The 53,566-nt window shown below is 42.1% G+C and overlaps 1 protein-coding gene across 1 annotated transcript; it reads left to right on the forward strand.

Moving 5' to 3' along the window:
* The first annotated feature begins 906 nt into the window (after positions 1–906).
* On the forward strand, positions 907–42,875 carry lrrc1 (leucine rich repeat containing 1). Its single transcript, XM_064950149.1, has 14 exons — positions 907–1,493; positions 14,442–14,559; positions 16,600–16,678; positions 18,119–18,208; positions 22,316–22,372; positions 24,662–24,725; positions 25,177–25,251; positions 25,503–25,647; positions 27,751–27,869; positions 28,430–28,513; positions 31,107–31,222; positions 31,457–31,629; positions 38,447–38,586; positions 41,186–42,875. The coding sequence occupies exons 1-14, from the start codon at positions 1,335–1,337 to the stop codon at positions 41,336–41,338; spliced, it is 1,572 nt and encodes a 523-aa protein (XP_064806221.1). The 5' UTR covers positions 907–1,334; the 3' UTR covers positions 41,339–42,875.
* Positions 42,876–53,566: the final 10,691 nt, after the last annotated feature.

A 53,566-nucleotide genomic window follows, 5' to 3' on the forward strand; every position in this document is an offset into this window, starting at 1 on the left:
CTCACCTTTACTGGTCGTAAAGAACTGTGGTTATGGTGGCCCAGAAGGCGATTGTGTATGAGTTTTGCGATATCTAATGGTCACACCCATATTGATATAGCCAAATGGGAGAAAACAGGCCTACCTCAAAGGCTGTTGAACTGTGTGCACTGTTCTTGGAAAGTGTTCAGTAGGCTACAAACTAATGCAATGTAGTAAATGTTGAACCAAACTGAATGCACCCCAGGTTTACATGTACATTTCTGACAGCTGCCCCATAAAGACAGATTCATATTTGACTTACAAACAAGATTGACACCCGGCTTTGTTTTTTTTTTGTATGTTACCTACTCTACAGTGTGTGTATATGTTTTTAAATTGAGCCAACAACTTGGCAAGTAAGTTAAGAACAAATTCTTATTTACAATGACTACCAACCCTGGACGATGCTGGGCCTATTGTGCGCTGCCCTATGGGACTCCCAAACACAGCCTAGATTCAAACCAGGGACTGGAGTGATGCATCTTGCACTGAGATCCAGTGCCTTTGACCACTACACCACTCGGGAGCATAACTCCCAGAATAAACTGTATTAAGAACAGAGTATTAAAGACAAAACTAGGATATTTCAGGCTAAAATAACACTGAGCTGAGGTACAGTAGGACAACTGAAGAAGGGCTACTGATTCAATCGTGATCCTCTCTCTTGCTTCTACTTTTCCAGAGGGTGTGAGTGAAATAAAGGGAGGAGCAGTTAGGAATGGTGACGTCAGATTGAAACGAGGGAGTGAATGTTCCGGGTCAGAAACAGGGGTGTAATCATTAGTCCAAACAGTTGCAGAAACGTTTTGCAACTAAAACAAGAGTTTCTATTGGACTAATTCAGGTATGTCCCGCCCATGTCGTTTCGTTTGCTTCCGTTTAAGAAACATTTGGCAACAGAATCTGCCGAATGAGTACACCACTGGTCTGAGGGGAAAATAACTCCAGGACAACGAAATCAGTAGGCTACACGAAATAAGACCTAAACAGAGATGTGTTCGTTTTCGGGAGCCGATTAGAAAAACTAACATTCCAGAGGCGACGTGAGTAAAGAATAAAAAACCAAGCCTACAAAAGTATTGAATGTGAGAGCGCTAGACAGCGTTTATATTCCATGGTGCCCATTGGTATTTATTTACGCCTGGGGGAGGTGGTTAAGATGTTTGCTTTGGAAATTCGTTCGACCAACTGCAATAAAGTGTTTGGCAAGCAATCTAGTAGCTAGGTGGCTGTATTCAGTTGCGCCTTCCGTTTCTTTAATTGGACGTCTATTCGGGATATTTGTTAAGAACGGATTTTGCCATTACCCGGTGATGTTTCACTGTATACCTCTGTGGCGGTGCAACCGTCATGTTGAAGTGATCGATAAGCGGCACTGCTCTCTGTTGTACGTCCCGGATGAGATCTACCGCTACAGTCGGAGTTTGGAGGAACTTTTGCTGGACGCTAACCAACTCCGCGACCTGCCCAAGGTAAGCAGAATGTGTTTGCTAGCTGGCTTAACTAAAACTGTATTATGCATAGTTCACTGATAAGATGTAATGTTACGTGTTGGAAAAAAATAGTTGTACAATAAATGTAATCAATGACGAGTTATTTATGCCATGGAAAATAACCTACAGTTTAAACAGGTTACGTGAACAGGTGACTTGGGTACATGATTTTATTTCATGGGGACATAATCATTATAAAATATTGATATTCGTCTGGACCGGGCAGAGATCTTAAAAAAAATGTTATTAATTTAACTCAAGTCAGTTCAGAACAAATTCTTATTTGCAATTACGGACGACTCTGCGCCGCCCCATGGGACTCAATCACGGCAGGTTGTGATACAGCCTGGAATCGAACCCGGGTCTGTAATGACGCTTCTAGCACTGAGATGCAGTACCTTATTCCGCTGCGCCGCTCGGGATCCCAAAGCGGCAAGAAGGGATACAGCTTTTGTCAAATGAACATCAGAAGTATATATCTTTTGTGTTACGGTTGCACTAACCATAACCGCATTATTCTAACCTACTAGGTGACATCCCAACCTGCTCCGAAAAGTCAAATCTGACGTTAAAATGACAAGCTGGATCCCTTCTCGCCAAGACCCTGGATAGAGGACACCCGCATGTCGTATTAATTTCCCATGTTAGGACTGTTTTGAAATGATGCGCGCCCTATTATTTGGGAAACTGCAACACCTCTGCTGCTCCAACAAGTTAAAATTTCTACTGCCAATTTAATCTTTATTATGGGGAAGACTAGTTGGCCACGAACGTCTTTATTGAATAGCCTAGCTACATAACAAACAAAAAAAATCGATCAGCATGATTCACACTTATCTGGCTGTGTAGAGACGTTGGTACTGGTATTTGAAAGATAAGGGGCTCGTTCCATTTATTTTTTTCATACCTTTTTGGCCGCACCCCCTTCGATTGGATCGAAACCTCCCATAACATATTTGCCCATCGTAAAAGTGGTCAGACAGTGACTTTGGACTTGAAATTCAGGTCACAGTGCCAGAACATTCAGGAGATAGAGGCGCTCAAAGTTGACCCATTTAGCATACACCACCATACACCACCATGAGTCATCCATGACAAACAGGATTGTCAACTTTAATAGTTTCTTGAAAGCAATGTATTCAGCAAACATGCATTTTCATCCCAGTCATCATTCTCTAAGTTTGCATGTCATTTCTTTGTGCGAGTGTTGGCGGGGAAGAGGGTTACACCCTTACGTTGCATTCCATGCAGTAAGATGGACCACAACCATTGTTGGTGTTCCTTCACATGCAACTAATACCATCAAGGATAGCTAAATGAACTCAAGATGAGTCCAACAGAATAGATTATCCAGGTAACTGTTGTACTGTGCTCTGCTCATTGTGTGGTCTCATCAGATTTGCTACCAAGGTGATGTAACACTTGCCTTAACACTAGACAGGCCTAATATTATGAGTGTGTTCACCATTGGGTTGTCGTGACAATGGTACAGCATGAAGAATTTAGCCTGTCTGTTTCAAGTTAATGAGTTGAAGAAAAGGCTGGCGTAGGCTCTTTGATTTCTTCATCTGTATCTTGAGAAGTTCTCGATTGGATAAATTGGGATCATCCCGGCTGTATCCCGGCCGTGATTGGGAGTCCCATAGAGCGGCGTACAATTGGTCAAGCATCGTCCGGGTTTGTCCTGGGGAAGGCTGTCATTATAAATAAGAATTTGTTCTTAACTGACTTGCCTTGTTAATTAAATTCTGATTTAACATATCATATAGCTTTCTATATAGTCTACATAATAGCGTGATACATTTCTTCTTGAAAAGGAGTCATTGCAGAGAAAATGCGGACTGGGCTTTTTATCAACTTGTGGAAACATGAAACAGGAGTGAGTTGGCCACGTTCCTGTTTTTTCCTCTTTTCCATCACTTTCTCATGAGTGTTGGCGAGGAACTCGTCTACAGAGAAATTAACCGTTTGGTGCACTACAATTGCCAGAAGATTTGTGTTAGTTTATTAGTGGTTAAATAAATCTCAGATTTATTTGTGGCATAGCAAATGGTCAGGTAGTGAATGATTGGACAGGAAGTAGCCTAGATTTTGAGGATACTTATCAGGTGTTCCTTCCGTTGAGGAATCAAGCAAGGGATGTCTAACTGCATATACTTGCAGGCCAGCCTAACTTGTAGAACTCGCTGTGCCATTGGCAATAGACAGAGTGATCTCTCCAAGTCCTGTGAGTATATCTGTTGCCTATAGCCTAGGCCATCATTTCCCAAACTCGGCCCTGTCCTAGGCTATTTTACCTTTACAACTTCACTTAGCCTAAATAGTAGGAACTACAGGAAAAAGGGAGCTGTTCACCTAACCCCAGCACAAGCCTACCACATCTAATTTTTGAGATGTTGATCATTCTGCATTAGGCTGGTCTAGATATATCAGTAGAAATTGATAGTTTGGGATTTTGATTATAAAGAGATGCCACATTACATTTTCAGAAGTGCTTATTTGAAGAGGTGAAAATTTGACAAATTCATATAAATTAATAGGTTATAGCTTTATTTCCTCACCCCCTCTACATGTATTTCCACACATTTGGCATCGGGTGGCCTAGGCTATTCAAAAGTCCTAATACCAATGTGGAATTTAGTCTCACCTCGGTAGACTAAAGGGCATACGAGCCTAGTATAAGAAGCCATCTAGTTTGTTGAGCGATAAGATGCCGCCTTCTGTGCTAGGTTAGTCATGTCTGACAGCCAGCAGGTCTGCTCTTCCTCACATTGAGCCATGAAAACAAGGAAGTTGTTAACAAAGGTGCAGTCAGTATCAGGGTGTTATGGCGCAACATGAGTCCTCCTTTGTTCTGTCAAGCTCTAGGCCTAGCATCACCTTTGAAGTTTGCCATTGTCTTTGTTAAGTATTTACAGATGTGCTAACTTCGCTTAATATACCAAAGCCAGTCCTAATCAAAACTTTTAGCGTTTTACGATGTAGGCTAGCCTAGGTGTTGTCAACTTGGCAACACAGGCATCAAATTAGTAGTCTTAAGGCATCCGCATGCCCAGCTGAAACAGTTCGAAAGAGTTAATTCATATGTGACTTGTTTCAGGAAACTTGGTGTATGTTGCACATCACTACTTTACAGGAGAGCAGTGGTGGGAAAAATACTCAATTGTCACACTTGAGTAAAAGTAAAGATACCTTAATAGAAAATGACTCAAGTGAAAGTCACCCAGTAAAATACTACTGCAAAATGAATTTTATTTATCACATGCGCTGAATATAGCAGGTAGACCTTCTTACAAGCCCTTAACCAACAATGCCTTTTTTAGAAATATAAGTGTTCAGTAAAAAATAATTAAAGCGCAGCAGTAAAATAAGTGGAGAGGCTATATATATATATACAAGGGTACCGAGTCAATGTGCGGGAGCACAGGTTAGTCTAGATAATTGAGGTAATATGTACAAGTAGGGGAAGTTAAAGTGACTATGGATAGATAAACAAACAAAGTAGCAGAAGTGTAAAAGGGGAGGGGCGGACAATACAACTAGTCTGTGTAGCCATTTAATTAGATGTTCAGAAGTCTTATGGCTTGGGGGTAGAAGCTGTTTAGAAGCGTTTTGGACCTAGACCCGGTACCGCTTGCCGTGCGGTAGCAGAAAGAACAGTCTGTGACTAGTGTGGCTGGAGTCTTTGACCATTTTTATGGCCTTCCTCTGACACCGCCTGGTATAGAGGTTCTGGATGGCAGGACACTTGGCCCCGGTGATGTACTGGGCCGCACGCACTACCCTCTGAAGTGCCTTGCGATCTGAGGCCGAGCAGTTGCCATACCAGGCACTGATGCAACCAGTCAGGATGCTCTCGATGGTGCAGCTGTAGAACTTTTTGAGGATCTGAGGACCCATACCAAATCTTTTCAGTCTCTTGAGGGGGAATAGGCTTTGGCGTACCTTCCTCAATACTGTCTTGGTGTGTTTGATGATAGATTGCTGGTGATGTGGACACCCAGCCCCATCGATGAGAATGGGGGTGTGCTCGGTCCTCCTTTTCCCCTAGTCCACAATCATCTCCTTTGTCTTGATCACATTGAGGGAGAAGTTGATATCCTGGTACCACATGGTCAGGTCTCTGACCTCCTCCCTATAAGCTTTCTCATGAATGTCGGTGATCAAGCCTACCACTGGTGTTGTCAGCAAACTTAATGATGGTATTGGAGTTGTGCCTGGCCATGCAGTAATGAGTGAACAGGGAGTACAGGAGGGGACCGACCACGCACCCCTGTGAAGTCCCAGTGTTGCGGATCAGCGTGGCGGATGTTGTTACCTACCCTTACCACCTGGAGGCGGCCTGACAGGAAGTCCAGGATCCAGGTGCAGAGGGAGGTATTTAGTCCCAGGGTCCTTAGCTTAATGATGAGCTTTGAGGGCACTATGGTGTTGAACACTGAGCTGTAGTCAATGATAAGCATTCTCACATAAGTGTTCCTTTTGTCGAGATGGGAAATGGCAGTATGGATCGCAATAGAGATTGCATCATCTGTGGATATGTTGGGGTGGTATGCAAATTGGAGTGGTTCTAGGGTTTCTGGGATAATGGTGTTGATGTGAGCCATGACCAGCCTTTCAAAGCATTTCATGACTACAGACGTGAGCGCTACGGGTTGGTAGTCATTTAGGTAAAAAAGGGGAGGGATGTGGCAGGGTCTACAGTCAATCACGGACTACAGGAAGAAATCCAGCCTAGTCACGGACCAGGATGTCTTGCTCCCAGGCAGACTAAATAACTTTTTTGCCCGCTTTGAGGACAATACAGTGCCACTGACACGGCCTGCAACGGAAACATGCGGTCTCTCCTTCACTGCAGCCGAGGTGAGTAAAACATTTAAACGTGTTAACCCTCGCAAGGCTGCAGGCCCAGACGGCATCCCCAGCCGCGCCCTCAGAGCATGCGCAGACCAGCTGGCTGGTGTGTTTACGGACATATTCAATCAATCCCTATACCAGTCTGCTGTTCCCACATGCTTCAAGAGGGCCACCATTGTTCCTGTTCCCAAGAAAGCTAAGGTAACTGAGCTAAACAACTACCGCCCCGTAGCACTCACTTCCGTCATCATGAAGTGCTTTGAGAGACTAGTCAAGGACCATATCACCTCCACCCTACCTGACACCCTAGACCCACTCCAATTTGCTTACTGCCCAAATAGGTCCACAGACGATGCAATCTCAACCACACTGCACACTGCCCTAACCCATCTGGACAAGAGGAATACCTATGTGAGAATGCTGTTCATCGACTACAGCTCGGCATTCAACACCATAGTACCCTCCAAGCTCGTCATCAAGCTCGAGACCCTAGGTCTCGACCCCGCCCTGTGCAACTGGGTACTGGACTTCCTGATGGGCCGCCCCCAGGTGGTGAGGGTAGGTAACAACATCTCCTCCCCGCTGATCCTCAACACTGGGGCCCCACAAGGGTGCGTTCTGAGCCCTCTCCTGTACTCCCTGTTCACCCACGACTGCGTGGCCACGCACGCCTCCAACTCAATCATCAAGTTTGCGGACGACACAACAGTGGTAGGCTTGATTACCAACAACGACGAGACGGCCTACAGGGAGGAGGTGAGGGCCCTCGGAGTGTGGTGTCAGGAAAATAACCTCACACTCAACGTCAACAAAACTAAGGAGATGATTGTGGACTTCAGGAAACAGCAGAGGGAACACTCCCCTATCCACATCGATGGAACAGTAGTGGAGAGAGTAGCAAGTTTTAAGTTCCTCGGCATACACATCACAGACAAACTGAATTGGTCCACTCACACAGACAGCATCGTGAAGAAGGCGCAGCAGCGCCTCTTCAACCTCAGGAGGCTGAAGAAATTCAGCTTGTCACCAAAAGCACTCACAAACTTCTACAGATGCACAATCGAGAGCATCCTGGCGGGCTGTATCACCGCCTGGTACGGCAACTGCTCCGCCCTCAACCGTAAGGCTCTCCAGAGGGTAGTGAGGTCTGCACAACGCATCACCGGGGACAAACTACCTGCCCTTCAGAGGACACCTACACCACCCGACATTGCAGGAAGGCCATAAAGATCATCAAGGACATCAACCACTCGAGCCACTGCCTGTTCACCCCGCTATCATCCAGAAGGCGAGGTCAGTACAGGTGCATCAAAGCTGGGACCGAGAGACTGAAAAACAGCTTCTATCTCAAGGCCATCAGACTGTTAAACAGCCACCACTAACATTGAGTGGCTGCTGCAAACACACTGACACTGACTCAACTCCAGCCACTTTAATAATGGGAATTGATGGGAAATGATGTAAATATATCACTAGCCACTTTAAACAATGCTACCTTATATAATGTTACTTACCCTACATTATTCATCTCATATGCATACGTATATACTGTACTCTATCATTGACTGCATCCTTATAAAAATACATGTATCACTAGCCACTTTAACTATGCCACTTTGTTTACATACTCATCTCATATGTATATACTGTACTCAATACCATCTACTGTATCTTGCCTATGCTGCTCTGTACCATCACTCATTCATATTTCCTTATGTACATATTCTTTATCCCCTTACACTGTGTATAAGACAGTAGTTTAGGAATTGTTAGTTAGATTACTTGTTGGTTATTACTGCATTGTCGGAACTAGAAGCACAAGCATTTCGCTACACTCGCATTAACATCTGCTAACCATGTGTATGTGACAAATAAAAATTTGATTTGAGGTAGGTGACCTTATTTTTCTTGGGCACAGGGACTATGGTGTTCTGCTTGAAACATGTTGATATTGTCAGGGACAGGTTGAAAATGTCAGTGAAGACATTTGCCAGTTGGTCAGCGCATGCTCAGAGTACACGTCCTGGTAATCCATCTGGCACTGCGGCCTTGTGAATGTTGACCTGTTTTAAAGGTCTTACATCGGCTACGGAGAGCGTGATCATACAGTCGTCCATAACAGCTGATGCTCTCATGCATGGTTCAGTGTTGCTTGCCTCGAAGCGAGCGTAGAAGTATTTTCGCTGATCTGGTAGGCTCGTGTCACTGGGCAGCTCGCAGCTGTGCTTCCCTTTGCAGTCTAATAGTTTGCAAGCCCTGCCACATCCGACGAGCGTTGGAGCAGTACGATTCAATCTTATTCCTGTATTGACTCTTTGCCTGTTTTGATGGTTCGTCGGAGAGCCAAGCGAGGTTTCTTATAAGCTTCCGGGTTAGTCCCGCTCATTGAAAGCGGCAGCTCTACCCTTTAGCTCAGTGCGGATGTTGCGGAAAGTCAAAGTATTTGGTTTAATTTAGTTAAGTATCCAAAGTACATAAAATTGCTAAAATGTACTTAAGTATTTAATTCGTTTTATTAAGCAAACCAGACGGCACAATATGTCTACTTTTACATTTTTTTCCGGATAGCCAGGGGCACACTCCAACACTCAGACATACTTTACAAAATAAGCATTTTGTGTTTCGTGAGTCCGCCAGATCAGAGGCAGTAGGGATGACCGGGGATGTTTTCTTGATAAGTGAGTGAATTGGACCATTTTCAAATGGCTCTCCTGCAGTGGGCGAGAACGATCACATTGCGTCAGTCGATGGCTGGGTGCCAGCAGAGTTTTGCATGCGCAACAGCTTGGAGCAGACATTTTCTCTCTCCCCTATTGAAAAAGCTACGGTCCGGTTGAAATATTATCGATTATTTATTGTACAAACAACCTGAGGAGTGATTATAAAAATCGTTTGACATGTTTCTACGTACTTTACGGATACTATTTGGAATTTGTCTGCCCCATCGTGACTGCTCGAGCCTGTGGATTTCTGAACAAATCGCACCAACCAAATGGAGGTATTTTGGATATAAAATCTTTATGGAACAAAAGGAACATTTATTGTGTAACTGGGAGTCTCGTGAGTGCAAACATCCGAAGAACACCAAAGGTAAGCGATTCATTTTATTGCTTTTGACTTTCGCGACCAGTCTACTTGGCTGCTAGCAGTTTTGTCTACTGAGATATATGTCCTAACATATAAACGCTTGGATAGCTTTTGCTGTAAAGCTTTTTTTAAATCTGACACGCCAGGTGGGTTAACAAGCTAAGCTGTGTTTTGCTATATTGCACTTGTGATTTAATGAAAACTAAATATTTTTAGTAATTTAATTTGAATTTGGTGCTCTGCAGTTCAGCGGATGTTGACAAATGATCCCGCTAACGGAATGGGCGCGCCAAGAAGTTAAAACACCTGATTCTACTAGTTAGCTGCACAGCAATACCTTAACTAGCTGAATCAGATATGCTAATTTAGGGTTGGACTGAACCTCCAGGACAGTAGATCTCCAGGAAGGGGTTGGTCAACCCTGGGTCTAATGTTAGCTAGCTAGCTAACATTGAACCTGGTTGGTTAGCTACCTGCAGATTCATGCAGGGTAGTAACATTGAGTTTATGGTTCATTATTTAGCTAGCTATGTCTTAACAAAAGACCACTATGCAAGTAACCAATAGAATGTTCATGATGTCACTGCGACAACTGTCGAAAGACGTAGCTTGTAAATTTGTTCTTGCTATCTACTCTGATTTAAAGAGCACTCTCGTCTGAATGTGCCAGAGAGCAGAATAATTGACATATTTTTACGAACGCCCGTTGAATATGGCCAGTGTCAGTAAACGTTGGCAAAAAAATTAATTAAATTGTTGCCAGCAGCACATTTCGTCACCTACGCTTTGGATAACATAAAAACAACCTAATCAATGTGAGTAAAATGGTCAGTGAGCTGTTCTCTCGTGTGTCTGGAAGTAGCTAGTCAACGTTAGCTTGGGAGCTTGACTGCTGCTGCTAGGTCAGAACGCTTCGATCAACCCTACTCCTCAGCCAGATCGTCCAATGTGTGCTCTGAGAGCTAAATGCTCTGAATCTACGAATGGACAAACTGACAAACCTCTGAGTTTATGAACGACCACGGCACACTCTGGCACTCCAGATTGAATTTACAAATACACCCGTAGTATAAACCAGCCTTTAGTCTTGAAATCTTTGGTTGTTTAGTACATGGCCTCACATGTGAATCCTTAAATAGATGGCCAGGGCTAAGGCTTAAGAGGGTGTGAACAATGTTGAATGGGTGTAGACAAAGCGGAGCTTGCCAGTAGGTTTACCAAAACATTCAAGGGCCATTTTCTCAAGTGCGGTTACAAGTAGATCAACTTTCAAAGCAGAATTACTTTCCCATTGTTCCTAAACTGTAGTGTATGATATGCCATTTTCTAGCTCTGAGTCTACTTTTATTCAATGTAAAATACACCAATTCAAATTTTGCTACATGAGATCGAGCCGTTCGGTCACATATTATGACTAGATTTTGTGACGTTTTTGTTCTCCCCGTTTTGGACCTTGGTACGTTTTTTTCCCCCGGCTGTTCGGGCACGCTAGTTTTCCCCAAGGTCAGCCGAAGTTCGGGAGCTGACGTCTACGCCCCTTCGTTCGTGATTGGTCAACTGTAGGGATTCTTCAATTAAGTATTTTGTCATTCAACAAGAGGAGTCATTTTCATGCACATTTTTTCATTTGAGAAAAACTGCACCAAACATCTTAGTCACACAATTTTGCAAAAACGTCATAATTTGGTTTGTTTGAGATACCTCAAGAAAGCCTAATTAATGACATATCTAAGATAAATTCTGACTATTTTGAGGAAGTGTATTCTGGCTTTGGTGTCTATGCTCAAACAGTACTATTTGCTTGAAAAACGATAAAAAAATGCACAAGGTCTTTTAAGAGTATGCGAGGACACTCGTTTTGTTTCGGCTATACTTCAGCTAGCCCCCGGCTAAACTTAAACATGCTGACACCTTTATTCCTCATAGACCACACCGTAATGTCTTCATCGAGGGCAGGGATTAAAAACTCAATTTAGCCGCTGGACATTTTGTTAAATTGTCAAAAATAAAATTGAGTGGATGGTAGACTGCAAATTGACCAAAAGAAGGCCAAACAGATATTAGATTTAAACATAATAATTTCAAACCTTGCTTACATTTGTATACGATCACATATCTCTTTTATGGAACACTTTGGAACAGATTTCCAAAAGGAAAATCACTGAGCTGATTTGCAGGTGTTTTTAGTCTTCTGTCCACCTCCCCCCCCCACCTCCCTTTTTTTTTTGCTCAGAACTTGGGGTGCCGATAGTTGGGAACCCTGATCTAGGTGATAATTTCCCCTTGAAAACTATGAAAGATGTTGTAGAAAAGTAACCACGTCAAATGGCTTGGAATGTTTGACAAACCCCTTGACCCCCTAGCCATTCTGGTTTGTTTAACCTCTTGGGGCCCCTCATTTATATATGCTAGACAGAGTCGGTAACGGTAGTTTGTTAGGTTAAGTTAATGAATTTTGGCGTCTGTTTGAACAAGAACCTTTGAGCTAGGCCACAGGGAATATGACTAGGTTAAACTAGGCTAATTATAGGCTAGTTTTCTTTCAGTTTTCAAGCTAATACCTTTGGCTTTGGGTAATGTCCTGTGCAAGGTACAAGATGGACACTGAACTTAAATCTAAAGAACAGCTTAAATCATGAAATAGGCTATCTCAAACAGACCAAATTAACAGATCACTCTAACCCTGCTGTTCAAGCTGAGGAGTTCAACTCTGTTGTCTACTAGATTTGTATTTTGTTGATATTTATCTATTTTTAAACATGAGCCTTTCCTTTTGTAAAGACACTGGTATAGAGACATTGAAAGTTTATTTTGTGGGAGTCATTAGGATACACCTCAGTTGAATGCAGGATAACCCAAATATTGACTTGAGTGGGGAACGGTTTATTGTTTCAGTTTTTATGGTGCCAATCAAATCATTCTAATTTTATTTGTTTTGTACATATATATTTTGCAGATGTTATCGGAGGTGCAGTGAAATGCTGGTTCCTAACCGCAACAGTGCAGTAATACCGAACACACAAATCCCCAAAATAAAGATATCAGGATGAGCAATATCCATCTGAAATATAAATATAAACTCAACATAGTGTTGCTCCCATGTTTCATGTGCTGAAATAAAAAAATGCACAAAAAGCTTATTTCTTTCATTTTATGCACAAATGTGTTTTCAGCCCTGTTTGTGAGCATTTCTCTTTTGCGAAAAATAATCCATCCACTTGACAGGTGTGGCATATCAAGAAGCATATTGAACAGCATGATCATTCCACAGGTGCATCTTGTGCTGGGGACAAAAAAAAGCCACTCTAAAATGTGGAGTTTTATCACACAACACAATGCCACGTCTCTAGTTTTGAGGGATGTCCAACTGGCCTCTCAACCATAGACCACATGTAATCACGCCAGCCATGGATCTCTGCATCCGGTTTCTTCACCTGTGGGATCGTCTGAGGGGGGATGAGTATTGAGGATAAAGTCCTTTCGTGGGGAAAAACTCATTCTGATTGACTGTGCCTGGCTCCCAAGTGGGTGGGCCTGGCTCCCCAGTGGGTGGGCCTATGCCTGCCCCCGGCTGCTCCCCTGCCCAGTCATGTGAAAGTCTTAGATTTGGCTCTTTTGAATGAATTTATTTAAATTGACTGATTTCCTTAAATGAACTGTAACTCAGTAAAATCTTTGAAATTGTTACACGTTGCGTTTTAATATTTTTGTTCATTGTTTGTTTTTTATGGACAATAATATGAATAGAAAAGGTGTGTACAGCAGTACTTCTAGCCTATAGGATGAGTTGGGGGCGTGTCGTGGAGGGTGAACGAAAGCCTAACCTCCCGTTCCTGTTTCTGACATTGTACTCTGGAACAGCTGATTCAACTTGTTGTTGGGACATTAGAACAGACCAAGGCCTAGTCTATATTTATAATGAACAGAATATAGGCTTGTATGCTCCTCTCTCTCTGTCTGGTCATAAGGTTGTTGAAACCATGAGTTTCAGGTCACGACAAACATGAGATGAAACCTGTGTTAGTTTAATCTAGTGCTGTCTTGTCCGGGTGTGTCTGTCTCTCCGTCCCATGAATACCTGTTTTCAGTCCAGTTATGATTAGGTTTGTTGTGGACATAGAAAAATGCGGTATTGTGAACAGGAAAATGTAGGTAGAATATGTCAAAGGTGGAAGCCTAGATTGAGTGTGCTCTTAAATGCTAATTGGAGTCCAGTTCACTGTCATCACTGATTGCCTTGGGTTTGCAATCAAAGTAGACTACTTGTTCTTAAAATAGACCTACTTCATCTGAGATTATTTTTTTTTTACCAGTAGCCTATTATTCATAATTCAATTAAAGTGGAGGGCTATATATATAATTCCCTCACGACTTCTGTGAAAAGACAATGAAGATTGTGATCTCGCTTTCAGTTATTAGTGGAGACCTATAGTGGGACTTGTGCAGGACATTGTTCCGATTAGAAGCGTTTCCAACTATCTTACATAATGTTCTTGAAATGGTCTGTTTTTGAAAAGGGTCTTTTTGGGGGTGTAATTTTTATATCTATGAAACGGAGACGTTTAAATTGCATGTTGACTTGGAGTGCCTGGCAGTGTCAGGATAAGACACCATCCAAGTAGGTCATCATCCAGAAGAATGGATGATTACATCAGAGAACTGGGTAGGAACTGAACAATATTTCCCAGGCCACTGACCACCACTCTTTGGCCTAATTGCTTTACTTTTTTAATGGTTTTAAACTTATTTACTGAGTTGATTTGTATGGTTAGCCTACAACCTGTTAAGACTCACTCAACATTTTTAATTTGTTTTAATCTGGAAAATGTTTTGTTTTATCAACGTACTACTGTTGCATCACATTTTCAGGATGGGACAAACTATTGATCACCATGTTGTATCGTGTTTGTTCACACTGAATGTTTCCTATGTCCATGTCAACTGTAGGCCTACTGCTAATCTAATGCGTGTTGTCTTTTTCAGCCATTTTTTCAGCTGGTAAAGCTACGAAAGCTGTGCCTGAGTGACAACGAGATCCAGAGGCTTCCTCCAGAGATAGCCAACTTCATGCAGCTTGTAGAACTTGATGTCTCTCGTAATGGTGAGAAGAGAACCACTGCTCTAAACTAGGGGTGTGACGTTTAAACTAAATTGGGATCGTTAACATAAAAAATAATTTAAAAAAAAAGTGTTTTACATTTTTTTTATACAAAGTTAATCACAGTGCAGTTATCAAAATTACCACTAACAAACAGGTTCAATAAAAATAATTGAAACTGCAATATGTATCTTTTTGGGCGACCCAACTAAATTCATGTAGAAATAATTAGTTATAAATCTGTTATTCTCAATAAAAGCAAGTCTAAGAAGTAGTAGATGTTCTATGTGCACTACTTCTATGCTTCCAGTCTTAAGTTTTTTTTTTACGTCTTTTGCTTTCGGTTTTGTACACCAGATACAAAGAGCTGAAAATACAATATTTTGTGTTATTCAAAATATTTCAGTGGTTTAGATGGTACATTGATTGTTTGGTAACAAACTGAAATTTAGAGAACTGTTCGAATTTTAGCAACCAAGAAATGTCTGCTCGATTTCTGCATTATTGCACCTTTAAATATACACCTAATGCAACAATGCTGTAACGTTAGTAGGAGGAGATATGCATCTTTCAAATGATTTGCCATGAATATAAAGAGCTCCGCACGTCATCCTCGTTAACAGTTGAAAAAATGACAGCGAGTGAGAACGGAAAACGACAGTAGCAAAGTCCTGTATGGCAATACTTTGAGAAGTTAAATGAGAAGGTTGTGAAATGCAGACTTTGCAAGGTGGAATGGAGCTACAGTGGGAGTACAGGTGCAATGCTGAATGGGAGGCACCGTGAAACCCAACCCGTTGCTGGCAGCAGTGGGATAAGGGACGGAGTCAGAATTGCAGTGCTGATTGCAGTTGATATGCCGCCATTTGTCTATGGTAGAGGACTTCGGCTTCAATGTTTCCCTAATGGCATGTCTAGAACCAGATTACAAGATGTAATGCTGAAAAACCGTGACGGCCCAGATGGATAAATTATACAATGATTGCTCTGCAAATAGTCCTACAAAGCTCTTAAACACCATACGTGGCAGAACAGATTGTTGGACGTCTATCAACACGCTGTCATACATCGCTGCAACGAATCAAAAGGGTAGCGGTGTGGTTAAGGTTACGTTTAAAACCACATTTTAAGAAGAGAAATTGAAGAAATAGTGGCGACCGTCTGGTAGCCAACCAGGTCTGTGGTTGATTGAACTGCATTGCCACCTGGCGGTCACAAGCAGGACCATATCTGAATTGTGAATTCATGTAATTTGAAGATTTGTTTCCCCCCTATTGTTTAAACAATAAATGGTAGTTTAAACGTTAAGAATGTTTTTTTTTTTACATTTGTCACATCCCTACTATAAACACTTGGTTGGTGGGATTTTCAGCCCCACCAAACAGGCCTAAACTCTCATTGACTCAACCACTGGTGCTATGAATGAAGACATTTTAAACTGCCTGCTTATTTTGATAATGCTTCATTTATGACTAGGCTCTTTGTTAGAAAATGCAATAAATGCTGGACAAGCAATAGAAGTAGCTCAAAGCACCATTCAGTGCTGTCAATTCCCTTCACTGTACAGACCCAACATATTTTCAGAGCCACATTGGTGTGGTTTCTCCCATAACTTCTGGACTTAAAAGGGTTAACATTTCTCGAAGAGAGCTGCCATCGCAGAGCTTCCCAGTAGGACAAAATCCAGAATGCTAATTATGTTGATTTATAGAAGTTCAAATGGCAGTTTCACATGCAGCTCTATGTTTGGCACCACAACCATACTCATTTTGTGGTGATTCTAAACAGACCTTTCTCCTTTATGGATATTTATTAACGTTGTTTCTGGATCACTAGCTTTAAGTGGAATACCTCGTCGGATGGACGTTCTGAACTATGCTGTAATCTTGACTGAGGCACGTTATAGTTTGGCCAAGAAATTGTAGGCCTGGCTAACAAAACCGGTCTTCATTTTATGCCAGTGTTTAGTGTGTTGTTTCCCAATACCATTTACAGGTTGTTGATCAAGATGTTTCTAACATGAAGTTCTTTCCTCCCTCATAGACATCATGGAAATTCCAGAGACCATTTCTTACTGTAAAGCTCTCCAAGTAGCGGACTTTAGTGGAAACCCATTAACAAGGTAACTGAACTTTGAATTCATGTCTCCATAAATGTTTAGCGAATGGGAAGGATAACAAGACGGACAGTACAACGGTGTAGTAGCACTATAGAAGGCTGTAATGTAGGAACTGCATGACAACTTCAACAGAGTAAGAATCGTTTGAACACTAGCAGACCGTTGTAAATAAGAACTATACTGGAAGGAAAATGGACAAACGTTTTTTTATGTAGGTACGTCTTCAGACAGCATTTATTAGTTGCTTTAACCAGCCTATCTGACGGCATTGAACTAAGATATTGTTCAATTAGCATGAAATAGTCATTTATGTTAATGAATATAATTGTATGGGATATATCTCTTCCCCCCCCTCCCCCCCAAGTTTCTTTCAGCTGTCTCATGCAGAGGAGGCTGGTGGGAAGAGCTATAGGAGGACAGGCTCATTGTAGTCCCCCTATAGACCTCACCATGAGACCAGAGGACGCTGGTGGGAGGTGCTATGTTTAATTTGCACCCCCCAATGGAGGCAAAGCCACAATGCCATATGGTTCAGTTTGGGACTGGCCATGCACTGGGCTGTGTGATTAGCTTCACATTGGTAATGTACATATGGCCTAGATCAGGGGTATTCAACTATTACCCTACGAGATCCGGAGCCTGCTGGTTTTCTGTTCTACCTGATAATTAATTGCACCCACCTGGTGTCTAAATCAGTCCCTGATCAGAGGATAACAACGGGGAAAAATGCAGTGGAACTGGCTTCGAGGTTCAGAGTTGAGTTTGAAGGGCCTAGATGTTCTTGTTGGAAAGCTTTACTCAGTTCCCGAGAAAGAGAATATATAGCTGGCACTCTGACTGACCTGCAGATGATACAACATGTTTAAGCGTTGTGATTTGGAATGAAATGTGGCCAGGCATTACAACCCACAAATAAAACTTTCACTCTCCCACACTGACAGTAGCATTGTGTGTCGGAGATTGTCTCTGGGTCACCATTGTAAATATGAGTGGGCGGCAGGTAGCCTATTAGTTAAGAGCTTTTGGCCAGTAATTGAAAAGTTGCTGCTTTGAATCACTGAGCCGACTAAGTGATAAATCTGTCAATGTGTCCTTGAGCAAGGCACTTAACCCCAATTGCTCCTGTAAGTCACTGTGGATAAATGACTAAAATGTAGAAAATATATATCTCTGGGTGACAACTTTTTAGATGGGTGTGAATCAGGTCATGAAGGCTTAAAACCATAATATATCAAATGGAAAGAAAAAGTTAGTTCCTGTTGATCAGACACTTTCCTGTCAGAGAGGAAAGTAGTTGGCCTATGTCAGCTTTATAGTATATTTTATGGATGTTTCCTTATTGCCTATTAATACAGTCAGATCCATAGATTTTCAAGAATCTGCATCCATTTATTATCATTTCGCAAGAATCTGATTTGTATTTGAATCCTCTTGTTTTTCCAGATTGCCTGAGAGTTTTCCAGAGCTCCGGAATTTAACTTGCCTTTCCATCAATGACATTTCGTTGCAGATTCTTCCCGAAAACATTGGAAAGTAAGTACCTCATCCTTTTAGTCTTAAAAAAAAACATTTACTTCATAGTCCTTTTCATACAGAATCATCTTTTTTATATTAATAATATTTATAATAATCTTTTGGTCATTTTTATGAGGATTCAGTGTATAATTTCACAAAGGGACAAGAATGGTGTTATTGGATTTATGGCAGATAAAACTGGCGTGTAACTGTATCACGGAGCGAGATTCTGCTTCTTTCCTGTCCTTCTCTATCCCCAGCGGCACCGTTAATTTCCTGTGTAATTTTCTCCAGCGTGCCATGTTCCTTGATGTTACACTTGCAGACTCGAATGCCAGCCCTCTCTCCCTTCAGATAAAGGCTTAATATAGCATGGAGCAACTAGTGTAAAACTAAACAAAGCTCTGTTTTGATTTGACATATTGCTGTAAATTAGGGATTACTGTATGTAGCATAGCCTTACATGATTAATACACAGATGGTATCTTGCAGAATGATTCAGTCTTGGTTTTCTGTCTCTGTGATTAGTAGGTCTAGATTATAGACTTTAAGTAATGTTACACTCATTGCGCTCAGCTCGATTAAGTCCTATTAAATCTGTTGTCATCTGCGTTACCATGGTGACCTAGTAAGCGCTCCGTGACAGTTGATGTTAAGACGGACCTACTTGTGAATAAATGGAGAGCATCAGCCCAGATATTGATTGTTCATCCATTCACTCACTCATCGAGCTGTGGAGGACTGAAATTATATCACCACATGAGGTTGTACTCAAAAGGTGTAGGCTTTATGGATTTATAGAAAAAACACTTTTCTACACCGCTGTTGATCTCTCGGACAGGCTCACGCAACATAAATGGTATCGTACTGTCTGTCAACAGATTGTAGGATGTGACAACTGAGAACCTTCGTTCAGATTTTTCGTCACTGATCATTTAAACAAATCACAATTTCACATCTTTTGAATTTCCAAAGGGGATATTTGTCCCATTGACTAACTTCAGAGAGAGGGGGGTGAAGCTGACGCTCTGCTTCCTCTCCTCGTCTTTTCAACACATCTGCCCCCAGAACTTAATCGAGCATCTGATGCAATTACACAAGATTTTAGTACCATGTTTCTAAAATTACGATTATGAATGTGGCCAGCTAACCTCTCACCGAGACACCACTGGAGTAGCTACTTTTGGATAACCCACACGGGAAATCATCCAGCATTGATATACCATATCAGTGTTGCATTTGAGCCATTGATCTATGCTCTTACTTTCCTAGTAGATTTGACAGATAGATTTCTCTATTGGCTTTCCATTGGATCCGACTCCCATGCAGAGTGGTTTAGAGGGCTCAGGGATAACAGATCAGTTTTCAGAGCTATTTCGTCTACCTCCCAATGGCATAGGATTCTACCTCCGCCAAAGGCATGTGTACCACACAGATGTTAGATCTTAATTTGATCACTCTTTTGTTGCTGAGAATTTTCCTGCATCGCATGTTGTCTAATTTTGACCAGATAATAGCCTTACCACTGATCAAGCAACATTATTGATTAACGTTTAACTGTTGCTGCAGGATTATTTTGCTGCGACAGTAGGGGTCAAATTAAGATCCTGCATCTATCAGACTTGTATAACTCAATGAGTCAGTGCCTGTCCGTATCTGCCCTCACAACTAGGGGAGTTAATGACTGAGAACTAGAACACGATTAAAAACAAGTTAGTGTGGCTCAACACCACATGCAGCTCCCCGTCACAGGGGTGAATGGCACTGACACCTTATCAACTCAACATGGTATTAAGTCAGCTGGCTGGCTCTGTCGCAAAACTTGCAGCATGTTGTGAGTGGTTTGGTTGGCTCCCCTGGGTCATCTGAAATGCTAGGGCTAAAACTGCAAGCATCAGAGCAAGAAGAGATTTCTCTCTGTCCTTTTAATCTGGCCCAGTAACCTCCCGTTGTGACGGGGGAATCTAGAAAGACCCAGTCGAGTTAGTCACCGCAGAGGGCTAGCCTGTCATTCAGGAGAGATTCCGTATAGATTAAGAAGAATTCTACTCTGTTTATCCTGTCGTTTGAGACTTCATGGCTCACATTTATTTGCTTTACTCCCATTTATTAATGTTATTCAGAGACCAAAGAACAGACTGTCAACTGTCCTGTTTCGATTAAAAGCTCCCAAGCCAGTAGACCATTCAAATTGTATTACTTGTTAAAGGATTTGCTGCCTCCCTCCCTCCAAAAACTACTTTAGGATTTTATTTCATTATACTGTCACTGGAAAAAAAAGTGAGAGCGAGACGGGGGTTGACCTGGGGGGGCTCTGAGGTACTGGAACGCATGAAAAGAAAATCCCATTTAAAATAAAGCATTGCATGCATATCACATTTGCATAGTGGAATAGAGCAGTACTGTAGAGGCGCTTGCATTAGTTGCACACATGGGGAAATATCTTTGTAGCCTAAGGTCCAGAGGAGAATGTGACCTTTTTATAAATTAATTTCATACAATTCCAGGTCACTTTATATGACTGGAGTCTTTAGTATAATATTTTTAAATACCGCACAAATGACCGAAATGACTGGCTCTTTTGACACTGAGAATCCGAGCTCAGTAAAAATGACCTAATCTTGAATCCATCAATAGCCTAGGCGATGCGCTTGTGGCACAAGTCTATCTTGTCTTGTCTTACTTTGTAAAACAATGCTGTTCGCTTAATAGGCCTATTTGGAAGTTAATAAAATATGTTGGTAGCCTACAGCAGACAGAACTAGTCTCTTTTCAGCAGCAGCCATTTGCTTTCCAACCTGTGTTTTTCCACTATTGTAGTAGAAATATTGCGCAATGCCTGTTTTGGCTTCATGCTGTTCACTGACAGATTTACTGTGTGTTCCAGACTGTAGGCTATGTCTTTTTGATTGGGCTACACACAATCCACAGCTAGGCAATTAATAATTTAAAAAAAAAGCTATTGATCATCTGTGGCAAAATGGATATGCCTGCTCCTGGTGTAGTATTCTGAATTAGTTCATTTCTTTCTGAACAGACACCTGTAATTCTAACTTTCGCAAATGTATTTAAATTGTTCAGGGGTGCTGCAGCAGCCCCCTTCCCGCGGTTATGAGGAAATAAATGAAGTGCAACGCTGGCGAGATGAGTTGCAGGCTCATGTCTAGCAGAGCGGAGAGAGATTATAGAAGGTGACTCTTATTCTAGTTCTGTGAGAGATACAGGCATGATTCTCTCTCACCGCAGCTACAGCCATGGGTTGATCTCTAGGCTACGATGTTGCGCAAACCATAAAGCTGGGCTGCCCCAACCTGAATAAATTCTTAGAATATCAGGCAAGTGCTGAAAATCTACACTTTGAAATGAACTCTGATCGCTTTTATTAGAATGTGTTTTTATTAGAGCGTTCCGGCAGGACCCAGCTCAAATGAAGCACTGACTTTATCATAACCTAATGGTAATTTAATTGTCTTGTTTCAAATGAAAGTAATAACAACCAACACTGAGAACATTACCTCTAAACACTCACCATTATGTAGAGAGTGTACATGGACACGCCAGTTTGTCAAAAATATAAAACATGTTTTTAGAGTGCCCTACTGTGTCATGGTTTATTCATGTTCTATTCTTTAACTAGGTCTAAATGGACAGTCTTGACATGGACCTAAAGTACACTTTTTTTAAATATATATTTTTAGCTGTACTATTGAGTCCGGAAGTCATAACAAATGCTAACACTTCAATCGTAGCGTTGTGTCAATCAAGTTAAGACCACACTTTATATAGATTGATGACTTTTTGTGCCATTTGATTCACAATAAGCCCCGATTGATTTCTGGCTTTAATGTTCCAGTCCACAAGATTTAGAGATTCCTCTGTGCTTCATTGAACTGATGCAATTAGGCCCGTAGTTCACCACTGACTATGTCCAAGCCATTTCTCCAGAGACCTGCAGGAGTCGCATCAGTTTACCACCCACCGTCAGCTGGAATCAAAAGTGCTGTAATTATTTGAATACTTTTCTTATAGGTCACGATCAGATGGAAGCAAATATGGCTAGAAATATTGTTACAGATTGCAATAACAAAAAACAAATGGCCACTTCTCTTTTGTCTCTCTCCACAGCCTCTCCAACTTGGTGTCACTGGAACTCAGAGAGAACCTGCTAACGTATTTACCAGAGTAAGTACTTCCCTAGACCCAGTGCATTCAGAAAGTATTCAGACCCCTTTACTTTTTTTTTTTACATTTTGTTACATTACAGCCTTATTGTAAAATGATTTAGATTGAGGGGGGAAAAAACTAACAATCTACACACCATAATGACACCATAATGACATTTCTAAAAACAGGTTTTTAGAAATGTTAGCAAAAAAAAAAAGGCAGCTATTACAGCCTCAAGGTTTCTTGAGTATTACGCTACAAGCCTAACACAACTGTTTTTGGAGAGTTTCTCCCATTTTTCTCTGCAGATCCTCTCATGTGCTCTCAGGTTGGATGGGGAGCATCGCTGCACAGCTCTTTTCAGGTCTCTCCAGAGATGTTCGATGGGGTTCATGTCCGGGCTCTGGCTCAAGGACATTCAGAGACTTATCCCGAAGCCACTCCTGCATTTGTCTTGGCTGTGTGCTTAGGGTCGATGTCCTGTTAGAAGGTGAACCTTTGCCCCAGTCTGAGAACCTGCTCCAGAGTGCTCAGGAGTGTATCAAGGATCTCTCTGTACTTTGCTCCATTCATATTTCCCTCGATCCTGACTAGTCTCCCAGTCCCTGCTGCCGGGAAAAACATCCCCACAGCATGATGATGATGCTGCCACCACCATGATTCACCATAGCGATGGTGCCATGTTTCCTCCAGATGTGACGCTTGGCATTCAGGCCAAAGAGATCAATCATGCCTTTTATCAGACCAGAGAATGCTGTTTCTCATGGTCAGAGTACTTTAGGTGCTTTTTTGGCAAACTCCAAGTGTGCTGTCATGTGTATTTTTACTGTGTAATGGCTTCTGTTTGGCCACAATCATAAACGCCTGATTGTTGGAGGGCTGCAGAGTTGGCTGACCTTATGGAAGGTTCTCTCTTGGTCACCTCCCTGACCAAGGCCCTTCTCCCCTGATTGCTCAGTTTGGCCAGGCGGCCAGCTGTAGGAAGAGTATTGGTGGTTCCAAACTTCTTCAATTTAAGAATGATGGAGGCCACTGTGTTCTTGGACCTTCAATGCTGCAGAATGTTCTTGGTAACCTTCCCCAGATCTGTGCTTCGACACAATCCTGTCTCTGAGCTCTACGGACAGTTATTTCGACCTCATTGCTTGTTTTTTGCTTTGACATGCACTGTCAACTGAGGGACCTTATATAGACAGGTGTGTGCCTTTCCAAATCATGTCCAATCAATTTAATTTACCACAAGTGGATTCCAATCAAGTTGTAGAAACACCTCAAGGATGATCAATGGAAACAGGATGGACCTGAGCTCATTTTCGAGTCTCATAGCAAGGTGTCTGAATAGTAATGTAAATGAGGTATATCTATTTTGTTTTTTTTATTTGCTAAAAATTCGAAAAACCTGTTCGCTTTGTCATTATGGGGTGTTGTGTGTAGATTAATGAGGGGGGAACGTCATTTAAACCATTTTAGAATAAGGCTGTAATGTAAGAAAATGTGGGAAAATTGAAGGGGTCTGAATACTTTCAGAATGCACTGGAAATACTTTGTTCCAGGGCAAATATTAATTGAAGGCACAAGACGACTAGGCCTACTTTTAGTCCGTCAGAGACTGAAATTCTTATTTTGCCCTGCTCCCAACCCCCCCCCAGACATCTGTGTTTCACAAACGCTCTGAGAGTGGCACCCATTCCCCTGAAAAGGGATGTAATGAAGTTGGGTCTGTATGACTACATTACAAGCATGTAGCCAATTAGACTGTAAATGAAGCCGTATGTGTTTCACATGACAGATTATATTTAGACTTTAGAGGTGACGTAGAGCACAGTGTGCTCTTTGGCTGAAGAGACAACTCTTCAATGTTCTACCTGGGTTCTCCCCCGGATTGTGAAACAAGGTGGTGTTGAGTACGGCCGGCAGTGCCCCCCTTTGGATTTACAGATTTTAGCTTTTTTAAACACCTGTAACTTCCATTTCCTGCTATCTAGAGAAACAATGTACCTTTTCTGATGAGAAATAAAGTGAGAAAATATATATTTGTTTTTACATAGTGGGGCCACGCCTCGCTTACATTCTTTGGGGAGAACCCTGTCAATTTATGTTGGCACTAGTCTCTCGCTGACTATCTAACCGTCTCACTGCTTGGTCTATGGCCAATACATTTTCACTCGCACATGGTTAAAGTGAAACCGCAGTGAAACAGACCGAGAAGTAGCTAAAATGTACAGCCATCTGTGTGTGTGGTGAGTTTGGGCCTACACAGTATGTGATGTTTTAGGATATTTCCTACCCCTCTGGTGCATTCCACAGGTCACTATCGCTACTTCACAGACTTGAGGAACTTGACCTGGGGAACAATGAAATTTACAATTTGGTAAGTTTATCTGACTTGTTTGCACGTAACCTTGATCTCGTGGGGAGAACGTTCACACTGAAGTAAACAATGTGCCAAGCTAAACGTGTGTAGAATGGGCAGCACTCACATCTCACAACACTTTTCTTGTTATGTGAAACATTGGGAGTACTGATAGAGATTCCTCCGTCTTGTCATTCTGAAGGGGTAGTGTGACAGGGCCATTTATTTGTGTAGTTTATAGTCTCACAACAATGTCAGGTTTAATGTTTATGCCAAGGTAACTCTGATACGGAGAGACACTTTCTGAGAGATGAACTGAAACCAGATCAGTCTAGGGAATGACCGTTTACACATGGTTGAAATTTTTCCAGTCTTGTTTACATTTGCCTCAGTCACCTGTGTATAATTATTTCCTCACTCTCACGCTCTCGCTATCTCCTCTGCCTCCAAAATACTTCCTCCCACGCAGCCTGAAACAATAGGCTGTCTTGTCAGCTTGAAGAACTTGTGGCTGGACGGAAACCAGTTGGCTGAAATACCTGCAGTAAGATGTTTGCACTAATATATATATATATTTTTAAATGTCTTTAATATTACAGTTGAACGAACTTGTAGAATATGGTTTGATTTCCCAAAAAGTAAAATGCTCCCACCCATTCTAAAACATTGGATGTGCTTAGACTAAATTAATATTGCGACTTGTGTTGATATAACAGTCACGAGATGCACCATTATTGTTAAGGGCTAACACGGACTGGGATATGCATTTATAATTGAAGTGTGTTCAACCCGTAGGAGATAGGCAGCATGAAAAGCCTCCTGTGTCTAGATGTATCGGAGAACAAACTGGAGCACCTTCCAGAAGAGATCGGCGGCCTGGTCTCCCTAACTGACCTGCTGGTGTCTCAGAACCTCATCGATGCTCTGCCAGAGGGCATAGGTCAGGACGCTGTTACACTCTACACCACCATAGTGTCTTTGAGACATGCGTGTGCTGCTTTGCATTTGTGAATGCTGATCCATGCTGATACTGATTGGGTCAAACTGGGATCAACATCAGTGTAAATTGAGCATAAATAGACAGTTAATCTGAACAGATTAAAATATATTGCGTAGTTTTATCAAAAAGGTTAACCACATGGAGTCCACATTTGGTAACAGACCTGACTTATCCCCGGTTGATGTGGCCCTAGGGTACAATAGAATGGAAAATGTAATAATTAAATCCATTTAGCATTATTTGATTTAAAATAGAAATATTTATCATTTTTTTCCCAATAAGAAGACTGAGATGCAAACATTGACATCTGTGGTCATGTTGCATGGAATCACAAAATGTTATGTTTTATTAGACTGTGATACACTGCTCAAAAAAATAAAGGGAACACTTAAACAAGACAATGTAACTCCAAGTCGATCACAGTTCTGTGAAATCATACTGTCCACTTAGGAAGCAACACTCATTGACAATAAATTTCACATGCTGTTGTGTAAATGGAATAGACAACAGGTGGAAATTATAGGCAATTAGCAAGACACCCCCCAATAAAGGAGTGGTTCTGCAGGTGGTGACCAAAGACCACTTCTCAGTTCCTATGCTTCCTGGCTGATGTTTTGGTCACTTTTGAATGCTGGCGGTGCTTTCACTCTAGTGGTAGCATGAGACGGAGTCTACAACCCACACAAGTGGCTCAGGTAGTGCAGCACATCCAGGATGGCACATCAATGCGAGCTGTGGCAAGAAGGTTTGCTGTGTCTGTCAGCGTAGTGTCCAGAGCATGGAGGCGCTACCAGAAGACATCAGGAGACGTGGAGGAGGCCGTAGGAGGGCAACAACCCAGCAGCAGGACCGCTACCTCCGCCTTTGTGCAAGGAGGAGCAGGAGGAGCACTGCCAGAGCACTGCAAAATGACCTCCAGCAGGCCACAAATGTACATGTCTGCTCAAACGGTCAGAAACAGACTCCATGAGGGTGGTATGAGGGCCTGACGTCCACAGGTGAGGGTTGTGCTTACAGCCCAACACCGTGCAGGATGTTTGGCTTGCAAGAGAACACCAAGATTGGCAAATTCGCCACTGGCGCCCTGTGCTCTTCACAGATGAAAGCAGGTTCACACTGAGCACGTGACAGTCTGGAGACGCCGTGGAGAACGTTCTGCTGCCTGCAACATCCTCCAGCATGACCGGTTTGGCGGTGGGTCAGTCATGGTGTGGGGTGGCATTTCTTTGGGGGGCCGCACAGCCCTCCATGTGCTCGCCAGAGGTAGCCTGACTGCCATTAGGTACCGAGATGAGATCCTCAGACCCCTTGTGAGACCATATGCTGATGCGGTTGGCCCTGGGTTCCTCCTAATGCAAGACAATGCTATACCTCATGTGGCTGGAGTGTGTCAGCAGTTCCTGCAAGAGGAAGGCATTGATGCTATGGACTGGCCCGCCCGTTCCCCAGACCTGAATCCAATTGAGCACATCTGGGACATCATGTCTCGCTCCATCCACCAATGCCACGTTGCACCACATACTGTCCAGGAGTTGGCTGATGCTTTAGGCCAGGTCTGGGAGGAGATCCCTCAGAAGACCATCCGCCACCTCATCAGGAGCATGCCCAGGCGTTGTAGGGAGGTCATACAGGCACGTGGAGGCCACACACACACACTACTGAGCCTCATTTTGACTTGTTTTAAGGACATTACATCAAAGTTGAATCAGCCTGTAGTGTGGTTTTCCACTTTAATTTTGAGTGTGACTCCAAATCAGACCTCCATGGGTTGATAGATTTGATTTCCATTGATAATTTTTGTGTGATTTTGTTGTTAGCACATTCAACTATGTAAAGTTTTTAATAAAAATATTCATTCATTCAGATCTAGGATGTGTTATTTTAGTGTTTTCTTTATTTTTTTGGAGCAGTGTATATTGTTTTGTTAGCCATAGGTATTGGTGCCAATTAACTTGTTTTATGAATTCTAATGATTCCCATGCTATCCTGACTACCCTCATGTATATGTCTGCATCACAGTAAGTAAGGCTTTTTGTTTTGCAGGAAAACTAAGGCAACTGTCTATATTGAAAGCAGACCAGAATCGTCTTGCCCAGCTGCCAGAGAGCATTGGCAACTGTGAGAGTCTCACTGAACTGATGCTCACAGAGAACCAGTTACAGGTGTGTTTTTGATAGCATTGTAGTTCCTCATATATACATACTGTTGTGAGGGCAGGTTTGACCCAATTTAAGTAATGACCCAATTACTTTTCTGTTATGTAATCGAAATCTAAAGACAACGGTTTCATCCAACATCAAGAAGTTTAATTTATGTGCTAACAAGGTCAGAACATTGTTCTCTTTAGCTACTGTTGATTTCTACAGTAGTAATTACCCACCTCTGATGGCTGTGCTCTTCTGTCCTTGGAAAGACCTAAGGATCTACAGTACAGCACGACACAATTTAGTTTTCCTTCTGAAGGGATGCATCTCCTTTAATCTTGTAACCTTTGACCTTCATTATGCCCTTAGTCTTCACTTCCTAAGAGGCTAAACATCTAAGTGTGTGCCAGGGACTTATCCTCACTTTGGCACAAACAATTAGATTTGTTTATTTCATCCTGCCAGGAGGACTGTAAGTAATCCCCATGCTGGGCCACATGCCAGTCAAGTGTCACTGCTATACCCATTACTGTATGTGCAAAATGTAGTTATTTCTTACTGGTTGTTTCCCTCTTTAGAGTGTGCCAAGAAGTATTGGAAAACTAAAGAGACTCTCCAACTTCAACTGTGACAGAAACCGATTAGCATCATTACCAAAAGAGGTATGCTATAGTCTTTCCACATGTAGTAGTTTGAAGCAAATAAGCATTGTGAGACTTGTTGAGACTTGTTGCTTCAAAGGGCACCACAGTTCATAGTCTGCTACAGTTCATAGTCTGCTACAGTTCATAGTCTGCTACAGTTCATAGTCTGCTACAGTTCATAGTCTGTCTATTATGGGCTTAGATCATATCTTTATCTTGTAAATGCTTCATGTTACGAGGACATGACTCCTCTTCCTTTGTTTCTTTCTGTGATAAAATAAGGGCTTGTTTAATGGCTCAAAGTTTGACTCCATCTTCCTTTGTGATTTTACCATATTTATCACATTTGTGATGCCGCAGTGAAGTCGCTCCACAGTACATTGATTTACAACACAATCCTTGTATTATATGAAGGAGTGCACTGTTAAGACAAAAAGCAATCTGTCCCCTTGCTGCTGTGAGGTACTTTTTTTAAATTATTTCAAACGGTCACTTTCTCCAATTGACAGAACTTGTTTCCTAGCTCTGCTGTAGAAATACCCCCCCCCCCCCCCCCCCCACACACACACCAGTTTGTCTTCAATGTAGACACAGGAAATTGACTTGTGGGGGGTGGGTTTATGCGTCTGTTCTAAATGTTAGGGAACTGTCTATTTGCATGTAATGCTAAGCTAACCATTTTACCCTAAGCAAAATGCTTGTGCATGCTGTCTGAACATGCTCAGAAAAAGGCTAATGTAAACCTTGATCGCATCTCATTTTGCCTCCATGATTTACCCTGCTGCTCGGATCAATGATGTAAAATCATAGAAGCTTCAGTCATGAGTAAGTGTAATCTGGTTAGTGCATCCCCCAGTAATCACTGTGATTTGCATGCAGAATTTATCTGCACTAGACTTGACCCCTTCTGATTTTAGTGGGGATTGTGAAATGCTAATCCTCACACCTGCTAACCAGGAAATCCAGTTTCTGTGAACTGAATCTCATTCAGTAGAAGCATACAGAATGCCACTGTGGTACTATGCAGACCAATGTCGATTATCAAATTGACCTGGAGAACTCTGTCACAAAGGCCATCTCCCGCTGTGACTGTCTTCACCTAAGACATGGCTGTGCCACTCATCATTCCTGGCATGTGACTGTCTATACAGTAGCAGCTGCATGATTTTAGCTCCTAGGCTGGTGGCATGCTATCTTTTGTTTCCAGGAGATTCGAGCGCAGACAGCAAACACACTGTTTTTCCCAGACAAAACATGCAGCCCCCCCCCCCCATCCATTTCTTTTCTATTATCTTCTGCAGTGCTCTGGTGTGTTCAGCTACGGTTTATTCTCCAAGTGCTGTGTTTATTCTAGCCTCTTGTCTGTTGGAGAGAAAGCAAGCTCCCTCTGGTTAAATCTTTATCTGAAAGGCCCTTTAGTGATTGTACAATGCCACTGTGTCTCAGTCACGCAAACAGTTCAGTGTGTGAGTCCACAGCACTTGGCCCAGATAATGAATTGATAGTGTCATTGTTTTATTGTCTCAAACCGTGAATGCTGCATGACGTTTCTAATGTTAACTGTAGTCCTGGTACCAGACAAGCACTTGTTTACCACAATACCGTGGTGTTAGGTATGTGGTTGATTTTTAAATCAATATTTATGACTCATTGATAATTGGCTCAAAGTATCAAAGGCTGATATTTGCTTATTTCCATTTTAATGCAAATATTTTAACAATATTCATATTTACTTAGGAAGATATCCATAGACAAACAATGTATCTGGTATTGATGTTTGAGCGTAGGCCCATGCATGTTGTCCTTTGTATAGCCTACTTCTGAGGTAATAGCTAGACTTTGAGTAGTCTCCTTTGTAGCCTACTAACTGGGATTCCTGTTGGTATTTGGACTTCTCTTCTTCCCTCGTCGTGAACTCTTATTCACTCCAGTGAGGGCTTCAGTTTAGCCAGATCCTTTTAACATGATGAGACTCCATTACTGTATTTGGTTCCTGTTCAAGTCTGTCTGGCCACTGACTGATTTAGTTAGTAGATTAGTCTTACTACAGACCTTTAGCTGGCCCATCAGGTCCCTACTTTAACACACTAGTAATTGCAGCTAATTTTAGCTCCTAATCTGCCAAACACCTTAGCCGTTCAATACATTTTAGTTATTTAGCAGACAGACACCCTTATCCAGAGCAACTTTCCTATTTTTAATTTTTATACTAGTCCCCTGTGGGAATCAAACCCACAATCCTGGCATTGCGAGTGCCATGCTCTACCAACTAAGCCACACAGGATTTTAAATATGCCCATTTCTATGGCAAAGCTCTCAAATGCTCTGAATGGTTTACCTTTCTATGCCCATTACACTAAATGGATATTTTGAACAATGAAGGTATACACACACTCACACCATATTTTTCTGTGGTTTTGTAATGGTAAAGTAAAAATGTAATTTAGATTTTTTTTATTTTACATAAATTGGTCTAACCAAAGCTTTTTCCCTCTTCCTCCCTGCAAGATGTCGGTGTGCCTCAGAACACGGAACAAATATGCAATTGTGTGGGTGAACTAAAGGCACTGTTTTCACGTCTTGCTTGTATGTCTTTCCTACCCAAATGAAGATTGGAGGTTGCATTAGCCTGAATGTCTTCTGTGTACGAGAGAACAGGCTTACAAGGATTCCCTCTGAGATCTCTCAGGCCTCAGAGCTGCATGTGTTTGATGTCTCCGGAAATAGGTAGGCTACATTAACATTCAATGCCACTTTATTAACCTTTTTAATCATATACAATAGTCACATTTGAATATACACCAGACCCAGTAAAGCTTTTAGATGTGACTGGTGCTCACAATAAATCATAATATTTGACACCAATAGACTTGTTCTTAGCTGTCCACAAATCAATCAGGTTCACAAAACATTTTGCAATATTCTTCTGAAGCCTGTCCATACCATGTCATCTCTCTCCAGACTGCTCCACCTACCCATTTCTCTGACTGCGCTGCGACTCAAGGCACTGTGGCTGTCAGAGAACCAGTCGCAGCCTCTGCTCACCTTCCAGAATGACATAGACCCAGAGTCTGGGGAAAAGGTGCTCACCTGTGTTCTCCTGCCCCAGCAGCCTTCAGAACCAGAGAGTAAAGGTAAGGTCTTCTCGTGGTCTTCCAACTCAGTAGCCTTGTGGTTTGTGTCCGCCCTGAGATTGGAAAGTTTGGAGTTCGATCCCTGGACGAGTCACCAAAGACCTGTGAAAAATGTGACCTGATGTGTATCTGCTTGGCACTCAGCATTAAGGAGGTAGATTAGGGGTAAAGCCTGCTATAGACAGGGGTCCTGTCCAGGGGGTGTACTTGTACATATAGCTGCCTTAGGCTCCTGTTTCTGAAGCCCATCTCCCATGAGTCTTTCCACCTCGCACAATCCAAGGCTCGTGCAAGATTACTTACCCTCGGTCTGTCTGGGTTTTCCGTGCATCGGCAGGACAGAGCAGCTACATCTGGTAAGACGAGGGGCGGGGGTGTGGGTCTTTTTTGTCAATAACAGCTAGTGCGCAATGTCTAATATTAAAGAAGTCTTGAGGTATTGCTCACCTGAGGTAGAGTACCTCATGATAAGCTGTAACAAGAGTTCTTATATAAACTCAGCAAAAAAGGAAACGTCCTCTCACTGTCAGCTACGTTTATTTTCAGCAAACTTCATGTGTAACTATTTGTATGAACATAACAAGATTCAACAACTGAGACATAAACTAAACAAGTTACAGACATGTGACTAACAGAAATGGAATAATGTGTTACTGAACAAAGCAGGGGTCAAAAGTAACAGTCAGTATCTGGTGTGGCCACCAGCTGCAAAGTGAGTACTGCAGTGCATCTCCTCCTCATGGACTGAACCAAATGTGCCAGTTCTTGCTGTGAGATGTTACTTTACTCTTCCACCAAGGCACCTGCAAGTTCCCGGACATTTCTGGGGGGGAATGGCCCGAGCCCTCCGATCCAACAGGTCCCAGACGTGCGCAATGGGAATGAGATCCGGGCTCTTCACTGGTCATGGCAGAACACTGACATTTTTGTCTTGAAGGAAATCACGCACAGAACGAGCAGTATGGCTGGTGGCATTGTCATGCTGCAGGGTTATGGATAAACCTGCAGGAAGGGTACCACATGAGGGAGGAGCATGTCTTCCCTGTAACGCACAGCTTTGAGATTGCCTGCAATGACGACAAGCTCAGGCCGATTATGCTGTGACACACCGCCCCAGACCATGACGGACCCTCCACCTCCAAATCAATCCCGCTCCAGAGTACAGGCCTCGGTGTAACGCTCATTCCTTCGTTCCATAAACGCGAATCCGACCATCAACCCTGGTGAGACAAAACTGCGACTCGTCAGTGAGCACTTTTTGCCAGTCCTGTCTGGTCCAACGACAGTGGGTTTGTGTCTATAGGTGACGTTGTTGCCGGTGATGTCTGGTGAGGACCTGCCTTACAACTGGTCTACAAGCCCTCAGTCCAGCCTCTCTCAGCCTATTGCAGACAGTCTGAGCACTGATGGAGGGATTCTGCATTCCTGGTGTAACTTGGGCAGTTGTTGCCATGGTGTGATGTTCGGATGTACCAACCCTGTGCAGGTGTTGTTACACATGGTCTGCCACGGCGAGGATGATCAGCTGTCCATCCTGTCTCTCTCTGTAGCGCTGTCTTAGGCGCCTCACAGTACGGACATTTCAATCTATTGCCCTGGCCACATCTGCAGTCCTCATGCCTTGCAGCATGCCTAAGCACGTTCACAAAGATGAGCAGGGACGCTGGGCATCTTTCTTTTGGTGTTTTTCAAAGTCAGTCGATAGGCCTTTTTTAGTGTCCTAAGTTTTCATAACTATGACCTTAATTGCCTACCATCTGTAAGCTGTTAGGTCTTAACGACCGTTCCACAGGTGCATGTTCATTAATTGTTCACGGTTCATTGAACAAGCATGGGAAACAGTGTTTAAACCCTTTACAATGAAGATCTGTCAAGTTATATGGATTTTACGAATTATCTTTGAAAGACCGGTTCCTGAAAAAGGGATGTTTTTATTTTTGCTGAGTTTATATTCGTAGCTGTCTATTTAACACAACAAACCGATGCTGGCACTAAGACGGCACTCAATGAGCTGGATAAGGTTGTAAAGCAAACAAAATGCTCATCCAGAAGTGGCGCTCCTAGTGGCCGGGGACTTTAATGCAGGCAATCTTAAATCCGTTTTACCTAATTTCTACCAGCATGTCACATGTGCAACCAGAGGAGAAAAAAAAACAACCTCTAGATCACCTTTACTCCACACACACAGAGACGCATACAAAGCTCTCCTTCCCTTGGCAAATCTGACCATAATTCTATTCTCGGGATTCCTGCTTACAAGCAAAAACTAAAGCAGGAAGTACCAGTTACTCGCTCAATACAGAAGTGCTACGCTACAGGACTGTTTTGCTAGCACACTACGTATGTACGTCAGGCACAGGTGATGTTTATCTTTTTATACATGCATATAGTATATAGTTGTATATGTGTACTTTTATTATATATATGTATATGTGTGTATATGTATGTATTTATGTGTATGTATTTAGGTTTGTTCATGTATGGTTAGTATGAGTATTCATACTCAATTTACCTCACATGAAGTATGCCTATTGGTCGTAGTATGGCTATGGTTAGTATGCCAAAAGTTTATGGATGTCGTACTACAGTCAACAAAATATAAAGTATACGAGCAGTGGCCACTGTTTCCTTGCTTTTTAGGCCCCAAAAGGCAATTCTTTAGATTTGAAGAAAATGGTGGAAAATATACAACCAAAGTCTGAGAGCGGATACAAATTCTTAGCTTTAGCTATGTTCTGCAATGTAATAAAGACTTTTCAAATAAGTTACGTTATAAGTTATGTTGGCTGACAATTTGTTAGCTATGCTAACCTTACGAACAGCAAAGCATAATAAAAACCGAGCGGCTCGATTCGGTCTTATGTAGCAAAATATTATTGTTTTTTAAAAGATTTTTGTTGTTGCATTGAATAAAAGTAGAGACTCTGCGCTTAACTGGTATCATACACTACAGTTGAGGAACAATGGGGAAGTAATTCTGCTTTGTAAGTTGATAAACTTGTAACCTCACTTGAGAAAATGGCCCTCGAATGTTTTGGTAAACCTACTGGGAAGTTCTGCTTTGTCTATACCCATTCAACATTGTTCACACCCTCTTATGACTTAGCCCCACCCATCTTTTTAAGGAGTCGCATGTGAGGCCATGTACTAAACAACCAAAGATCTCAAGACTAAAGGCTGGTTTACACTATGACAGTTGCACCGACGACATTAACATTCTATTGTCGTCCAACAAACTTGTAGTTATGAAAAAGAATCAACACAAACTACAGGCTGCATATCAGCAAAATAGCGTAACTAGTGTATTTGAACACCATTTAAATGCACCTGTTTTAAAAATGTACTTAGTATTTCAATACAGAAAACCAAGCAACTAAAAGCAACATTCTAAACAATGTTTTAGTTTGTTTTTGGCTTGTTAGCTGAATAATGACCAGATCATATAGCCGACAACTTTATATAATTTGTCTTAATTAAAAAAAAAATATATATATACCACACACACACACACACACACACACGGTTGGAGTCATTAACTTGTTTTTCAACCACTCCAAGTTTCTTGTTAACAAATTATAGTTTTGGCAAATCTGTTTTGACATCTACTTTGTGCATGACAAGTAATTTTTCCAACAATTGTTTAGACAGATTATTTCACTTATAATTCACTGTCACAAATCCAGTGGGTCAGAAGTTTACATACACTAAGTTGACTGTGCCATTAAACAGCTTGGAAAATTCCAGAAAATGGTACCTGTGGATGTATTTCAAGGCCTACCTTCAAACTCAGTGCCTCTTTGCTTGACATCATGGGAAAATCAAAAGAAATCAGCCAAGACCCCAGCAAAGAAATTGTAGACCTCCAAGTCTACTTCATCCTTGGGAGCAATTTCCAAACGCCTGAAGGTACCACCTTCATCTGTACAAACAACAGTACGCAATTATAAACACCACTGTGGTGAGGAAAGTGCAAATCAATCCCAGAACAACAGCAAAGGACCTGTTGAAGATGCTGGAGGAAACGGGTACAAAAGTATCTATAGCCACAGTAAAATGAGTCCTATATCAACATAACCTGAAAGGACCCTCGGCAAGGAAGAAGCCACAGCTCCAAAACCGCCATTAAAAAAGCCAGACTACGGGTTGCAACTGCACATGGACAAAGATCATACTTTTTGGAGAAATGTCCTCTGGTCTGATGAACGTAAAATAGAACTGTTTGGCCATAATGACCATCATTATGTTTGGAGCGATAGGGGGAGGCTTGCAAGCCAAAGAATACCATCCTAACCGTGAAGAATGGGGGTGGCAGCATCATGTTGTGGGGGTGCTTTGCTGCAGGAGGGCTGGTGCACTTCACAAAATAGATGGCATCATGAGGTAGGTAAATTATATGGATATATTGAATCAACATCTCAAGACATCAGTCAGGAAGTTAAAGCTTGGTCGCAAATGGGGTCTTCCAAATGGACAATTACCCCCAAGCATACTTCCGAAGTTGTGGTAAAATGGCTTAAGGACAACAAAGTCAGGGTATTGGAGTGGCCATCACCTCAATCCCATTGAACATTTGTGGGCAAAACTGAAAAAGTGTGTGCGAGCAAGGAGGCCTACAAACCTGACTCAGTTACACCAGCTCTGTCAGGAGGAATGGGCCAAAATTCACCCAACTTATTGTGGAAGGCTTGTGGAAGGCTACCCAACATATTTGACCCAAGTTAAACAATTTAAAGGCAATACACTCAATTAGTATTTGGTAGTATGTAAACTTCTGACCCACTGGGAATGGGATGAAATAAATAAAAGCTGAAATAAATCATTCTCTCTACTATTATTTTGATATTTCACATTTTTAAAATAAAGTGGTGCTCCTAACTAACCTAAGACAGGGAATTTTTCCTAGGATTAAATGTCAGGGATTGTGATAAACTGAGTTTAAATTTATAAAGTGTATGTAAACTTCAGACTTTAACTGTGTGTGTGTATATATATATATATATATATATATATACACACACATTATATGTGTATTTATGAATGATCTATTTTACCCTCCTTTTTTCTCCCCGATTTCGATCTTTTATTGCTTCCTGAGCCAGCTGGGGAGCTGCAGCGAAGGTAGAGGCATGCGTCTTCTGAAACATGACCTGCCAAACCGCGTTTCTTAACACCCTCCCACTTAACCCAGAAGTCAAAAATCAAATCAAATACACATGGTTAGCAGATGTTGATGTGAGAGTAGCGAAATGCTTGTGCTTCTCGTTCCTACCGTGCAGTAATATCTAACAAGTAATCTAACAATTTCACAACCACCTTAAACACACAAGTGTAAAGGAATGAATATGTTCATATAAATAACTGGATGAGCGATGGCTGTGCGGCATAGGCAAGTTGCAGTAGATGGTATAGAGTACAGTATATACATGTGAGATGAGTAATGTAGGGTATATAAACATTATCATTGTTTAAAGTGACTTGTGATACATTTATTACATCCAATTTAATTATTGAGTTGTACTTTTTTGGGGATTAAAGTAGGTTCTGGTGGTGCTTTTTCTCCCAAATTTTGTGGTATCCAATTGTTAGTAGTTATCTTGTCTCATCGCTACAACTCCTGTACGGGCTCGGGAGAGACGAAGGTCGAAAGCCATGCGTCCTCAGAAACACAACCCAACCAAGCCGCACTGCTTCTTAACACCGCGCGCCTCCAACCCGTAAGGCAGCCGCACCAATGTGTCAGAGGAAACACCATGCACCTGGATACCTTGGTTGGCGCGCACTGCGCCCGGCCTGCCACAGGAGTCGCTGGTGCGCGATGAGACAAGGATATCCCTACCATCAAAACTCTTCCTAACCCGGACGACGCTAGGCCAATTGTGCGTCACCCCACGGACCTCCCGGTCGTGGCCGGCTGCGACACAGCCTGGGCGCCAACCCAGAGTCTCTGTAACTGAGCTCTACCTGTAACTGTACTGGATCTGGGCATATGCTCTAACCCCCTCCCACTCGAGGGCCAGGCCTGCTCCTTTGCTGTTTTTTTGTTTTTTTTTAATTTATTTATTTTTTACTCCAGTGGATTGGATAGCTAAAGAGGCTTAACTCCTGACTGGCCTGCAGCCATTAAAAGCCTGCTGGGTGAGGTGAAGCAAGGAGAGGCTTGCTCGCTCACTCAGCTGAGTCCTGGAATAATCTAGGCCTGATCCAATTGTTGATTGGATAAAAAATAAAATCTAACTCCACAACCTGGTTGCAGGACCCATATGTCATGTTTCTGATTTGATTCATTGAATTACTACAGTGTGTGCTCCTTGTTATGACCATCCTCCTTTAGTAATCCCTGATTTATCTCGGAATGAGAGGACTAAGTTTTTATGTTCATTTCTGTAACCCTTTGTTCATTTGCTGAGCAGCAGATGAGGATCTAAGACTTTGAAGGTCAAGTCTGTGAGCTTGAGTTGGGGGGGTGGGGGGTTAGCTTTCAGCTTGTGACTAAACTGGGATTTGAAACTTATCTACCCGCTTCCAAGCTCTCATTTATGAGCATTGTCACAAGCTGCACAAACTCTCAGCACTGTGTCATGGGACAGCTCCTCTTCGCTGACATGATTGAGAGAACCCAATCTGTTGCAGAATGAGAACACGTCATACTAAACGTATACATTTGAATCTGTTGAATTAAGGCTACCATTGTCCGTATGTGGTAGTTTTCACAGGCCTTTCATGCATGCATTTAAGCATAATTTTGAAAAGCAAATTATTGCTTAAGATGTAAATTATTAATTTCCTCTCACAACATATCTAATGTATCCTGTTTTAGGCTCAGACAACCTTGCTCGCTGTGGTGCTCTGGAGAGCCTGGTGAATGACATGGTGGATGACACCTGGGGTGACAAGGCCATGAAGAGGATCAGTGCCATCCACTTCCTGGATGAAGACGATGACGAGGATGATGAAAAGGTGAGAGGAAGGACGAGAAGTGTGTGTGTAGAGGAGCGTGTGAAGGTGAATGACAGGAGGCGATGGGGTAGAAAAGACAGAGGTCGTTTGAAACGTCATAACTGTCAAAAGGGTCGTTTGAAAATTCAAAACTGTCACCACTCATGGGTCGTTTGAAATGTCAAAACTGGCGGGGCGCCAATCACTAAACAAAGAAAGAGATGCCGCTTGCATTAATGTTCAACTAATATAAAGCTATAGTCATTGAGTCCCTTAACTGGTTGAAAACTACATTTCATCTTTTAGATCTTTTGAATTATGTCCAAGTGTACACTGAGTATACAAAACATTAAGAACAGCTGCTCTTTCCATGACAGCCTGACCTGGTGAATCCAAATAAAATCTATTATTCCTTATTGATGTCACTTGTTAAATCCACTTAATCAGTGTAGCTGAAGGGGGGGGGGGGTGTTATATAACGATTTCAGACTTTTGATTGTGTATGTGTGCTATTCAGAGGGTGAAAGGTCAAGACAAAATATTTATGGGGCTTTGAACGGGGTACGGTAGTAGGTGCCAGGCATGCTGGTTTGTGTCAAGAACTGCAATTCTCCTGGGTTTTTCACGCTCAACAATTTCCCGTGTGTATCAAGAATGGGCTGCCATCCAAAGGACATCCAGCCAACTTGACACATCTTTGGGAAGCAATAGTCAACATGGGCAGCATCCCTGTGGAACGCTTTAGACACCTTGTAGAGTCCATGCCCCTAAACATTTAGGGCAAAAAATAACATATACAGTGCCTTCGGAAAATACTCAGACTGCTAGACTTATTCCACATTTTGTTACGTTACAGCCTTATTCTAAAATTGAATAAAGAAATACAAATCCTCAAATCTACACACACTACCCCATCATGACAAAGAAAAACAGGTTTTCAGAAATTTTTGCAAATGTATTTAAAATCATAACCATTCAGACCCTTTGCCATGAGACTCGAAATTGAGCACAGGTGCAACCTGTTTCCATTGATCATCCTTCAGATGTTTCTACAACTTGATTAACTTGTGGTAAATTCAATTGATTGGACATGATTTGGGAAGAAACACACCTGTCTATATAAGGTCCCACAGTTGACAGTGCATGTCAGAGAAAAAACCAAGCCATGAAGTCAAAGGAATTGTCCGTAGAGCTCAGATACAGGATTGTGTCGAAGCACAGATCTAGGGAAGGGGGTGGCAAAACATTTCTGCAGCATTGAAGATCCTCAAGATCAGAGGCCTCATCCTTAAATGGAATAAGTTTGGAATCACCAAGACTCTTCCTAGAGCTGGACGTCCGGCCAATTCCCTTCTTGCTTGACGGTACTGTCGCTGCTGTGCCAGGTCCTTGGCAATGAATTCCCGTTCCTGTAGAGCTCTACGGGCCTGCACATCCAATAGGTGACATCCTTCATCAGCCTGTCGTTCTTCCTGGAGACCCCTTTTCCGTCCCAAAGCAGTTTCCGGTCCTTGGCTCAGAGGGGCTGGTTGATGGCTGACACGTACAGTTGATCCATCAACACTTTGAGCTCTGGTGGACTTGCCCTTTGATGTCGGAAACTCAACCACATAATCCTTAAAATAACCAAGTTGCTTGCCTTGTTCTTCTGGTGCTGCTGGTGGTTGAGGATGAAGCCTTTGTTGCTTTAGGCTTAGCTCCTAGATCTTTTCTTTGTTCCAAGACCTTTCCCTCAGCTGCTCTTTCCTCCTCTCTCCTTCCTTCCAGTGGAGACAATTCTTCCTTCTCCTCATCCATTTCCTTTTCACCTGTCTTTGGTTCAGTCATCAATCGGCTCGAAAGATTAGTGGAATCTGTGTGGGTAGCTGGACAGGTAGGATGACTGACAGTAAAGGTGAACAGGTGGTCACGTGTCAGGTGACACAGGAATGGATGAACCTGAGGCAGGAATTCCTTTAACCATAAAGTGGTATATTTACTGAGTAGTCTGTGCTGCATCACAAAGGAAACAGAATAACAGGTATCCAATCAAATCCATAATCACACATAACAATCATTCATTATTAACATAATTAGGGGATTCAGCAATCCAGGTCATTAAGTCAATAGGAATCATCCTAGAGTCATTTAGGCTTTTAACTATTTATCATGATCATGAGAAGAATGAATAACCGATCACTGTTTGTATTAATCTATAATCCCCATTTAGTTTATCAGAATCGATCAGTTCAGCAAACAATGACGTTTCATATTTCTCCCTTTCAAGTGTCTTCATGTGTACATGTAATTTCATTACATATGAAACCATATATCGATGGCATAATTGGCCTGTGATGATCCGTAGGGCCGTGATCATTGACCATTCACATTACACAATAGGTTTGAAGCGTGCGCTCCAAGCCGCGCTCATAACTATAAACAATAACTGATGTAGATTGAGGATTTATTTTTATGTAATCCATTTTAGAATAAGGCTGTAATGTAACAAAATGTGAGAAAAAAATCAAGGGGTCTGAATACTTTCCAAATGCACTGTAATGCACGGCAAAATGAGATATCTGTTGTAGAATCTGGCAGTCTTTCTGTTTCTCTTCACTGTTCCTCTGTCTCCTCCCTACAGGGAAGGCTGATGCGACAAGCCACTCCTCACCCAGGTGAGTTAAAGACTATGAAGAAAGCGGTGGAGAACCTCCGCAACGACCTGAACGCTGCCAAAGCTCTGGATTCCAACAAAAACGAGGTCAATAACACTACAGTCACCACGTCTGTGTGACTTCTACCTCAGAAACATCTCCTGTGTCTCTCGCCATGTTCTTCTGCACCACCACCAGAACCTACTTTAATCCCACAAACCCCTCCTGCGGCCTCCCTACCTAGCCCTCCTGCGGCCTCCCTACCTAGCCCTCCTGCGGCCTCCCTACCTAGCCCTCCTGCGGCCTCCCTACCTAGCCCTCCTGCGGCTCAACCCTGGGACTCTGCTGTGATCCTTTTGTCCAGTACCTTACTTCATCTCCAATACACACCATGGTATCTGGCTCAGACTACCAGGGCCCATGTGCCTTTTCAAACTGTTGTGCTATATTTTTTAACATAGCAATAATCTGCATAGGTGTGGTCCTTTTCAAAGACATTTGAAAAATGTTGCTTTTTAAAGATTTATTTCTACATTTCTTTGTAAATGGACAATAGGTAGTTGCACTACTGTAAGTCTTTAGTATGTTAAATATTGTTGACATCTTCATAAATATTATATTTGTTTTATTTTTTAGAACACTGGGTGAATATTTTTTTTTCGAAAATTTCGGGATACTTGACCAACTGATTTAAGGATTACTGTATAGTCATTTTGTGAATATTGATAATTTTATACTTTTTGGCAGCTCAGATGGTGTAAATTAAAACAATGTATAGCAAGTTTCTTAATCTATGGCAGAATTGTTCTAAACGTTATTACTTTGTATGTATTTTATTTCCTTTTAAGTAAAGAAATGAACAAAAATGCAGTTGCTAATGTCTTATCGTAATTGACTTTGGATGGATAGACGGCCTCGACTCTTTTCTATGCCATTGTTTAACTTCTTAATCAAATCCTAAACAAATTTTGATATAGACATGTTTTGTAATTAAGGGCTAGTACAGTGAGCAACGTGTACCTTAACCACAACAGATTGAGTGGAAGTGACAGGGCTGTCTTACTTTCTTTTATTGCGCTTCACTGCTTTGAAATGTTTTCTTAAGTAGATACTGGGCGGCAGGTAGCGTAGCGGTTAAGTGTTGGGCCAGTAACCGAAGGGTTGCTGATTTGAATCCCTGAGTCGACTAAGGAACAAACAAAATCGGTGACCTTGAGCAAGGCACTTAACCCTAATTGGTCCTCTAAGTCACTCTGGATAAGAGCATCTGCTCAATGACTAAAATGTAAATACTTTATCAGAAACTGCAGAATTTTTCAATGTCTATTTCTCTTTTAACACATGTGCATTGGACTTTCAATGGCCAATTTCATTTCACGCAAAAGGAAATGAGGACCATGGTGGAATCGTTTGGAAAATGCAGTTTAAGCATGAACTCATGCACTTAGTTTTTTTGTCTTAATAAAAACAATTTGTTGTTCAAATGGTATACGATAACAATGATTTAAGTTTTCTGTTGTATTACCAGGAGGAACATTTGTTTTATCTTTATTTATACATTATTTTCTTTAGTTATCAAGCTGCACATAAACACAATCTCAAATAGGCACGGACACTGAGCCTACAGATTTGGATGCCTTTTACCCACTGATAAAATTAAAGGGGTTTAAAACTAAACATGATTCGTTATTTCTTAAACACGTTTTCTGTTGTCCGTTAGCCCTTTCTAGGTTTTCACCCTGTCAAATCATAAACGCCATGCAATAAAATGTGTATTTGCCGTTAATTGGATTAGGTTACACTTTAAAGGAAATCGCTCCTACTTTGTTTTGTCATCGCCCATTTGATAAGTACTCATCAGGGTGGTCACTGATAATATCAGTACTTTCCCCTCACCCATTATTCTCCTGTTCTGTCTTATTGCATGATGTGTGTGTGTCAGTGTGTATACAATGCATTTGGAATGCATTCCGAGCCCTTGACTTTTTCCACATTTTGTTACGTTACAGCCTTATTCAAAAATGTATTACATTTTTTCCCCTCATCAATGACCGCAAAAACAGGTTTTTAGAAATGTTTGCAAATGTAGAACAGAAACCTTATTTACATAAATATTCAGACCCTTTGCTATGAGACTTGAAATTGAGCTCCGGTGCATCCTGTTTCCATCCACTTGTGGTAAATTCAATTGATTGGAAATGTTTTGGAAAGGCACACACCTGTCAATATAAGGTCCCACAGTTGACAGTGCATGTCAGCGCAAAAACAAAGCCATGAAGTTGAAGGAATTGTCCATAGAGCTCCGAGACAGGATTGTGTCTAGACACAGATCTGGGGAAGGGTACCAAAAAATGTTTGCAGCATTGAAGGTCCCCAAGAACACAGTGGCCTCCATCATTCTTAAGTGGAAAAAGTTTGGAACCACCAAAACTCCTAGCGCTGGCCACCCGGCCAAACTGGGCAATCGGGGGATAAGGGCCTTGGTCAGTGAGGTGACCAAGAACCCGATGGGCTCTCTGACAGAGTTCCTCTGTGGAGATGGGAGTACCTTTCAGAAGGACAACCGTCTCTGCAGCAGTCAACCAATCAGGCCTTTATGATAGGGTGGCCAGGCGCAAGCCATTCCTCAGTAAAAGGCACATGACAGCCCGTTTGGAGTTCGCCAAAAGGCACCTAAAGGACTCAGACCATGAGAGACATTATTCTCTGGTCTGATGAAAGCAAAATTGAACTACTTGGCCTGAATGCCAAGTGTCATGTCTGGTAGAAATCTGGCACCATCCCTATGTGAAGCATGGTGGTGGCAGCATCATGTTGTGGGGATGTTTTTCAGCAGCAGGGACTGGGAGACTAGTCAGGATCGAGTGAAAGATGAACAAAGCAAAGTAGGGAGAGATCCTTGATGAAAACCTGTTCCAGAGCGCTCAGGACCTCAGATTGGGGAAAAGGTTAACCTTCCTACAGGGCAACGACTAAGCACACAGCCATGACAACGCAGGAGTGGTTTCGGGACAAGTTTCTGTATGTCCTTGAGTGGCCCAGCTGGAGCCCAGACGTGAATACGTTCAAACATCTCTGGAGAGACCTGAAAATAGCTGTGCACAATTTATTTTTTTACTGTTTTTGCTTCGTAATTATGGGGTATTGTGTGTATATTGAGAAAAAACAATTGAATCAATTTTAGAACAAGGCTGTAATGTAACAAACTGTGGAAAAAGTCACGGGGTCTGAATTCTTTCCAAATGCACTGTAGTATAAAACACCCCACCTGTCTTCAATGGAGAGGATAGGTATGCACTTTTAATAGCCTTCTTCACAACAATTGAACCGCTCTCCTTGAAGTTCTTGATGATCTGATAAATGAGTGATTTAGGTGCAATATTACTGGCAGCAATATCCTTGACTGTAAAGCCCTTTTTGTGCAAAGCAATGATGACGGCACGTTTTTCCTTGCAGGTAACCATGGTTGACAGAGGAAGAACAATGATTCCAAGGCCCACCCTCCTTTTGAAGCTTCTAGTCTGTTATTCAAACTCAATCAGCATGACATAGTGATCTCCAGCCTTGTCCTCGTCAACACTCACACTTGTGTTAACGAGAGAATCGCTGACATGATGTCAGCTGGTCCTTTTGTGGCAGGGCTGAAATGCAGTGGAAATGTTTTTCGGGGATTCAGTTCATTTGCTTGGCAAAGAGGGACTTTGCAATTTATTGCATTTTGTCTGATCACTCTTCATAACATTCTGGAGTATATGCAAGTTGACCTCATACAAACTGAGGCAGCAGACTTTGTGAAAATTAATGTTTGTGTCATTCTCAAAACTTCTGGCCATGACTGTACATCCCTGGTACTGTTTGAATGATTTTCAATTATGTCACCCTGGTTCTGAAGTGGTCTGGTCCTTTGTAGATAACCAATGGAATTGTGTAGCTTACTACTTTTCCTTCTCATCCATTTTGTAAAGGAAGTGTGTACATCTCCCAAAGGAACTTTCTCTCTGATATCTTCATTCCTGGAAAGGCGGTGCTCCTCACCATTTCCTGCCGTGCCAGTAGACTTCTAATTTATTCAGTCATTTAGACTGCTCCACTATCTCCTTGGGCAGAACATTGGCAATGGTGAACATGTTGCTTTGCCTCTGAAACCTCTCGGAAATTAAATACAATAATTTCTGATAAATATGTGAAGGCTTGGGGCTGTCGTGACTAGCACTAAATTGCATGAGCATGCAGTTATCAGGTGGACTTAACAAGAATGCAAAAATTAATTTGGACTGGGAAACAAAGTGAGCATTCATCCAAAGTGAATACTGATATACCGTCTGGTAATAAGATGGGTTTAGCATCTGCAGATCATTTCACAAGATCTCATACTAATTATTTCTGAAAACAAGACCGATATACTGTACTGCTAAATGACATCATATTCCTCTTCAGGCATTATTGCGTACATACTGAGTTCATGGTACTGAGGTTCCATGGACCACTTTCATCCTTCAGAAAGACATATTTGATTGGAGCATTATAAGGGACAATGCTGTAGTGGTACATTTGATGTAGATCATAATCCAATGTAAATTATTGTTGCATAACAATACATAATCTAACAATTCACTTTTCTGGGTTAAATTGTTGTTTAGGTAATGTGCATCAAGATTCACCCTGGCTTTGTATTCTTATTGTGCAATAACTGGTGGGTTTATATATTTTTGAAGAGCAATTGGAATGCACAATATGAAACAGATTTTTGGCCCGCACACATTTCTGCTTATGAATTTAAGAATAAGATAAGATAAGAAAACGCAGCTTGTAAGCATGCTCTCAGAGCGAATTGTTGCTGTAAGGTATGTACAAATGTTTCATTTGTTAAGGTGCCTTCCCTAGTCTAGAACTGTGCACTAGTCAATTTAAAATGAGATGACAAAAAAAGAGAGACAATTTAAAAGGAGATTAATTTCTCGATTTAACCATGAAGTGTAATATCAATGAGCAAATTCAGCTCCGATTCACAATTGTACTGCAATCGGCAAACATTGTAGACTTGAGTAATCATAACGTCGGTAGCTATGCGGGATCTTTTCTGACTCCAGGGGTATAGAAATGCTCAGGCTAACGCGTCCTCCAGTCGCAGCAGTAGCCACAACTGGCCTGCGCAGGGTGGCAGCCTCCAAGAAGCTCCTGCATGGGGGCCTCAACCTGTTCCCCGTCTACGACAGTGTGAGGGGACTTCAGTCCAGAGAAGGATGCTGAGCAGATGGAAGAACAGCTTGAAGACGTGAGCCTGCTCTTCTGTTTAACTTATCTGTCTTGCTTTACTTAGCATTGATGTCTCACTTTTACTATGTCCCATGCATTGGGTGTTTTTCTTTCTTTTTCAATCAACCAACAAAGCACATTCCACTTTCACTGATGTGACAGACTTAAAAATAAAAAATAATTTAAAATAAATGTAAAAACAGAACCTTGCAGCAGCACTATCAAGATTCTTAGTAGCTTTTTCCAGCCTTATTTGCTTGTTGTCTCAGCTAATTTATTTTTTACAGCACCTTACACAACATGTGCTCATTTCCCTAATCACCCCATTCACTCTGTCCAATTTGAAATATAGTTGAGCAGTGGAGACCAGAGTCTCTCAAACTTGGGCTGTCTCTTGCGGAGGTCATAAGTGAGCTTTTCAAGAGGAAGAAAGTCAACAATCTGGTTAATCCACATTTTAAATGTAGAAGTATTAGAAGAATACATTTCTTAGCATGTGATAGTCATAAAAACATTTTCTCTGCCAGGATCAAGAATAAAATCCTGCTGGGCATTAAGAAGATAGACACACAGGGTCATATCAAACTGTACATCTAGTATTTTCTGTGCACCAGTATGTATATATTTGCAAAATCCGGCAATCTCTCTACAACTCCAAAATACATGCATATAGGTTCCAATTTCAGAGGTACATGTTTTACAGTTACGAGAAATGTCTCTTCATTCTATGGAGTCTCATTGCGGTGTAATTAGATTCTTTCAGTTTTATTTTTTATTATTTTTATTTCACCTTTATTTAACCAGTTGAGAACAAGTTCTCATTTGCAACTGCGACCTGGCCAAGATAAAGCATAGCAGTGTGAACAGACAACACAGAGTTACACATGGAGTAAACAATTAACAAGTCAATAACACAGTAGAAAAAAAAGAGTCTATATACATTGTGTGCAAAAGGCATGAGGAGGTAGGCGAATAATTACAATTTTGCAGATTAACACTGGAGTGATAAATGATCAGATAGAGATATTGGTGTGCAAAAGAGCAGAAAAGTAAATAAATATAAACAGTATGGGGATGAGGTAGGTCAAATTGGGTGGGCTATTTACCGATAGTCTATGTACAGCTGCAGCGATCGGTTAGCTGCTCAGATAGCAGATGTTTGAAGTTGGTGAGGGAGATAAAAGTCTCCAACTTCAGCGATTTTTGCAATTCGTTCCAGTCACAGGCAGCAGAGAACTGGAACGAAAGGCGGCCAAATGAGGTGTTGGCTTTAGGGATGATCAGTGAGATACACCTGCTGGAGCGTGTGCTACGGGTGGGTGTTGCCATCGTGACCAGTGAACTGAGATAAAGCGGAGCTTTACCTAGCATGGACTTGTAGATGACCTGGAGCCAGTGCGTCTGGCGACGAATATGTAGCGAGGGCCAGCCGACTAGAGCATACAGGTCGCAGTGGTGGGTGGTATAAGGTGCTTTAGTAACAAAACGGATGGCACTGTGATAAACTGCATCCAGTTTGCTGAGTAGAGTATTGAAAGCTATTTTGCAGATGACATCGCCGAAGTCGAGGATCGGTAGGAGTCAGTTTTACTAGGGTAAGTTTGGCGGCGTGAGTGAAGGAGGCTTTGCTGCGGAATAGAAAGCTGATTCTAGATTTGATTTTAGATTGGAGATGTTTGATATGAGTCTGGAAGGAGAGTTTACAGTAGCCAGAAACCTAGGTACTTATAGATGTCCACATATTCTAGGTCGGAACCATCCAGGGTGGTGATGCTAGTCGGGGGTGCGGGTGCAGGCAGCGAACGGTTGAAAAGCATGCATTTGGTTTTACTAGCGTTTAAGAGCAGTTGGAGGCCACGGAAGGAGTGTTGTATGGCATTGAAGCTCGTTTGGAGGTTAGTTAGCACAGTGTCCAAGGACGGGCCGGAAGTATACAGAATGGTGTCGTCTGCGTAGAGGTGGATCAGGGAATCGCCCGCAGCAAGAGCCACATCATTGATATATACAGAGAAAAGAGTCGGCCCGAGAATTGAACCCTATGGCACCCCCAGAGAGACTGCCAGAGGACCGGACAGCATGCCCTCCGATTTGACACACTGAACTCTGTCTGCAAAGTAGTTGGTGAACCAGGCAAGGCAGTCATCAGAAAAACTGAGGCTACTGAGTCTGCCATTTTTTTACATTGGTAGAGGAGCAGTATACCCTGTCGCAAACCTCCGCCCATAACTCATCACTGATAGTCCTTTCCCCAGATTATTTTTAAAGGAGTCGAGGAGCCTGCTTTCTCAGAAAGGAGTCTATAGATATAGGAGATTTTGACTTTAATGGAATGTGCTGTAGCAAGAAGGGTTTCAACTTCATTCAGCTGAGCTCTTAAACCTCCTCTTGGAAGTAAACGAGGAAGTATTTTTCTTTCTGTCTTTAGTAAGGCAAGATTTAAAAAAGAATACAGTGTACTGAAGGTGCTGAAAGTCTCTCTCTCTCTCTCTGAGAGGGGATGCCCTGTAGGTTCTGTCACCACAAAGGAGACATCCGGGAGGACAGGAAACTGCAGAGCTCAGCATGCAGGGTCCAGTCGCCCCACATAGCCCTGAAAGCCTCGCTACCTCTGGGAAACTGGGCAAGCTGGGGCTGCTGACAGGACCTCCTCACGCGAATCGGTCATCTCCAAAGTGCCCTTAATAGTAAATCTGCACACCTTATAATACAGTGCATTTGGAAAGTATTCAGACCCCTTGACTTTTCCCACATTTTGTTACATTACAGCCTTATTCTAAAATGTATTAAATAGTTCTCACAATACCCCATAATGACAAAGCAAAAACATGTTCTTAGAAATTTTAGCACATTTATTTTACAAAACGGAAATATCACATTAACAAAAAAACATTTCAAATATGGCTTTAACGTAAAACAAAATGTGGAAAAAGTCAAGGGGTCTGAATACTTTCCGAATGCACTGTATATTCATGTCAACAACATCAATTCCTATTAGTGCTACAATGGAAGTCGCATAGAATAGAAGCATTCTGCTCTCTGTGGTAGAGATATACTCTAACTTTTCTTTCTGTATGCAGGCCAAGTTCTTTCTGTTGGTAGCTCTGCTGAGAAATAGGCTCATTTGCGCTGTGTGTTTTTCCCCACTTCCTAGACTGCCCCCATAGGGGCTAGGAATCAGCATTGCAGGAGGGGTGGGCTTTTTGCCTTACAAGGAGCATGACAAGGTGAGCCTCATCTCAGGAGCAGCAGAGCTGTCAGACTTGATGCAGCACTGTTGCAACCCCAATCGGAGCACCACACCTCTTGCATGATAAGGGTAGCTAATAATAATCATATCTGTGGAGTGGCATTTATAAATGGCAGGAATGTTGCCAGCAGTAATATAGCTAAATATTTACCTAGGCAGTTGATATTTCAGTTCAGTGTTAGTGCTCAGCTGACATATTTCAGATGCAGACATATTCAAATTCACATCAGAGGATTGGCTGTGAAGAGAAACCACAGCTGATTAAAACAATTCCCTTGGTCGAGTTCGCCATTACCTTCCAGTTATTGTAGCCCACTTTTACTATAGTGTATTCCCTTTTCAAAGCATCTTTATTTCCAATGTGTCGAGAGGAGCGCCATCGGAAAAGGCAGGGATCCACATTGCTGGAGGTTGGACCCAAATATCCTCCCATGTTGTAGGCCCTGTAGTTTCAGCCTGTTTATTTCCATGTAGCTTCAATGACCACCAGATTATAAATCAACAGTGTACATCCCCCCTATACCAGGCCCATTGCAATTCACCTCCTGGCCAGAGGGGAGCGGCATTAGACAGACACAAATGTATAAACTGTGGTCTGCAGAGGTTACAGCTACAAAGGAGTTATGCTGGTTAGTAGAAACAAATATTTATCTCTTAAAAACAAGTATTCAAAAATATCTATTTCTATGGTAAGTATCAAAATGAGTGATATTGGTCAAAGAGTTGTCCTTTCATCATTTGCACTGCACTGAAAATGAAATCTCAAACTCTTAGACCAAATGTTGCTCTGTATAATCTATTGCGGGCCTACAAATACACCTGTTTTTTTTCAGTGAATAAATACTTTGAGGCGATAGCTTTTATTTCCCACCCCGACCCCTGCTTCTACTTTTGCTGGTGTCCAACTGTATAATTTGTCACTTATCCATCCAGGTCAACGGCCTGGACATGCAAGTGGTCAACCACCACGAAGCTGTCACCGCCCTGAGGAATACTGGGAGCTGCATCAAGATGAAAGTCATGAGGGAGAGAGCCATCCCGTGCCTCGATGCCTGCCGGGCCCAGCAGGAAAGCGCTGTTGCTGTCACCACGGAGACAGGCATTCTCATGAGCTGGCAGCTTGTTGACCAGGAGGAAGGACGCCAGCAACCCAAAGCCCAGCAGCCAGGTCCGGCGCACGCTGTGGACTGTAGCCTGACCAAAAGGATTGAGACTGTGGTCTCTAAAGGCAACGGAGTGGTGGGTGGAGTTTGCCACTCCAATGGCTCAAGGTATAATTGTGTTGGCAAAATAAAAGTGAGGCAGAATAGAATCCTAGGTTGGGTATTGTCTTTTTAAAATGACCCCAATATAATGTCTTGTTTTTTCAGAACATTCTCTCCATCTATATAGATTATGGCAGCGTTTCCCAAACTCGGTCCTCGGCACCCCAAAGGGTGCACATTTTGGTTTTTGCCCTAACACTACAAGCTGATTCAAAGAGGGATGATTAGTGGATTATTCAAATCAGATAAAAAAAATTAAAAAAAACCTTTGTTATGGTCTTCATGATTGTTCATGTCTTTGGTTCTTCTCAGCCTGATCTGGAGACTGTCCTTAATTGGTCATTTTTTGAACAAGAACCGGAGACCTCGTTTAAAAGCCATGCACTTGAAGTGGTGAAAAAATAGCATGACGGTAAGCAAAATGCTTTCTCAGGGGTCTAAAAAACATGCCCTTTCTTCACCCCCTCTCCTTTATCTGTCTGACAAACTGACCTGGGAAGATCCAGCTGGTGGAAGCTCATCATTAGGCTGGTTTTCACCTGGTCAAGTCTTTTCCAATCAGTCGAGATAAGGAGGCGAAGGGAGGACAGACCAATCACATTTTTTGAAAGAGCCTTGAAAGAGTTTCTAATGCAATCTTTGAAACTTGTCATCGCATGGTGTCCCATACACCCTGTTGCGGGATAACTTTCCTGCAATGCAGGAAGTGTAAAAGTTGCAGTGTATTTTAGGTTTAAAAAGGCTTCTGAAGTTTGTAATTTCCAGTTTGAAATTTCAGACTTGATTTTCACTTATGAAAAATGTATCAAACCCTACAACATCCATTAGATATAATCCACATAATACTGTAATTCACATTTCCAGTTGCTGAAGGATTATTCTCCTGCTTTAGCAAACTGGCTCAAATTAAGATCCTGCATCTATATGCTCTTGTTGGCCCCTTATCAAATGACCTTAACTGGATTGTTCAATTCAAAAGTGTGTCAGAAGTGTTCCATGCTCAGAAGTGGTGTAATTCCAAGTTGAAGCCGTGACCCACCCCATCTGTTGTTTAGATGCAGCAATAGTATCCTTCAACCCCAGATTAATTGAAAAGATACCCACTGTCAAATTTCCCAAAAAATGTTCAGTGCCTCTTTGCCATTCATTTTGGGATTAGGGCTCCCGAGTGGTGCAGCGATCTAAGGTGAGGCATCCCTGGTTCGAATCCAGGCTGCATCACACCCGGCTGTGATTGGGAGTCCCATAGGGTGGCGCACAATTGGCCTGGGGTAGGCCATTACTGTAAATAAGAATTTGTACTTAACTGACTTGCCTGGTTGAATAAAGGTTCAATAAATAAATTAAATTAGGGGGTAAATCTGGATCTAGACAACAGATGAAGTGAGACGTGGACTCATCTTGACAATTGTGAAGTTCTAGTTGTGAAATGCCAGTATGCTGTCAAACTAGATGATTTACCGATCATCCATTTTATTTCCCACCCAATCATGTTCAATTCCTGGGTATCCACTGCTAGATACCTCAGATTATTCCCCCCCTCTTCCTCAGACAATGATATGGAGCCCTTGACACAGAACGCTGACAGGGAGGCATTAGACCGCCACAGGATCCAGACGGCCACATCCACTCTAACAGTGCTTTACTATCCCCCCTGACCACATGCCTAAGGTTTGCATGCAAACAATGTTGACAACAACTGACTTGTTGCACACAACGGTCTCTCCTTACCTTTGTATTGACTTGTAAGATATTCCAACTAAAGATATGTTCATGTAAGTAAAAATTGGCAGTTGTCATTACATTGCTATTTTGGGAGAATTTACAATGCTGTTCATTGATGTTAATGACTGCTACAGTACATGGTAAGACCATGGCAAGAACTAACTCATTGAACAACGGGAGTCTTTGTTTGGGCAGAACAATAGACTTGTTTTGCATTGCCCCATCCATGTAGGAGTCCAACCACAATGACACAAAGAGTAGTGTTACACTCCAGCCTCTCATTCTGAAAGGAAGACTCACAAAACGGAGATGAAAAATATCTGTTAAGCACTTAAAATGTGTTATGCTCTTCCAAATTAGAAAGTTTATGTTCAGTTGATCAAAGGGTTATTCTTCTAGCTACCTCTACCAATGAACCACTGAGCCACCGGATGGTTTGGCAAGTGGTTATTGGTATTTCCCCCGAGCCACGAGAGAGTGAGATGCCCTTTTTACTCTCACCAGTAGGAGCTTAGATCCACTGTTTAGTCACTCCAGGCATTGTGAGTGACAGTCTCTGCAGAGGCTCAGTCTGAAACCTCACTTCTCCTAACACCTGCAGCCCAATGCTACATAGTCTTTTCACCTTGCGGAAATATTTCTTAAGTGTGAAAGGCCAAAGAGTCTGAATAACATAAAACCTAATATCTTACAGGTTTTTGTAATTAAAATGGTCAAAAACAAACAAAAATGTATTCTTAGTAAAGAGCAATTACTCAAGCAAGAATTTTGCTATGACTGTCAGGGAGTAGTCTGAGTAGCCTCTGCCGAGTCCAACAACCAGATTTTCATGGGAAATGGAAAGAGAGCCTGCGACGTGACTTCCGCTTTTGAAC

The sequence above is a fragment of the Oncorhynchus masou genome, chromosome 31 (assembly GCF_036934945.1).
Source record: "Oncorhynchus masou masou isolate Uvic2021 chromosome 31, UVic_Omas_1.1, whole genome shotgun sequence".
Classification (NCBI taxonomy): Eukaryota; Metazoa; Chordata; class Actinopteri; order Salmoniformes; family Salmonidae; genus Oncorhynchus; species Oncorhynchus masou.

Excerpts from the sequence above, each read along its gene's own strand:
- lrrc1 (XM_064950149.1), top strand. The coding sequence starts at position 1,335 with ATGTTTCACTGTATACCTCTGTGGCGGTGCAACCGTCATGTTGAAGTG. Across the intron at positions 18,209-22,315 it reads CTTCCCGAAAACATTGGAAA|CCTCTCCAACTTGGTGTCAC; the intron begins GTAAGTACCTCA and ends CTCTCTCCACAG. Across the intron at positions 25,648-27,750 it reads TGCTCTGCCAGAGGGCATAG|GAAAACTAAGGCAACTGTCT; the intron begins GTCAGGACGCTG and ends TTTGTTTTGCAG.